Below are 72,089 nucleotides of genomic sequence, written 5' to 3'. Positions count from 1 at the left end.
TAGAATGCTCTAACGAACGAATTGTCTTAAAACTTAGTTCTATTTAAAGTATACTCTGCTCAAATTATTGTGTGAAAAAATGTACATGCGTATCAAAAGAAAAACGTGTATTACATATTGATATACAGTGTTAAATATTCAAATTATTAAAATAATAAAATTATAGTTACATTTTACTTGAATAGTCGTTTTTAAAAATAAATTAAATTTAAAATTAGATGACACTTTTTTTCTTAGATCAATTAAACTAAAAATGAAGATAACAATAGCCTACATTCATAGGTAGGTATACAATTTTTTTTTCTGACAATATACGATATGTTTGGTGGGGGGGAAAAGTTTATTCTACACCTTCAAGGTTTTCCAGACATTTTGATTTATGTTGCAGTTCTGTATACCGAAAATTCAACATGAATTTAAATTTTTAAAAATATTTTAGAATCAAAAAAAAAATTTTAAAAAATATTTTAAAATACCATACCTATACACATGTAATTTTTATCTATTTTTTATTAATTCAATATTTATTTATAATATTTTTTTTTCAAGTATAATAATGTATCATAGTTTTTGAATTTAAAGAACCCAGAATTTCTGACAGAAATTAATTTTTTAATTTTTATTATTTTGTATTAAAACATGTATAATAAATTTTAATTACAATTATAATAGAAAAAGACAGAAGTGGATATTAAAACAGTAAAATCGTTTAAATCAGTCATGTACTAATTAAAAAAGTTAAATTTACTAATTTAAATTTAATAAAAAATTCATAAAACGTTTTATTTTATACTTTACAATGTCATCGTGAAATAAGATTAGAAAAAATTAAAATTTGTATTTTTAATGCACAAGTAGGTTTGTAAATTAAGGTATTATAGAATTAAGAGTACTCACTTAATATAGTTATTCTAAACGTAAGACGCATTATGACATTTTTTATTTATTACATTGTTATACGCATTACAGTGCCAAACCATTTCTTAGGAAATAATTTTTAAAAATTTACATGAAATAACATAGGAAATAAAAGTAAATTTATTATTATTTTTTGTACTATTACAAACATAAAATGTAATACTATAACAGTTTTTATTTTTATTTTTATTCGGGGTGATGAAAGTTTTCATATGTACACGTAGAATTTACAGTAATTAAATAAATTACACGCATGTATTTTATTTTACTCATTAGATATTTTATGTTTTGCTAACTAGTTATAATTTACATGCATATATTTTGTATAAATTAACTATCATTTTATCGTTAAATACTATTTAAGTTGTGCTATAGTTTAAAAACAAATAAAAGTCAATATTAAAGTATAAAACTTTTAAATAAAAATAAAAGGATTCAATAAATTTTAAAAAAAGTAACGAATTCGTACTACGTCATTAAAAAAATAAGATGGTAGTAAATTTTTCTGAAAGATATTGCATAATGTCGTATTATTTTAATATTGTTTAACGGCTAAGTGAATAGAATTCTTTAATTAAAAATTTTGATTTTACAAAACGAAAGAGTAACAAATTAATTTGTAGAAAAAAAAATAAGAAATTAGAATAATAGAATTAAAATAGTTGTTGGTATAACGTGTGAAATGGAAATAAAAAATATAAATAAACTAGTCTACATAATTCTTTTATGGTTTATGAGAAAATATTGTACGTAATACAATTGTTTAATTGTGCATAAACATGTTACTATTGTAACATACACATATGGCCATATGTAGGTACCTATATACGGTTATAGATTGTAAGAGCTATACTTATAATAATAATAATGATTTAATAATAGTAATCTTTGATTTCCATACCGAATGAAATTCAAGCTCACGCAATTGTTTCAAATTATGGAGACAGTAAGATTTACGGCTAACCAAAAAAAAAAAATCATTTCACAGATAAATAAAAGTAGAGATAAGTAGTGTTTATTCTTAATTCTAAGTGCAGTAAATTCTGCAGTATTTTTTATTGAGCAAACAGGCGAGTGTAACGTTGGAATTGAGCATTTGCATTTTCTGAAACTAAACAGAAAAAATGTCTTGACTCATCAAGTGTACAATATACATTTAATATGGAAGAGTGTATGTACTTTTGTATGTTATGACAGTGTAAGATATATGGGTGGATACCATCAGAATGATTTTTACCTCAGTGATTTAAATAACAGTTCCGCACCACAGTTCCTCGAGTGTGATAGCCGCTACGTTTAACGATATAATATAGTGCTAAAATAAGTAATTTTTCATAGCCCTGTTGGAGATTTTCCTACTCTCTTAGTTTTTTTATACTAATTTGTTCATTTAACTGAACAAATTAATTTGAAACATATTATTAATAATTACAATATTATAAAACCATTAAGTAGTATTAATATTAATTAATATTAATGTCACCACAAATATTTAAAATCTAGACCGGAATTAAAATTAAAAAATGTTATTCCCGCATGCCCATCTTAAATCCATTCCCCCTACGTGAACTCACAACCGACGGATGGCCCCTATGGTAGTAAATTGATCAGAAAATATAATTTGGACAATTTTATCGTCGTCCGACTTTACGGAAAATACTACAAAAGGTGCATACGAAAGTCGTCAAATCGCTAAATAAATCATAATAATATTTACTCACTGAGCGAGAACAGCGATATTGTATGGAATGTGTCTTCTCGTCGCCCGCCGACTACTGCGGGAGGACGGTGACGCGGAACTGGAAAACACTATGTGAACCGAATCGCGGAAACACTGTACACGCGTTGAGACTTGACGAACACTCGAACTATACGCGATATATAAATATAGGTATACCAAAAAATAAAAAATAATAAATACGGAACTCTGAACGCACGGCGAGACGAGGCGGACGGTGTAAAAGTTTGGCGCGGTAAAAAACGGTCGGGTAACCGCGGCGGCGCGCACGACGACGACGACGCTACTACGATACTGCGCGGACGTCGGCGGCTGTTGTACGGAAACGTGTGGCGCGGACGTTGACGTGCGTCTCGAAGCGCGGCGGACAAACGTACTTAAGTGCATCGCTAAACGACCATAGCCGCGCGGCATAGGACAGACCGCAAACGCTTTCCCTTTCTCCGGCGCTGCATCAGGTGTCCGCCAGCAACACAGCCGCCGCCAGACGAGGTCTGTTGCGCAGAATCCACGTGCGGTGCCGATCGTATATTATTATAACCGCATTACGATATGCTAGCGGTTCCCAACCCGAGGGAGGGGGGGGGGGGTACGCGAGACGATCTCGGGGGGTACGTGAAAAAAAAAAAATTGACCGATGGCGGAAAATATCGAATTCGTTTATTTAAAACGATTGGTTTCGAAGATATCCAATATAATGTCGTGTTATTAAAAATGAAAATTTGTGCACACAAATTAAAACTTGACCGTCGGCTTATCAAATATAGATATGGAGCATAGAATATAACGTACAGCTTTTTGTTATTTTTTATTTAAATGTTTTAAAAGTAGTTACCTGTTTGAAAGAGTTTAAAAATCATAACGAGGGGTACAATCCAGCAAAATACTAAACTTAGGGTGTACAGAACGAAAAAAAAGGTTGGGCACCGCTGCGGCGTTTGTGAGCGGTGGTGGCCGAATCGAAATTTTAGGGGGGGGGTTGCCGAGTCGATCGTAAGGGGATGAGGAGAATGTTTAGAACCTACGGCCGTCAGTGATGTACTATATATTTTAGTTTTATAGAACAGACGCCATAAGAGACGACGAGACACATATTTGGTCATCACAGATTTGATTGATACGAATTGGTATTGTACACATTATTGTACATTGATTTATCGTTTAACGTCATATTTAAAAGTGATATCGGCAATGTTTTCGTGGAGTATTTAATTTGAAATGGCAGATGATTATACGATATTAAATCAAAATGCAAATTAAGCTTAGGACATGCCATAAAACGAATAATAACTCTGCAATATTGTCTGTCATGCACGTCTCATTGTTGTATCGATCGATAGGTTTTATTTTTTTTTTTTTTTTACAATCGGTTAGATGCAATATCTGTGCGTATATTAATCATGTACCTATATAATATTATGTTTTATACAGTAATCAATTTTTTTAGCGAGAGCAGTCAGTTTCGACCGAGCCCCGCACAGAATAATAATTATTGAGCGGGCAATTAAAACACCGTCGTATCACACTCGCGTCTCTCGTTTAATGCTCGCGATTAACGCATACAACTCGGAGCAATACGCGCAATATTTTAACACGCGTAATTTTTTACACGGGGAAAGCATTTTGATCGGAACGAAAAACGTGAACCTTTTACTAGAATCGACTGCAGTGTAGCAGGGGCCGTAAACATGACCAAAAGACTTCTGAACGTGAAATCCACGACCCACGTCGCCGACACAGTGTTACGCCGACACTTGCTGCAGGTTGTGATATAATACGACATAATAATGTGCAGTGTGTTTATTTTTTAATAAACGCGTACAATTCTGAGCACGTGGCCGTCGAGAAATTAAAAAAAAATAAATCTGTTTAAACGCATTACACGCTGTTACGCGTACACAGCTTCCGTTTGTTACACACAAATACCATAACTCGTTGTTGTTGTTGTTGTTGTTGTTGATGTTGTTTTCGTCGCAGTCGCAGTCTCCCGGTTAGCCTATGCACATAATATTATTATTATCGCACAAGTTCGCGTTTGCCAGATCACATCCCCTGCGGGCCCGTCATCGTCAGGGCGCCGGCCGGACGTATATACTTTACGGTCGTCGCGTGTCAAACCCGACTGCGAACCCCGCGGCGCACGTGACGATAATATAATGATAGTACCTACCTACCTCGTATACGTACGCACTACGCATGTCATATTATTATTATTATACGAGTACGTATGATGATGATAATAATAATAATAATAATAATCATAATCATAATATACATAACCGTTTGAATCTTTCGCGTTTTATTTTCAGTAATTTCATTCCAACGTCCCCGTCGCCGTGACGTTATAATATAATAAGTATAATAAAACAGTCGTGATAAAGTGATTTCACTGATATATCCGACTACGTGGAATTCATCAACCCAAAGAGCATATATTTTTATTTATTTTTTTTTATGTGCTACGCTTTATGTAGGTGCGCCACAATGCAATTATGTGCTGGTATATGGTAAAAAAAAAAAATTATAAAACGTGTATAGGAACTTATTGTAAAGATCTTGGCCATCCGTGATCGTTAATTTTTTCAAATCATATTTTTAGTGACTTTAAAATAAATATGGTTATGGTGATAATTTTACGAAATCATTATATTAAATTGTTAAACATTTAAAAAGAATTTATAATAATAAAAAAATAGAACGTATAATTTAGAAAAAAATGTTTGGAAATTATGGTTAGTGAAAAAAAAAACATTTACATGGTTAAATAAACGTAACGTTGAATAATGAAGAATAGTGAATACATTATATTATGTTATAATTACCATTAAATTGTATTAAATCTTTTAAGTTATATAAATTAAATAGTTTAAAAATTTTAGATATCAATCTTTGATATAATATTATTTCTATTGAATAGTTTAATTAAAAAAAAAGTGTTTAAATACAATATGTATAAATACTTGGATTTTATACTGTCTTAAGAATATATACCAAATAAAAATAAAATATGAAATGAAATTTTATTTAGTGTTTAAAAAAGCAAGTGCTTATGATTTGATTAAATTTTATATCAAATATTTTTTTAATTATTTAACACTTCAGTTGGATATTATTTGTTTAAATAAAAGTAATACATTTCTATATTATGTAAAATGCACTTATTCTATGCACATACCTCTTTGGTAATTCTAAATTATACTGTGGCACACATTTTTTAAGAGGAGGGTGGTATAGTAAAATAATTTTTTTTTTTAAATTACATACATCTTAAATACCTATAGGCCTAATTTTTATAATAACGGTATTTATATAGTATATAATACAAACTATATTATATTTATACATCACCCGTGTGAATTTCGAGCACACAAAATACGCATAAACAGTTATTATACGTTATAATATTATTACGGTTTTTTTTTTAAAAAAATAAGATTTTCTTTTTTTTACACTAAGCTGTAATAATATTCACATAAAGTTTTTACAATATATATTATATTGTGTATTATACTGTATAGTGTATACTATACCTACGCGTCGGTACACATAAGTTATACGAGTAGTGTATAATTAATAAACTCTCTTTCTCTCTTTTAGAATATTTCGAAATCGTGGTTTAATACTAATGTTTAGGACATTACAATATTTATTTATTTAGTTTTTGAGCATCAACTACATAACAGGTGACTACTACTTAACAACTTATATAAAATTATTTACATATTTTAATTATTTATATTAGATAAATTTATACATTTAAAATAAGTGGTTTTTTTTTGTTTTTTTTTTTTTTTTTTTTAATAAAAATTAAATTATTTATAATTCACAAAATGTCTCATTATTACTTTACATAGAATATCAGGTAGGTATGTGGATTTTTTTCTGTCCTCAGTCAAATTTGGATAGCGGACGATAATGTGCTTGAGCTTGACTGTCGACTGTGCGTTAAATTATAGGTATATTGGAGATTCTGTCTTATTTATCAGGTAAACGTGTGTGACCAATATCCTATGCCTACCTGTGATAGCATATTACATACGCTGCAAACCTGTAATTTATATTATGTTTAAATGATGTATAGTTTTAAACGCAACCGTTTTCAGCATACCACCACTTCAGTACAAGCTGCACAATCGGTGTGAGAACGTATGTGCGCTTAATTTTGTAATTAGTTACAGGTTTCAAAAAAAAAAAAAAAAATTAATTGATTGATTAATTGATTTTATTTTACTGGACTATTACACTCGTCTATTCATGTATTATACGATGGTATTGGATTGAACGAAGAAACAATCATCATAATATTGCGATGTTCCGATGAAATAATTATTCTCGATTAGGTATTCTAACAATGTTAGTATTTCCGTAAATCGTTTAGAAGGTACCAACCGCGGTTTGTAAAAATCAATTACTTTTAATGCTATGTATCGCAATTTATATTGTTAGATACGTTTGAATACCGAATCTTTAAGTATTTTAGATATTTTTTTTCTCTCTGTCGATTCATCAAAACATCTAAACACCTCTTAAACTGTCTTCATAATAATAGGTTGTCAAACAACTATTTGTAGAAATAAAAAATTCAATATATATGCTATAACGCCTATAACTGTATTATATAATAATTTTTAATTTGACTCATAATATTCATATAATATAGCTATAGTTTTTACTATTACTTTTAGCATACATATTTATTTTTATTTTTTTTTTTTTTTAATATTTTAAATTTAATGTATATGAAATGTCTAAATCTGTATAAAATACTAAAAATTTAGTTATATTCAATTAAATCTTTTAATAGTATAAGAGAAAATTAGACGGTAAAAAAGATTTTATTCAGACGATGTTTACGTTATATATCATGACGTACATTATTATCTAAATCATAACCATAGTTCATGTTATACATAGGTATATCTGCTTATATCATAAAACTATTAGAGCGTCGAAATATGAACGCATCATGTGCTGTAAAATTGTTCAATCTTCATTATGTTATTTATAGGATAACGAATGTTTTAAAATATATAAGTCATAACAGCATAAATAATATGTTTCATTGTGAATGCAAATAGTAAATTATTAAATAATTTACGTTTATTAATTTTAGATAATAAAATATAAACATAGTGTATTGTTTTTTTTATTATTTATTATTACATATATTCTTAGTTTAAATTTTAAAATAATAAATTATTATACTTGAGATGTTCAATATATAGTAATTATATATTTTAGATTTGATGCCATAACTACTAAGCTGCGGTAGGCGGTGAAGACCTAACAGTATAAGTTACTTCCCGTCTATCGTATGCTTTGAGCCGCTAAGATTTTAAAACATCCAGAGATTTAAAGTTTACAGTATAAAAACTATCATTAATGATTTCGGTCAAATACAAAAGTCAATGAGTTTATTGATTTGTAAGGCTCAGAATTAAATTAACTTAAAAAGTACTGAATATGAATGCACTTATGCGCTTACAATAGTACAAAAAAAGATTTATAAATATGCATTTATTATTTTTACTATTTTTTCTATTGACAATATTCATAAATACAAATATTCTATTAAAAAATATTTTTATATTTTAAAATATTTTAATAAATATTTATATTTAATAAAAATGAAAAATTGTGTCAATTAGGGATTTGAAAAACACGATACAATAATACCTTATGAAAATCTACAAAATAAAACATATATAATTAAGTATTTTTTTATTATTGTTTAATTTAAATTATATTATAAACATATCTTTAATCATTAAATATATTCTAAAAATAAGTTAAATTGAAAAATATACTCTTAAAATTACAAGATTACTGAATATACAAAATACAAAGCAGTTTATACAGTGCATAAACTTTTAATATTATTTTCGTTGAGTCGTAAAATTAATTTCAAACTTATTTAGCAATAAATCTAATAGTCCTAAAAAAACATGCAAATAAAATAACTTCTGAGCCTTTTATTGATTTGTAATACAGTAAAACTCGCTTAAGACGCTCTCGCTTAAGACGCTTTCCCGCATAAGACGCTGTTTTTAGTCGGTCCCTAGACATTTCCTATACTAGTCAATGTAAAAATCACCTGTTAAGACGCTCAGTTTTTCTCTGTCTAATCGGGTAAAATGCTCTTTTTTTCAGCAGATTACGATAAATTTTAGTAGTTTTGTGAAAATAAAAATAGAATTTTTAGTACTATACGTGTTCTTATCGTTTTATTTTATCGCTATACCTATTTTATCATTACTTATTATAACAGTTTTACTGTATTTCATCGTCTACTCCTACAATAACTACTGGTTTGCAACATTTATCGGAAATTCGGAAAGTATTATCCTGTGTTGAAAATTCCGAAGAAATGTTAGGTTGTCTTAATAAAATTGAAAACTTTCTTGCTGAAACACATTGTCAGAACCTTAAACAATCAAAAATAGATCATTTTTTTAATAAACAATAATAAAATATGTATGTAATAATAATATTTTTTTAAATTAAATTCAGTAGCACAAAAATATAAGTATGTATGTATATTGTAATTATAACTAATTTATAAGTGTATTTCTCATTAAATTATGTTTAATAATAAAAAATAAACTCGATATTTCAACCACATCATTTTGTTTCATTCCCGCATAAGACGCTTTCCCGCATAAGACGTTTTAGAGAGCTGGTCCCTTAAAGAGCGTCTTAAGCGAGTTTTACTGTATAATTATTAGTATTATAAATACCATTTAATTCATAAAAATACCAAACTACCATAAATATAATAAATATTATATTATTGTTATGTATTTTATCGGCAATATTGATATTTAGGAAAGGACGACAATTCCTAATAGCAAAAGAAAATAATATAATTTCTTAATATATGTTCTCATTTCTAACAATATTAAGCAATGATACCATATTTTTTGATACACATCATCATACCATTTCCAAAATTGTCTACTTTTCCAGTTACATATATACCACAATTTTACAGTTAAAATCTTTTAAAATATGTTATAAATATTATAGTGCAGAAAAAAATTCTTTAATTAGGTACCTATATAAATAATTTAAATTTTTGATTCTCGGTTTTTTCCGTTGTTTTAATCAAACTAAAAATATATAGAGTTCTTACTAGCTAAATACATATAATTTTTCAAACTTTTTAGATTAAAAAAATGTTGATTTGTGATGATTAATTGCAATAATATAATTTTACTAGTTTTTATTAAAATATTTTCTAATAAGTCCAATTAAATATTGTATGACAGCTAATATCATTTAAACGCAGTTTTTTTCTAAATGATGGAAAAAAATGTTTAGAATAATTTGTTAGAGTTAAATATAAATATTTTAACATTTTTCCCTAAAATCCTTTGATAAAAGTTACACTTATCTACAATTTTTATACATATAGAGGACTTACTATACCACTAAGAACGAACTGAATTAATCGTTTACATTTTCAAATCAAAATAGTGTGAACGTTTTTACAGGTTTTGTTCTTGTTTTAGATATTTATATAAATATCAGAAAGTGACTCTATAGGAGTGATTATAAAGTTCAAACTAACTAATTATAACTTATAGTTATAACTTTCAGTCATTGCTTCAAATGTACACCAATAGGAAGGGGAACACATATGATGTTTATTAGAGTGTTCTATAACATAATTATGTTTGTTATTATGGTATTTCTTACCAATAAAAATATATAAATATTTAAAATCAAATTATTTTTTGAATATTTTTATCTTTCACCAGACATTAAATTAATATAATAACATCAATACCGCATTAACAGTTCAACAGTCAACAGTAAGTACTAAGTACAAACAAAATTAATATTAATTTGTTTAATGAAATAACAAGATAGATGGTTTTTTCTTTTTATTTTCAATTAAACGTCAAATATTGATAATGAAAAAAAATAACAAAACACACATGCGGTTATTTTTAAATTGCACGTAAGTTTTGAAAACTATTACGGTATTAATCAAAATTATCAGATGTGCAACATTCAATTCTACGAGTAAATAAAAAAATTAAACCATTCTTTTGTTCACTACGACTAGGTATAACCCATTTTAATAAAAGAATGAAAACTGAAAGTGCGTGTTAAAATGGTAGTCAGTTGTATCATTGTTATATTATGAAATAAATATTAAAAAAATATTGCAGCATTGATCATTATGGTTTTTAAACTCTTCTTACTTCCTTTATTCACCATATATTATTGTACAATAGATGAACACTGATATAATTAGGTGTCCATACTGTCTACGCATTGAATGAAAGTAGGACAGTTTTACAGGTTTCATAAATGCACTACTTATATGTTAAAAAGTAAAGACAATTTGTATTTGTATCATATTGCATTATTGCATAATGAGTAACAGAAACTTTTCAAAAAAAGAATGATTTTGTTTAACATTTTTAGAAGCTTAACTTCAGAATTATAAAAATCAATACTCAAAAATTAATAGATAAATATAAATAAAATAGTAGCCATTATAAAAGACAGGTGCATGAAAACCAAATTATAAAATTACAAAATAAATGTCATATTATAATCATTACAATAATAATAATATATTGATTTATTATCGACAAAAATTAACATTTAAATAAATTGAATGATGAGTCATATTTGAACTATTTTTAATACTTACCTATATAAATAAATTTACTAAACAAATCCGATTTTCAGAAAATTATCACAAAATCAAATAAATTTTAATTGATAATCCATCACACAGTGTTATCGACTGAAGAATTTAGAATAGCATATAATATTATAACATATAACACTTTTAAATAAATTGAAGGTAATTATCTTTTATTTAAAAAATATTGTTTATTTTTAACAGGAAATAATTATTGTATTTTTTATTAAGGTCATATAATAATCTATTAATAAAGAAGTTAAAAATCAATTAGCAGATTAGCTTTGTTATTACGATCATAGCATATCTTTCTTATGGGTATGAGCGTGAAAAAAAAATAATGAAAAATCTATTTGTACAGTTTACACTAAATAGTATACTTATGTTAAATAGATAAAATAATTTAGAATCAATATGTATAGTATGTGGGTTTTTTATTAAAATATCAGTATAAATTACCGAATTTTCTAATTAAATTAAGCGCTTTTTTATACATTTTTTATTTAGAAGAAAAATAATAAAAATTATGTCTCAAAATTATAATATTAATTATTTTTTGTCACTCCTGGACAGTTTGTCATTTTGTAGTTATGTAGTATGCAGTGAGTGTCAGCGACAATTGTGGTTATATAGTCTACGTACATCATCAACTATCACCATTGTCTGTTATATCGTTAGGTTTGTGTCGTCGCAATCATACTATTTGTATTTTTGTATTTATTGAAGTTTCCCATTTACAATTGGCAAATAATATGCATCGAAAAGATTGACAAATCACATTACATATTTGACGTAAAGCTAAGATTTAATATCTATTGATGTATTGATTTTGATAGAAAAATGTTATTGTTTGTATTGTGCTGTAGATGACAACAATAAGTATATATACATATAAAATATGTATAATATACTTTTCCTTTACCGGTTTTATTCGTAAAAAAATGAAACTCTAGAACCTCTATTAAAATTTCAAATTCTATTTTCATTTTAATATTTTATATTATATATTATTCATATAAGCACAATTTATCAACACCGATGTATGGCTAGTTAGTATATGTAAATAAAACAACTAAAATACAAAAAAAAAAAAAATCAAAACTATAGCTATTAAAAATAAAAATAAATATATTATCAAATTAATACTATTTTATTTTTATTTAATTATTTAAATATGTATTACAGGTAAGTTGCCTGAAATATACGTCTCAATTGAAAATTTGGATACACAACAGAAAGTGAATGAATGATTAATGCATTTAACAATTACAAATATAAATAATTACAGACTGTATTTAAGTTTCGTTCCAATAAAAACCTTTTTTATACTATTTCTATCCCTGTTAAAATAATTAAATATTAATTCCGTTCTTAATAAAAATAAAGTTAACTACAACATTTATTTATTGTTAGATAATTCCCAGGCAATATAAACATCAAACAAATAATTATGGTTTCTTATTGGCCAACTTATTGTTCTTATCAGTTAACAATGAAATATTTTTTAAATAAAGAGTAAGACAAATTTGAATTTAAAAAAATAAAATCAACAACTTACTCGTATATTGATAAAGTGACAAGAAAATTAAATGCTAGCAATATTGTAGAAAAATCGATTCTGTAAATTGATTAATGTTAACAAAAACACAAAATTACTTTTTACTCTTTTATCCGATAAATAACTAAAATTAAGCACATAAAAAACAAAAGAGCAATTTTATAAAAGAAATTAGGTACAAAAGCATAGAACTTAACAAATTTTACTAGACTCGCTCCCAGCCTCCAGACTCCGGTTTATATATCTTATATAAATTAGTAATCAATAGTTAAATAATTAAACTATACTCCAAAACTGAATAAACTCAAAAGCAATAAAAAAAATAAAAAAAATTCATATAATTAATATTGAATGGTGTTAAAACCAATCTCCAAATTTGAAAAAGACTCGTTAGCAATGTATGACCTATATTTATAATTTATAGCTAACAAAATTATTTATAATTATTTATAAATCAATCTGAAAATATCTTCTATGGATCCCTTAAAATTTATAATTTAATTTAACACCCCGAAGGCCATAACCCATAGTTTATATTTCTAAAGCTGTTTATATTAATTGTACAATGAATATATGCATATTGCATACTTAAAGCTCTTAAACATGCTAGAAATCAATATAGAGGTGTACAAAATTTAAAATAATGTTATCTTAATAAATTTTTTTGCTATTCTAAAAATATGAGTTTTTAAAACTAAACATTAAGTTATAATAACACCTCGTAAGCATCCAGCTAAATATGTTAAAAGTAAGTACACATTACAATACAATCACAATCAGTACATATTACAATGTAATAAATAATACATTATTACTAATAACCATTGCATCAACATAAAATCAACACATCACCTTTACCCACTACTCTTCTAATAGAATGGAATTCGTATAAGAGAAGTTCGTGAAAAAAATTTTTTCAGACGGTTTTAGATGATTATATTGGCTAAGAACAGCCAAAACACTTTAGAGTATAGGTCATGATACCGCTCACAAATCTTGGTTATAATTTAGAGTTTTTTTCGTAACACACTAGTCGCCACTCAATGATTATTATATAATTAGTTCATTATTCATCAAATATTAATATGTCTTTAGTTTTTCTTTTTTATTTCACCAGTAGTGTGTCTATATATTTTATTTAAAATAGGTAGTTATGATTCTAAACTAAAAACAATTTTGCTTTGAAAAACTAGAATCAAAATTTTTATTCATCTGACAACTGAACTATAACCGAAAAAATCACAAAGGTTCCAGTTCTTGGCTCAAACATAATGAAATAGTATTTTAAAACAATGTCTAGAAATTAAATAATATAGAATGGATGCTATAAAGATAATTGCTAACTTAATATAATATAATTATTGAATATGCCTTCGCTTTTGAAACAATTGAATATACGAATACGAATATTTTAAATAATTATAAATTCAATCTTCTGTAAAATTATAGTATTTCAAATATTTTAGAGACGTGCATAAAATCGTGTGCTGTTAAATAATTGTACATTATATACGGTTGATCGTTAAGTTTCACTCGTTTTTTATTGTTTTAATATTTCGTATTGGATTAATTCCGCGTTTATCGATAAGTGTAGCGCAATCGTCGCATATTTTCTACGAAGTATATTATACGTTTTTCGAAAACAAAAAAAAAAAAATGTGTCTTCTATGGTTATCCGTACAAACGATGATATAAACGATTTCTAACGGTATTATTTTATGTATGCAATAAGCACGCACCACTACTCATCAGTCATTACATTATTTTAAACAATATATGATTCTATAATTTCTATCCAAAAGCAACATAAAATGTACATCACCATCACGCGGCACGCAGTCTACGTGTTATAATATTATACCTAGAGTCGTCGGGAATGTGTCTATGTTATGGTGGTACGTTTTTTTTTCTATTTTTTTTTTTTTTTTTTTTTTATGACAACAACAGTAATAATAATTAATATATATTATTTTATCGTTATAATCACGAAAAGGCATAGGAAGTGAGTAACCTACACAGTATACACATACATTCACGATTCACGTGCGTGACGCAAACCCGTATGATGATGATAATATAGGTACTTGACGCTGTGGAAGTTTAAGAGGGCGTACGACGAGGAAGAATCTAACACAATATTACGTTATACACTTCACAGTCAGTTTAATAATATTATCTTTTTCGCGCATTAATATTAAACTATATTATATAGACATGCGCATATTATGTACCTATACATAATATTGCTACCGAATGTAAATGACCCAGTCGAGCTTGCATAACTCGAGTTTGGCCCATTTGGGACCGGTTTATCGCGCGCGCTTGCAATAACAATATTATACACACTCCCGTATAACGTATACATACACATTAAATAAAATTGTTACGCACATTCGCACTCGTGTCTGCCGGCACATTTAGGATCACAATTATTATTATTATCGTTTCCTCCCCGTCCCCTGCTGTCAGCGGTTTTTGCCGTAATTGTCAATGCCCCTAGAGCACGTCAAAACGCGTCGTAATAACCGATTCTCGTATAATGTCAATAATAATCATGTTTTTGTACAGTTCACCGAGTGTTACATGCGTAGCCGCAAAGGTATCTATATTTCATATATATATATATAATATTTAGCACGATTTAAAAGCATGCTCACCCCCCCTTTTTTTCTTCGATTATGTATAGTTATTCAAAATTTGATTTTTGGGATTTTAAAATGTACTTAAAGACCCTGTTTTTAAATTCTTGAGATTTTTTTATACTACCAATCGATGAGTGTCATGCGGAGATTCAAACTTCTGGCTTGCAGACGAGAACCTCATTTCTATACTAAAAATTATTTATCAGAAATTTTGATGTGTTCAAATCGAAATTCAAACAAGTAGCTTTTGAGTTTTATCCTCAGTACGAAATATTTTAATAACTGATAAACTATTAGAATCAAATTTTTAATTTTCATTTAGAATACATTTTAAAATTATATATGTCTGCTAAACAATTTATTGCATAAAAGGAGAGGTTTCATTTGAAAAGCAGAAGTTTATATCACCACAGGACACTCCTTAATTAGTAATAAAAAAAATCTCAAACATTTAAACACACGGTCTTTAAATTAATATATAAATTCCAAAAACCAGAATTAGAATGAATTCATTATTGAAGGATTCAAATGGGATATACATGCTTGGTGAATCTCTACACGTGTATATTTTGTATTATTGTTACATCACGCACGCACACCGCAGTTTATTATACAGGACCCACTCGTAATCGCGGAAGAACGGACGGTCTCGGTACGTACACAATCTTCGTTTACCTGTGTTGTTGTTACTGGTTTTGTACCTATGTGATAGCGATCAGACTGAAAGCCGAAATGCAAATCGTCGTCGCGATGACGCAACGACCGCGTCCTCAACGGAAACTTCTGAAGAAATATAATATCGACATCATAGTCCCGGAAACAACTATAGATATTCGTCGGTTTACGTCCGTGAAACGGTACCCATGTAAACATTTTATTTTTTAATATCATGTAGGTATTATTATAAATGTTTAACAGTCTAGTATTTTTATACATTAACATATCATTATGTTTATTAATATATACATATACATATATAATATATAACATGAACACTATAGGCGCGTATAACGATTGCGTGTGCAGTCGATGATTTTCGGTGTGTTTCAGTGATATATTATTTGTGTGTATAATAAATAATAATTATACGAAGTATTTAATAAATTTTATAAGTACTTATATATTATATAAATTATACTTATGCGACACCAGAATTATACCTACGTACTAGAAAGCGGAACACGACCGGACGACGAAGACAGCGATAAATCAATGATGATGGAAAGTGAGAGAAAGATAGCAGGTATAAGAGGAAGGAAAACAAATAAACATTTTGTCGTCTTCTATGTGGAACGCTTGCACACCGGATCCACCGCCGTTCCTATAGTGGAGCAAGATTTATGTATAATAATTATAATTAAATGTTTTTCCTAATTCTTTTTAACTCCGTGGAAAAGTCAAATGTTCATTAATAATATTCAGTAGTGTACAATTCATCTGTTTATCACGATTTTATTTGAATATATCTATAAAATTGAAATATCCCTTTAAGTACAATAATAATAGGTAATAAATAAATGCTTAAGAATCGATAAAATAAGTTATCAAAATAGCTTTGACTATAAAAATATCTAAAAAGTTCAGAGTAGGTACATGCCCCTTAATGCTAACCTCTTGTTGTTTACAAATATTGATGATCAATTTATTTATTTATTACCTTCACTCGTAACTGTGTATATATAGTAAATCGTTTTATTAAATAAATAAATTAGAAAAAAAATTTATATCAAAATCAGTTTTTGGTAATACAATTTTCAAAAAATAATTACTGGATAATAAATAAAAACAAAAATTGTTAAAAGCTCTATATTTAATAATTGTTTTAGGTATAACACGTAACTATGACTAACATGTACCCATTATAAGATTCTCAAGAGTTTTTTCTAAGAAATAAAAACAATAACTATTAACATGAAATAAAATGTTTATACATAATTTAAATAGTCAAAAAGGGTATAATAACACTTCGATACATTTAACTACCATGTATTATTATACAAAATATTAAAACCATGATTTTATAAACTATAAATATCATTCAATTAAACCAAATCCAGTGGAAAAAAACCCCCAGTATCAAAATTAATCAAATTTTATACTTAGAATTTAGCAGCGTCATCAATAATAACAAGTCTTTTGTGAATACGTATGATAGTTAAATTGTATTATTCTAATGAATTCATAAATAATAAAACGAATTCAACGAATAGGTACGTAAATTAATCAACAACACAATATTAGTAATAATAATGCAATATCACATAAACTTAATTATCTTAAGCAACTTATAGTAATATTATACAAGTAACTAGTACCAAGGCATAAGTAACTATTATGTATTAATAACTACAAGTATTATTTTACCTATTATGTATTTTACTTTAATATTTTATTTTATTATTCATAAAGTATATAAACACTTATTTGTTTGAATGCTGCAGAGATTTTTTTTCTCAAAACCCCTTGATACTAGTACACATTTTTAAGATTTCTAATAAATAAAGATTAGTAGAATTTCTTAATATTCTCGGCATCAAATGTATCAAAAATGCATCAAAATTAAAACTATAGAGATTTGATTTTCACACATTTATATTTGCTTCCTGAAAAATGTTGGTATTATATTATATTACTATCACTATGCGTCAAATGCGGTGAACAGAAGAGTGGATTATAAAAACTATAAAAATCTACCAAATATGTCCTCTACACATCAAGGACCATACTGCCAATTTCAAATAGTGCCTAGCATTAAAGTTACCATTCAAAAAACCACTACAGTAGTCTCTCCAGTCAAGAATCTGATTAGTGATAACTTGACTAAAAAAAAAAAATCATGTATAGAAGCTGCTAACAATCTTTATTCGCACACAGAACATACTTCTGGCATTCTTTCACATTTAATTTCAATTCTAATATCATTAATCAGTCTTCTAATTCTCTTTTTTTCTTCCGTACTAAATGACCTTGTCTTTAAAAGTTGTGTCTCTTCTTAATTTATTTCCGTCTTATTTATTACTTACGACCCATATACATTTATTTATATTGTTTAAATATTCAAATCGTGTTTCATTATCGGCAACTAAATAAATTTCCCGATTATTATGTCATATCATTTATTATCATTTTATCGTAATTATTATTATTAAATATTTATTAATCTTTTTAGGTTTTTTTTTTGATGATATTTTTATTAAATTATAAAACTATTTTTTTCTTGTATTCTACTAATATTGCAATATTAATAATTTATTTTCAATATCATAATTTATTGAAGAGCTTTATTAACTTACTTTACATTTTAAATGCCGAAACTAATAGTTTTATGCCTAGTTTACTTATGACACAAATAAAATTAATTAATTAAACAATAACTCAAGTTAGTAATTAGTAAAAATCACTTTTAAATAAAAACGATAAAACATAACCTTCACCACCGTGGGAGACCGGCTTGAAAAATGTAGAACATAATATGTATATAAAAACGAATAAAAAATAAAAACCAAGTCCTCGTGATCGTGCGGTTGTCGGTTTGTAAGGGATAATACGCCTTTTTTACTAAATGCCGAGCACAGTATTATATGTACATTATAAACGTGAATAGTTTCAAGAAGAGTTGCCGCATCAGGGTATGTGGTTTTGTGCACATACAATGAACATGATATTCGCGTACATGTACGAAGATGGCTCGAAGTGAAAATACGTATGCATACATTTACAGTGTACACACTCGTCGTCTCCTGCGTAATCGTGACCTCAAGCTCGGAACGGTTACACGGCGGTTTGTTCACGGTTTATGCCATCCATTGTTATGTATATAATTTTAAAATACACGCGGCCGCGTTTAGTGTTTTACTACGGTTGTACGCCGCCAACCATTGTCAGAATATTAATAGAACAAACAATAATGACACAGCGAAAAAAATAATAATATTATTATGCAAAATTCAAAAAAACGTTTTTTTATCCGGTTAAACGTATGTTATTTACCTAGGTACCTAAATAATGTATTATAATTGATCTGTTTACAAAAAAACTGTCACTGTAGTTCTCGTTTCTCGTCAGTAACATCAAAACGATTTCGTATAAGTGGTGCTAATTATTGCGGAGGATTATTAGTACATTGTTTTCTCTTTACTGGACAGGTATTTAACACCTTGCGCGAAATCTATTATCGGCCGTTGATACAATATCTGCAAATGATTGAACTTTTTCCAACACTAAATTAGTTCCACCTTAGCCGCACAAGCTTAGCTTAGATACTTTATACTTTTTCGCATTAAAAAAAAATAAAAGAAAAAAATGCAATAAGTTATATCGAAATTGACATATTTTATTAGTGACGATTTGAAGAAAAAAAGATTTCACTTAACTCACATTTTTAGTCATACGCACGATAAAATACGATAGGTAGATACACCTAGTATGTGCAATACATTTAATTACCTTATAAATAACTACAATATTTATATATACCTATATTTGACTCGACTCAAGTAAATACGCGTTATGCACGCATAGATAATATATATACATATATATTATATATATATTGTAGTCAGTATGATTCTGAATAATTATTACGATTTCCATCAAATCATAAAATTGATTGCTTCGTAAACGTCATAACGCGTAGGCAATAAACAAAAACCACTGTTAATCCATTGACTTTAACACGCCTAATTAATACGTTGTCATTGATTATAATTTGTTTTTTAATTAAAGAATATTTTTATTTTTTTATTTTTAGTAGAAATATACAATCTATATCATATCATTGACATAATAATAAGTATATGTGTTAAGAAAGAAATAAAAACATAGAGCATAAGATAGATAATTTGAGGAAAGGAGCCACCAAGTGATGACACTTTCAATAAATTAAAGAATATACATTTTTTTTTTTTTGTTAACAATTGCATTGATAAAACTATAGTTTTTAATTTAATTCTAAGTTCTCACAAATATACAGGCAATTTCAAGGCTTTTAAGAATTAATATCACAATACCAATACAGGGTAAAATACTGAAATAGCTGATTTTTAAAAATAGATTTTCTTAGTTATAATTAAAATATAAATTCTTACTAAATATTATTAGTTCAAAGACAACATACCATTCAGTAAACACGAACCAGTTGAGTGGTGAACGACGTTCATATGTAATAAAACCTTTTTACAAAAATAATGAAAGTTACGTAGCTGCACAGCATTCATTTCGCTTAATTTTAATCTTCAACAAAGACAACACTATAATTCAGTACCATCCGCTAAGGCTATTAAAATATTTAAAAATAAATCTATTCACAGAAACCTCAAAATATTTATGATTTAAAAAACAAAATTAAAGAAGAAATCGCCAATACACCTTTGGAAGTAGTACACCGTTAGGAAGTAAGCAAGAATCCTAGAAGAATGCTGGAAAAGAGATAGCCATCATCTTGAGGACATAATTTTTAAATAATAAATAGTAAATTATTATGTAATTCATTATAATAAATAATAATTTATTTTTTTATTTTATAATTTATCTTTGAAAATCGGCCGTTTAATGTCCAGTACAATACAATATAATTAAGATATCTGATAATATAACATTTACTATACTATATTTTATAAATTAAGCATGGCTTTAATACAATACATCATTTGAAATTTGAAATCTGATAATAATTAAAGACACAATGCTTTAATTTAAGTTAACAATGCATTTGCATAATCATAATAATATTATGTTTATGAATGATCGTATTGGTCTTTTTTTAGCAGATGGGCAGATAAACGGCCGAGCAAATTTAACTTCAAATATGATATAGTATTCATATATTCTATATACTTTTCAGTTAAACATTTTAAGTCATGATAAAATATGTCAACAAAAATAATATGTTGTACATTATTAAGTTTAATAGTACGGATATTGTCGATATTAACATACCCGTATAACTTATCAACCTAAAAATTATGAAATCAAAAAATTATTATATAAATATTATAAATAATTTTTGATAATATTATAAAATAATTTTTTTCATAAAAAGAATAGAAGACAAAACAAACTATTATGATATCGATATCTATACTAGTGATGGGCAACGATATCGATAATTCGATACGATATCGATATCGTGACAAATTATCGACATCGATATTATTTTGTATTGTACGATATATCGTTATATCGAAAATAATATTTTTCAAGAAAAATACATGGTATTTACTATTTAGTATTTACTATTTGTAGGTTTTAAGCTATAATAAATAATAATAGGTGTCAGCTGATAACGTTTGGTGTACACTACGCGTGTTCCAGTGAAATGTCAATTATTGTACACTATTAATAATCCATTATAATGTTATCTAAAAAGGAAACAGGTTTTTTTTATATTGCCAACAATGTTATAACTTTTATTGAATATTATATTTAGCTGGCTTTTAAGAGGAATACGGTATAGTACCACACTACCACTGGATATTCCATAATTCACAGTGTAATTTGTGTCGTCGGTGTGATGTAAACGTCCGTTATTTTTCGAACATTTCTAACATTGTATAGTGATTACTGATTAATAATGAAATTATTACGAAAAGTTTTTTTTTTAATTGTTTAGGTAAACATAAAATTATATTTTCGATACGATATCGATATCGTACAAACAACGATATCGCGATAAAATATCGGAAAAATCTGAACGATATCGATACACAAAATTATATCGTTGCCCAACACTAATCTATACACAATTTAAGTACATAGATACGCTGGTTAACGGAAGGTTATATATTTATAATATGTAACTGCAAAATATATATGCAAACAATAAATTAGTGTTAATGTGTTTTTTGGAAATCATAATTCTATAAAATGAGTAAAATATTTTATTTTTCCCATGGCTTAAAATGAATATTTTTTATGCTCATGTTTAAAAGCCAGAAATAAGATTATAGCACTAAATACACACTAGTGAACAATACGATAGACTTTAAGTGAAAACTATCTGAGAACCTCATAAAATAAGATATTATGCCTTCTTTTTGATATGTATTATAGTTTGTTTTCGCTTTTGTTTTTCCATTGTTTATTATATATCGTGCGATTTATTTGCAAATTATAGTTTTCCCAGTAATAAATGTCTAACACTAAAAATATATTTGACTCTAAATAATCTTCATTATTTTCTTCATTAAAAATCATTGATAAGGTAATTAATGCTAAAGAAAATTGTAATATTAAAATATATATTTAGCTACTGAAAAATAATGAAACGTGCGTTATAAACCCATTTATCATATCATAAAATATAGTAAATACAAATAATTTAGGAATAAAAAATTGAAACTTTTTAGTTTCAAATTTTAATTAACATGAATAATAGTTGATAAAATAACTAAATTTAAACTGTATATTTTATTTTTACATATAAAGTATGAGTGATAAAAAAAACTAATAGTTTGGTTAACAGTTTTTGATTATATATATAATAATATTAAATACATTTATTGAAACGTAAATTGAATAAATGATATAATAAATTAACATAAAACTAATCATCTATCTAAATGAAAATAATTTTCCATTTAACATAAACAATATGCTGATATAATATAATTATGATGCTAAACAATATTCAAAATCAAACCGACGGTGTAAAAAAATAATCGACAATTAAGCTACACAAAAAAAATAAATAATCATAATGGTTACAGAATCAACTAAAAATAAATCACGTATTTTTTTTTTTTTTTTTTACATAAAGAGCATTGTCTAATAGAGTGAGAGCTCAATTATTCACAAGTCATAATACCTATGAACCAAGCGGAAATCAATCCAACACTACAGTGCAGCAATTTGTACATTATGCAGACATACGAGAAAATGACAGAATTTATTATTATATACGGATATAGAAAATATAAATCGCGAGATAATTTTCACAAGTGTCGTGTCAATCCGGCAATCCAGTGTGAAATTTTTTTATTCTGTTGATTTTTATAAACGACACAATAAATGTCATGTTTCTTATATCAGTATGAATGTACAATTGTTTATTAATATTGCAATATTGCACATCTATTATATTATTCACTATAATACATGTCCACTGCTGTTAAATTTATTATAAAATATTATTCATGATAAAAGCATATTTTATATTCTACCTATCAGAATTCATAAAAAACTAAATTATTATATATGCGACTATGACATTATACATATTATATTGATATGCTTTAAAGTATCTTACTTAACCTATGCTATGTGTTTTTTTTTTTTTATAGAATAACTGCAGAGAAAAATAAATTTCAAATATTAAATGCACTACTGATTGAAAGAACTCCTTATTAGAGCCATATTTTTTCTAATAAATACGATATAAACTTTAATATTAACACTATTTAGTAACCTTTTTCTGCTCAAATATAGTGATTTTTCAGATAACACGTGGGATTATATTTATGAATGTGTTGTGTCTATTTTATTATCAATATTAAATTTTAATAAATAAAACGTTTAGTTTTGAAATATTATGTTATTATACAAATTACGTCATAATTTCTTAAACTCGTTACTATAGGCCAAACCTGGTTACGATGGTTCATATTTCGATTTGCAACTAGTCAGCGAATGTATGTTAGTAGATTTTTTAAATGTGCATAGTTCTAGGAAGAGTATTTTGTTGTTTACCTTGTATAATAAATACATTTCTCTCGAGTATTACATATTATTATGACATGTTATAGGTACCTACAAATACTTGTGTTATAATTACAAAACTTTAAACAAAAAATTAGGGCACGTTATTTTCATTTAGGTATCTATACATAAATAGTCATTTGTATTAAATAAGCTTCAGTGAGGATGCAGAAACTATATTAGTATATTACCAACTTGTTTTGGCTCATTTGACCTCTATTCGTACAATACCATATCTGTTCAATTTCCAACCGATAGAAAGGCTATATAATATAAAACTTGTGCAGCTCTAGTGCTCCAACGATCACAAATAACATAACATAAATGAAAATAAAAACACATCAAATTAAATAAATCACGTTTTCGTTGTTATTATTTCTTAGTACCGTCGCAAAAAGCTTCAAGTTTAATATTATAGATATCAAAATATATTTTATAATGTTGAGACATATTCTTTTCTATAAAAATTTATTGAAGCTTTTTGTATTTTGTGTTTTGTGTTTTTCCCACATAATTTACTCAATATGTAATGACATAATAGGTAAATTGAAATTCACTGAAATGATTTGATTAATGAGGTTAAACGAGTGAAAGTCAATATAACATTAAAGTTATTAATCACACAAATCGCTAAGAAAAAATAAAATCAATTATTTTAGTATGTATAATAATGAACATTTTAAAGTTTTCAAACTTAACGTATACGCATTTATAGTTATGCATTAATATTTTTTTCTTTTAATTATAAAGTTAAATAATAATGAAAATATTTATAAAATATGATTTTAAGTTCATTTTTTCATTTTGTAATGTTTTTCTACGAAAAACATGATAGCTTTTTTTTAAAAATTATATCTTAGGTTATAATCAATAAATAATAATAATAATCTATGATTAATGCCCCTATTAAAACAATTTATTTTCAGAATTAATAAAAAGCTTATCTGAATATTGTGTACACCCAAATGAAAATGAGTAAAATAATCTATTTATATAGAAACATTAAGCATATTTTACATCGATTTTACGTTTAGCCGTACGTTTAACTATTTTAAAAGTGTTGTATAGGTCACGTTTTATAAACTCTTAAATCTATAGAAATTAAAAGTTGTACCTACTCTTCCATGTGAACTTACGTAATCACATGTGTCTTCTAACAGCTTATGTAATCAGACGCGACTCAGATAAAGTGTTATTCTAGTAAGACTATCGTATTATAATTAAGTACTGATATTGTGAGTATTCAAAATTTAGTCTCATATGTGTTTCGAATATATTTTTAAGTATTTTTATAATTGATTACTTTTCTTTATAATTTAGATTTATAAATTACTTGAAAAAACTTACTGATAAGTGATTAACGAAGTTTAATTTAGATTTAATAGATAATAATTAAGTATAAATTAAGAAACTTTACAAAACATTTTTAGATTATTTATTCGTTACTGTCAATGTTTTTTTTTTTTAATTAAAAAAAAAAAAAAGCTGTTATAAATTAATACGTCAATTATACATAACAATTAATTTTGAATGATACGTTATTAGCAGGACTTGCAAACGTTATAATAACGTTATATATATTATATCATTAAAAACAAAATAAAATTAATTTCAATTACTTAATAGCTATAAATTATAAAATATAATAAAAATTTTAATTTTGAATAACGATAAATGCAAAAGCTGAATTACAATTAAATTCTAAATAATGATAAACTATAATATAACGTTTTAATTGTAAATAATGTATAACATTTTTTTTTCAAATGAAAACCCTGATTATTATAGTCTTATTACTTATAAATGTAATTTTAGAACGTGTATAAAATAATTTCAATCAATTAAAAAAATATAATACTTGAAAAATATACAAATAATTTTTAAATATGTACCTATTTAATAACCTACTCTATATATATATATATATATTTTTAAATATTAAAATACTTTATCTGATTAAGGTTTTAATCCACTTATTTTAATACGTATTTAATGAATCTATTCCAAAGACTACAATATATAAATATAAATCTATAAAGTTAGTTTTAGAAATATCAGTAAGTTATATTATGAAAAGTGTTTTCGTATAATATATAAATTAAAATACGTAACAACAATATAGTACATATAAGTTAGTAATTATAATAAAATACGTTTTCTTTACTAGTCTTACTTGTATAATAATATGATTGTATTATTATGTACTTATTTAAAAATTTTAATTTAAATTTACATCATTTAAAATTTTTTATTAAATTACAATTTAAATCAATTTTTTTTTTAGCGATGTAAAAAATTGATTTATATCTGTAATATTCTGATTAGCTTGCAAAACAATAATCGATTAGTCAAAAGGACTGTACCTATATAAATTTGTCTTTAACTTTCAAACATATCGTGTTTAGTAACATATAACTACAACATGTTATATCGATACTTTCGCGATTCCTATCATCTCGTTCACCCGAGTAGGAGTTGTAAAATTATCTTGACAATATAATAACGAAAATATAATGGCGTTTTAATTGTTGATAAAAGATTATTCTTTTACAATATTTAGATACCGAGTACACTTTTATACACTTATTATTAAAAGTTTAAAATTTGATAGCAGTATGTATAATTATGTTTTTGTTGTTACATTCATACAGCATATTATTCCTATAGAATTATCACATTATTTTAAATGCATTTCAATACTATATCATACAACAATAATAACATTCGTGCGTCAAATATCATTTAATTTATTAATTTATTAATCTATCTAATACCTACTAAAAGCTACAGAAACAATATTAAAATTATAACAAAATAGACAATTTGAAGTTGTACGTTATTTTGTGTTTTTTTTTTTTTTATTACGATCATAACAGTGAAATGGTGTTAATGAATAATAATATAGAATTCGGAAGTTTACAATTAATTCATTGTATTTTTAATTGTTTTTATAAACAATTGCATAAACCACACTTGAAATGTACCAAAAAAATATTTTAAAATAGTGTAAAAAATAATGTTAAATTAGGTTTCCGGACACGAAATGCTAATTTTTGGCAATAGATCAGATAACGTCACGTAATCACTATCGTTTATTCGTTATACATTTTTTTTCCTGCTCGTAGAATCAACGTAGGTAGTTGTACGTTTTCTAGATATAACAGATATAATAAATGCAAACGTTCCGTTTATTTAAAGAAAACCGTTTGTTAAACTCAGTCACGAGTGGGCAAAAATATGATCATATAATTCATAATAATAACATTTAGTCAATTTAATCTTATAATCGTGGTTTAAAATATCAGTAAAATGTTTTAAATATTATTTCTTTACTTGGAAGTTAGAAATCTAGTTTAGATGATCTGGAAAGTATATTTTTATCATAGAATATGAATATTTAACGACAAATATTATTTGAATATCAAACATAACAAGACATTGATTTTAACGTCATTTTACAGTGTAGATCTACACTTAATAATTGATTAAGGTGTTTACTGTTCATTAACTGTAAACTCCATGATTAGGTTTTTTTTTAATTACATGTATTCACAGGAATAATTTTATACATACCATTATAAAATTAATTAATTTAAATGATTGTCTAATTTTTAATATTTTAGTAAAGTTGAAATATTTTTGAATTTTTCAACTTTTTAACTTCAACAATTATGTACGTAGTTAACAATAATATAATAATATATAAAAAAAAAAAAATTATATTTTAATTTTCTATGTATATAATTTTTATAGAAATATTACAAAAACCACAAAAGCGAATTCACTTAGTATCGCTTTATACAAACTAATAACCACAGTAGAAATTGATGCTTTTACAATAATATTATAATATATTCTTGGTTAATATTGTAAAATTGGAAATTTACTGAAATCGTTTTTATTTATGTTCTTGTGTGAAAACATTGTAATTGTTAACGTCTTAAATTTAAATTCACAACACGTTTTTCGTAAAGTTGTCGATTACCACGAGTATAGTAAGTCGTAATCTACAACTATCGGTCGTATTCGTGCACCTGTAATAAACGTTATCCTAAGCAGTTGATAAAATAATAATAATAATAATAATAATAATATCTTTCAAATTAAAATTCCAGATTCGGTTATCCAACATAATCGGCCCCCACCCACACATTTGTTTGATTCTGTAACACAACAAAACGTGACGTACTGACGTGACAAAAAACGCGCCGTATGAGGTCTGTCATACATACATTCATAATATGCATTTATATTATATGAGATAATGATATATAGCCTATTATACTACATTATTGTAACATACGATACATACGCTCGGAGTCGTAAATGTATATAGCTCATTCGGTTGTCGTAATGAGAAAAATAAATTATTTTATATTATATTATATAGACTGGTTTCAAATGGAACGGAAAAATATCTTAATGCGTTTAATTAAATAATACATTTCGTTATAGGTCTAAAAGTTAGTAAATTTATGCATTGTATACATATACGTCAGTGCGTTACACATTGATGAAACGACACAAAATATTTCGATCTTCACAATAAAGGTGGAAAAATAAATAACATTATAATACTTGTAAAATATTAAAACAACTAATCACTATTTAAAATCTTTGAAAGTGGGGGGGGGAAGATAGAAATTGCCCCATAAGATTTATCGTTTTAAACTGTATATTATTACTAATCACTTATTTTTTTTTCTCTAGGATTAAACTTAAGTATTATTTTCCCATGTTTATCTAATGCAATTAGATAAACATTAGTTATTTATTAAAACACTTTCGTTGTAAATAAATACACATTATAATATGGATATTTTGAGTTTGATATTACATGTTCACTAATTGTATAACTTACGATACCTCGCGCACTACTATTATTATTATAGTGTTTACATGCATCCGTGCACAGATGTACCTATATTATTGGTAAACGATTTGGAAAATTGAATAACCGTGACAGTTACAGAAGAAGTCAACAGTTGAATTGTAGATATACAAAGGGTAAAAAATATTTGCTTCAACCCCACATCCTATATATTCACTCCAAGTTATGCCTTTGCTGTCAGCGCATTAAATTTTAGTAAAATAGTAGTCTGCTATTGGTATAGGCAGTTACAACAGCTTTTCGGTGAATTATAAATTATAATATTAACTTTATCGATAAATTATAGACACGATGTTAACGATCTGTAACGTCCTTGGTCTGTTGGATGGTGTGTACATACAAAATGAATAAACAGTAGCAGCGTCACGCAGTGGATATCGAAATTCGTGGTTAGAAGAAAATGTTTGTGTATAATATTATTATTTTAGTTTGTTACACTCGGATAACGTTTCCGCGACAAAAACTCTAAACTCTGGTCAATCTGTAGCCACGGTTCGGTGCGCCAATATATTACTTTACACGTGCCCATAAATAATAATAATAATATATATTTTCGATATAATATTTTTCAGCCTATAACGTTTCGATTACCTATGAATCGCAATTGGTATCGCACGCTTTTATGTATATAATATTAGGTATATGTCTAGACAGCGCAATTACTTTTTGTTTTTTGCTCAACGCGTCACGCGTTCATGATCATTGCTCACTTCATAGTTTAATATAATGACGTATTCAATGGTCAATCACTAAATATCTATGACATATTAAATATTAATTAATCTATTCCCATAATATTAGTACGTATATGGGATTATATTTTATATTGACCTAATGATACGTGGGACCAGTGGCGTATACAGCGTTTATTCTAAAGGGCAATTATATTCGCTGATCTTAAAAATAAGAATAATAACTGTATTTATACTAATGAATAATAACGCTTAAGCCTATTGCAATATTGGAGAAATTATAGAACATAGTTAACGGATACTGCACGAACAGTTCACTACTAATACACTTCAATATACTAATTTTTAATCATAAAATATTCTTTTGGGTCTATAATGATTTGTGATTAATATTTTGTATTTTCTATGAAAAAATATTTTTAATTTAAAAAAAAATATACGATATACCTATAGATCGTCTTAATAGTCCGCTATAATTCTCTATTAAAGTCAATCTCATGTTATGGATCAATGAGACTGAGGTCTATTATACGAATGAAGGGTAAACGGAAAATTCATCTCGACCGTTACACTCTTGCACAATTAAAAAAATAAGTCTACGGAAGTTTCGTCCTCAAGGTAAATATTAAAATAAAAAATGTTGTTGGTGAGAGTTATTAAAAGTATAATATTTGATTCCTGTATGCGTATATTAATTTAGTACATTTTTAAATTTATTTAATACAATTTAAATAGTAAGTAAGAAAATAAAATTATAAGTTTATAAATCGACTTGATATTAGTTCATTATTTCTTAGTCAAGTTAGATAATTATTTGTCTAATTATTTAAATGACCAAAACTATCTGTAACTGTCAAAGCGTACTTAAACTCAGTTTTTTATGGGTGTAAGCCGGTAAGAAGAATCATGATAGTTCACATTTAAGTTAATTAGTACATCAATTGTGTAACAATAATAATATAAAAATTACAAATTGTAAGTAAAGAAAAAACCAATTCATCATCAAAAATTAACTATTAGAATAAAAAATAATATTTTGAAATAGCTTCAAGTTAAGGGCTAAATATCAATGCAAAGTGCAGTTTTTGGAGAGATATTCTTAATTCTAGTATTTCAAACCGGTTTAGAACATATAAATATATTACGTTTTTAAATGCTTGTGTAAAATTAAGTATCTGATTCAAAATATTATTTCAAACATTTTAGTAATACAATGTATTTCTCACATATTTAAAAGGTAAAAAATATTTAAAGTAAAATAAATTTAACGGGAGTACGTAATTTGCTCCAAAATAAGGGCATATAATTTGCACCACTGTAGGTAGTTGAAAATAGTGTTTGTAATTTGCACCAAAATGAATATCTATTAGTTATGGGTACTATTGAATATAGTAATTTAACTCAACAAACCCGAATGACAATAATAATTTTCGGAAATTTCTTAATACCCGCCACCTTATTTGGTAATCAAATCGAAGTTTAACGTCATAATCGAGTTACATCATGTTTATACTATTTTTTTTAACTGACCAAGTTTTTTATAATAATAAGGTTTTTTATTTGTAGTGCAAAATACATACTAAATTATATTTTTGCCTAAAATAATAAAATTATTTTTAATATGTCAACTATTTTATTTTTATATGTTTTAAATATTACCAATTAATTATGTAACATTTATAAGACATTATAAGACATTTATTATTTACAGTCAGTAACATTTCCATATAAAGAATATTATATTGATAAATATTATGTATTACCATAGTAAAAAATGTTTAAAAAAATAAATTATAAAAAAACAGTAATTAGATAAAAATATTTTATAAAAAAAATATTTAGATACCTACCTAGTATAAAACATATACTACTATAAACAATTATTTTATATTAATTTCATGTTTACGGATAGTTTTTAATTTCTAAAAATAATAAGTTATTTAAGTTACAATTATGAAAAAACTACCATCAAATAATAATTAATAAATGTTTTTTTTGAATGTGTTTAAATATAAAATGAAAAAAATAACCACTTGTGAATGAAATTTGCTAAAAAAAATAAATAAAAATAAAATATGTAGAATCAATATAATATGCAAATTCACATAACATCTAGTGAATTTTTAAGTATCATAAAAAATCATTTCCTCATTGAAAAAAAAAAACACCTAACCTTATCTTATATCAGAGTAAATTAAATATTATATTCTTGCACGTAAACAAAACGTATATAGTTTATTAATTTTTAATGATTTTATGATACAAATATTTGATAATATCATCATTGGGCGCAAAGTTAAATAAATAACTTTAATATAGAATATGTCATATAATACAAATAAAATAGTGATCATCTCAATTACCGTATTATTAGTATTTTCAATTATTATTTTCTAACATTTTATTTCTGATACATTTAGTTAAGATGGTGTTTTTACGATTACGTTTAAAGCACAAACAAAAGTTTTATATAAATCATATTTATTTTAAACTGGCGCTGACCATTTAATATTAAAAGACGTGCAATAAATAATAACATCAATTTTACGATAATTTTTAATTATATACTAAACAAATAAATCAGAAAATAAATATTTAAAGACAAATATTATTGCTTACATTTCTCTTTTAATATTTGTACAATTGGTTTCTATGTATTTTGTGTAATAAAAGTTTGTAAAATGACCAAACGAAAATCATGGTATGTGTCACGTAGTCACATTCGTTATTAGTATGATGCATATTATAATTATTCTGCACAGCCTTCGTGCGTTATAATATGTTTAATAATAGAACACTCGTTGGGGTAAACAAAAAATCAGAAATGAAAAAGTGTATTGTATTTTTGTAAGTTAAAATAGGATAAATTATAACATTATTATCGATAATTAAATTCACCGTAAAAGGTCACACTAGAATATACTACTATTATCAGGTAGCAGATGTATCTTGTGGCTGACGAGATCATGTACGTATACATAGGTGATCATATGTGTATTGTAGTTTTTTTTATATTTTTTTAAATTGTATACAATATACATTATTGAAACACATTTTCGTTAAAGTGTCAAGTTTTTATAGTTGTCACAGTGTAAGGTAGTAAATACGCAGTTTATGTGTAGGTTTGGTAGTCTTTTGCATTCATATTTGAACTTAAATCTATCAAAAAAAAAAAAAAATGTATATATCGATCATATATCACATCATAAATACACGTTAAACTTGAATATAATCTATCGTTTACATGTCTAATTTGTATAAATCCTAATTAAGTTTATTACCAATCGATCACTAAAATATACATAATCTGAGACCTATTTATAGTTTTTTGTAGTTATTTAATTCCTTTACTCCATATAAGTGTAGTCATAATACAATATGACCTTTGCTTTATTAATATTATCGAGTAACTTTTTATTTAATAAAAATAAATATGGACCCTTTACCAACGATTGTTGGTTGCTGAGATACATATAGAAAATATACTTATTATAATATAACGAAAGTACTCAAAAGTTCATTGAAATAAAACATGAACAAATGATAATTTATAGAATTAGATTAAACCAATTAAAAAACGGTAAAAAAATTAATATTTAAAAACTAATTACCAATAAACTTATTTTACTTATTGATTAGAACGGCAATATATATTTTTTGTTTTAATCAATGTTCACTTTCCTTTGTACTGCAAAATAGTAAATAAAAATGTATTTATTAAAATACATTTAACGCCATATACCGTGTATTATATTTTCTGATATAACAAATATTACATAATTAAGACAATTATTATAAATCGAATAGAAATCTGATAATTCTTAGCATTCTTTACTTATAAAATTTACCTATACAGGTTTTAATTATTATTTTAAATATTAAAATAAACATAAATAACTCATTTATTTAAATGAATTATTTAACAATTTAGTCAACTAATTGTCAAAACTTTAGTTGTATTATATGATGAACAATAAACGATGTGAATAATTAAATTAATTAATGTATATATTATAATAAGTAACGAATAAAAGTTAATCTCTGAATCAATGTATATTCATTTTAAAATATAATCTTATTTTAAATATTAGATACCAGAGTTATCCAATAATTATCCGAAGTTAATATAATATTAATCTGGTTTCAAAAGTCCCAAATAATTAAAAAATTGTATATTTAATGTGTAATTATATTTTAAAGAATTCGTTACTTACTCACAATTTAGACTTGTACAGTGTACTATAGTATCTATACGGTCTATGTTCTCATAATTTGGTGATGTAATTGCATGCTTTATTTTATTGTTGAACAATATATTTAAAATATAATTGTATTATAAGTATAACGTACGTGTATTTACATTATGCCTATTACCTGTGTTATTTTACATAATTTTAAATGGAAACATATTTTATATTCAATATTTGATTAATTCAAGGCTCATTTTTTTGTGTTGGTAATAAATTAATTTGTTTAGATTATTATTTTAGTTTGTAGACAAAATATATTACAATAACAAATTTTCCTCATAAAATATTTTAAGTAGACCAAGGACAATTATTATTTTGAAAACCATTTTAAGTAAAACACTATATTTTAAATTCCTAAATTAGTTATGTTAATAAAATGTAGTATATAGTAGGTATAACTTAAAGCAAATATTCTTAACAGAGTTAAAATAATCACACATTAGCAAAATAACATTTTTATAATAATAATAAAAAAATTAAATCACAGCTTTAAAATTTCCATTTCAGATATAATATGATTTATTATTTAAAAATAAAACAAAAATCGTTGAAAAAATGTTTACTACATCTACAATACTTTATGAAATAGATATCTAACTATACATTATGATGTTATAATTTCATGTTAAATGTTAATAAAAATATATTTCTAATGTAACCGTATATTTTGGTATTTGTGTATTATAAATAATAAAAATAGAACGATTTTAGAGTGAGCAATATCTCTATCACAAATAAATATAACTATCTGTATATATAATTTGTTATTTTAACATATATGCCAACATATTATGCACACGGATATAAATTTATATCATGTAATCAAATATAAATTATATACTATGCTATGATATCATCAAATTAGATACATAATACTCATTAAACAATTCTGATATACCTCATACCTATAATCATTCACATTGTTGTGCAGTGAGTAGTAGAGAGAATTTTATTTTATGCTGTCGTTGAAGTAACTTTAATATCACTATAGTTATTTTAATACGCATGGAACGTTTAATAATAATTGCATGTATATACATTATTTTATATAAATGTTTATTTTCAACATAATGTTGTTTTTTTTTATAAATAATTGTTATTATTTATTTTTCAGGTGTAATGCGCGCTATACTTTTATTTATGTGTAATTTAAATTGCAGATTGTACGGCGTTTGTTCGCACTAAACAGAATTTCTATGTCAATTATGTATAAAAAATGGCAATATTATTAATTAGTATTTTCTAGTTGTAATTATTATAAGTACACTGACATGCTTGATAAAAATATTATATCATATAATATTAATGGCTAGTATTAAATTTTAAGCTTTTAAGTCTATACCAATATACCGTAAAACAATGTAAATAGTCACACATTGTAGCAATGCTGTATTTCAATTTAATTACAACGATAACGACAATAAATGACAGAAAATTGTTCGCCTACCAAGTCTGGCCATCTACGTCTCTATCAGAATGACGATCAGTTCTCTGTTCACTTTCAACTTACTTGTGGGCATGCAGCTATAGTGCTATCTCAGTCATCCACCTTAGCTATGATTGCTGCGCCATTCATTCTGGGGGATCCGTGTGACTAGCGGTGGTCATACCTATTATATGGTTACTGGTCGCTGCCAACAGCGGCCGAATTACAACATATCCGGAACTTTTTCGTAGAAAGTAGAATTTCAAAGCCACGGTTTACCCTAATAGCCACATTAAATTGGCAAGGACGATAGTATAGGTTTCTTACCTCTACAGTACATAATGTGATTTTTCGGGCATCGTTCATAACCGCACACTCTCAAAAAAAGGTCGTCGTTCAAACCGCACACTTTTATATCTTAATCCCGCATATTTTTCCCAGATTAAACTGTTCAATACCGCACACATCAATATATTTCAATAACATATACATTTATCTAAAATAACTTTATCATTTAGTACCACACACTACATTTAATCAAGATCACAAAATCTGAAACTAAATTTAGACTCATACGAAACGACAACGTAAACCGTACACGTAAAGTATGTAGGGGAAAAAAATAATATATTTTAAATTTATAATATAATCGTTTCATGACCAAAAGAATAAATTTAATTGATTATTTAAAAACATTAGGGTGTAAATTTATTTCAATTTAATTATAAATAAATTTATTTTTAATTTATACTAAATTATTTTTTTATAATAAAATATGCTTAATTTTTAACTGTCAATCAAATAAAGGCGGTTTTGAATTATCAACCTTTCAAATTTACCTTTTTAAAAATAGAATACTATGTGCGGTATTGAACAGAGTAAAATGTGTGGTAATAACGACCACCGGATTTTTCTTGCTATGACATCAGTTGTGAAAAATAAATCCTAATATTCTAAATGCTGATAACCTTAATGATAATACTAATTAAAATGTACTTATAAAATTATCTTAACTTATTGTATTTCACATTGATGACTTAGTTGATGATGGCTAACTATGAACTTAAACTATAAACATGTACACAATATTATACAAATAAATTCGTTCAGTAGATATTCTAATGAACTAAAATTTTGTACTTGACTTGATTTATATTATTATGTGTGTTAAAGTTGTTTTCCAGGGGCTTATTATTAACAATAAATAAATACCTAACTCACAGTTTTTGGAATTTCACTTTTTAATGAAAACTGAGCAGAAATATTTTTAAAAATCGGATTCAATAGCAATGAAATAAATCGGATTAAATTTATATTGTTGTACAGTTTTATGCTATAATCAGAAGTTTCCATATCCTCACAATTCAGTCATAAATGATCGTAGTAAAATATCAAAACGTTAAATAGTTGTTAGTTGTGTAAAATATTACCTCTTACATATTTATGATCAATATCAGATTTTCTGTGTGTGAATAATATAAATGAATCAACTAAATTAACTGAAATTGTCATGAAGTGCATATTTAAAAATTATAGCGTCAAATCTATTAACATACGTATTCAAGATAGTTTGGGTACAAATGTTTAAAACAATAAGAATAATAAAATAGTACCTACACATTGTTTATTAAATTTAATTATACACAATAATATTCGTACTGGTTTTAAGTTCCTATTAATGTCTGATTATATTATTTTTATATTAGGTACAATGAAATAACTAAAATTAATATTTTTCGTTTTAAACACAATTTTGACAATTTTTAAGTTTAAAATATCTGTAAAAACAAAACGTCAGTTATTATTAATTTTTGAATTATCAAATCTATAAAAATTTTAAAAATACCAAAATATTTTAAAATATATAAAGTCTATAAATATAAAAAAATACTTAAATTATTTTGAAAACGTGTTTTATAAGAAATTCTATTTTAATTAATATTCACCGAAAAATACAAATATGAAAGTATCTACAGTTAGCATATTACAACACAAAATTAATTTAATGAAATCTGGTTTTGCGTGGCTATTTTTTCTTCTAATTATTTTTAAAAACTTTTTACTTTTGACCAATTAACTTAACTATTAACTAGATCTTGAAAGTTTTTAAGAAATATAAAACATATTCAAGAATATAACGACTATACTTTTATCTAAATAAGAAGTAATCATACATAATATATATCAAATCGACCAGTCTCCAAAAAAATTATTACTAATCGAAAACGAGTTAAAAATAACAATTATTTAAAAATCTACAATAAATTTTTGGTTTGATTTATTTGATGTTTTTAAAACATAGACCTGTAAAATAATATATGAAAATAAATTGAACGTTAAAAATAAAATGTAATCGGGCATAAACGATAGTTGTACTGAAAAAAAATTAATCTTATGTATATAATGTCAATATTCTTGTAGCCTAAAATTCCATTTTTTCATAATTAAAATACAAATCAAAAAAATCTTAAATTTATAAATTATAATTTATGTTCCTATTGATGAAAAATAAAATATAAATAATATGCACGCATAGGTATGTAGAAAAATAAATAATTACATTTTTAATTTTTAATTTGTTTTATCTTAAAACGCATAAGTTTACCTTACTAATGGGTTACATACTATTCAAAATTGTATACAAATGAATGCTATTCTTACTAGAAAATCCATTACTTAATCATAAATCATAATACACTAAAATATCAGATTATCATCTATCACAAATCATAATATTACGTATATTTTATTGCTAATTATGTATATAGTATAATATTATAGTATTATCTCTAAATAATATTATAATCTTATGTGTTACTGACAAATATGCAAACTTTAAACTAGGTATAGTTATAAAAAATCTATATTTGTTAAAATAAAGTGCCTGTTTAAATGTATAAGCGTACAAGGAACTTCGATGGACCAGTACTATAATTTTTAGATACGCAGCGTCATGTGTTTCCTGTGCTGGTAAATATTTATTAAAACGTTTCAGTATTATTTAAAGAGAAAATACGGTAATAATTGATATTTACCTAACATTTATTACCACAGTTGAGTCTAAGAATGCGCACACGTTGCTCGTTGGTGGGCAACCCAAGAGCCTGTATTCAACGAAACCGAACCTAAGTACCGACTAGTTCATATATTATTATGACACGTGTACGACTTAACGTATGTTCCCCATATTTTCAGAGACATCATCACGTTCGTCAGACGTTTTTGTGAAACTAATTGTAATCATATTATTATGTAATCTATCACCTAAATCACAGAATGGATTGATAGAATATTATTAGCTGATATCGTGTTAGGGTACAAGTATGAATATTTATGTTATAGTCTCACGATAAACCATGATTTTGTATAAAAAAAAAATAATACTTAACAACACGACATGAATACTTTATGTAGTAGCCGATGTAGCTCAGTGATGGCTCTCATGACTTCCGTCACGTAGACTAGTCGTGCGAAATTCAAGTCAAACAACAGTTGACTGCATGTATAATTATACAGAATAAGATCGAAGTAGAATGTTTTAGTTTGATATTCAGCTACCTGCTATTCATGATTCATTCTCTACTGTTATGAATTTCTCCGATTCTAAACATGTGATGAAATGAATTACAACTAGAGTTACTATATTTTTGTTTTGTTTTTATACGCGTTGATCAACTGTCACAAGTCATACACGTATATAATAGTCATAATAACATGCAGTGATTGAAATAATTGAAAAATAGTTCAAGAAGATCGTGTGTATTTTTAATTTATTCGTTTATTTTGTCTAATAATGATATTAACCGCGTAACGTTTTTAAGCATATCTACATAACGTTTCATAACAACATAGGTAGAGTTAATTTAAGTCTTTAAGACAATGATATGATAAGCGAGGAATTAAATTAATCATTACCTATTATTTTTAATTCATTATTACTGCAATAATATTATATAATAAATAGTAATTTACAATTATTTTTATAAAAACTTACGTATATGTTCTTAAATGTAACAATTTAATATGGAGTATTACATTTATGTTTCTACAAATATACTTTAATACTATACTCGTCGTAAAGTACAAGTCGACAATAAAATTAAATGAACATGCAGTTTTTTATATTTCTATTTGTGGAGTGAACAGCTTGATATCAAATGAACTTATTTATTTATCTACAGAAGATAAATTACTAATAACATTAACAATATAAGTAGTATTAACAAATCTAGGTTTAAATTTAAAAAAAATATTATATCAAGGAAATATTACTCCAACACATCGTAATACTCAATGCATTATAATGATCTAGTTATCCAAACTTGTATAGTATTTTTTACGATTCTTGCGTTCAAGAGTTTGTAAATATGGCTCAGTACGATGAAATTTCAGTCACGATCATAACATTCATAACTCATATTGTCCAAACAAAAATGTCTAACATAATATGTATAATATATGCTTGTTATGCACACACAATAAAATATTATTCGTTGAATATTAATTGTTGCGATCATGTTTGATACCGCTGCCAGTCATGCAAATATATGTATAGAATTATTTGTATATTATAATCATTATTTCGATTTGTTTATGGTACGACAACGCTAACCATTTAATCTCACTGTAATTCACTCTTTTTTGTTAACCCAATTATTGACCATGACAATGTGTGAATTGTTATTATGCATAATTAAATCATTTATTATATATTATAATTTATCTAATTAGGGAATTCGTTACCATAATAGAATTAACTAAGCAGTTCATAGAAAAACTATTACGATTATTGTAAAATTAATATTTTATGTTTCAAACAGTCGAAGGAGTTGAGCATAGACATACAAACTATCAGACACGTATTTCAAGTTACATATACATTTTATTGTAACTTAATTTTATTATTTAAGTTTAAATTAATTTAATATTAATTATTATACATACAGTACAGCTGATATTACTTTTGTAAATTATTTTTATTGGTTAAAACAACAGAAAAAATATTAAAAATTTTAACTGATAAAACGATTTTTTCATAGTTGAAGTTTGCTGTAACATGACTGCTAATCAATAAAATATTGTAAATAAAGATAAACTTTAAATAATAATTAATCAAATACTTGAACCATTAAAATAGCTGATGATAGGAATAGTGTATTAGCGAGACCCTCAACAAATAAAAAGTATATATTCAAACGCTTTGCGACGTCCTAACTAATTAAAAATAAATTATATGATCAACTGTAGTCAATTACTATAGTAATGTGTTCACTAGGTTTATCAATATTATAGCCGCAGCCCCGCAGCCGCAGGAAGTGTGAAGAAACCTTAAGCCGTTGTTAAATTAGAAGTAATAGCTAAACGATTCGATAATATTTTTTCCTTTATAAATTTTAACAATATATTACCATGATTGAAAAAAGAGTAAAATTAAAGCTTTTTATGGGCCATATCACCAATAATAATATTTGTTATCTTCATTATACGAATATATTATGAGTTATGAATTTTAAAACGAAATTATTCATAAATTTATCATTATTCACGCGTGGCAAATTTCATAAGAAGAAGTTTTAAGAAAAACTGAAGAGTTTGATGTTGTACGTACAATTATCACAATAAACTCTCAAATATACGTACGAGTATAATATAACAACTGTTTTTTTTTGCGATTCTTTTTTTTTGGGTATCCACTTCATTGCTTGTATACAAATTGCAAGTTTGATTACAACAATAAAACTACAACTAATATTTTTTTGGCATAAATGAGTCTCTCCCCTCTACGAGTTTAGCGTGTAGGAAGGTGAAATTTACTTACGAATCGGAATTCTGCGCTGCAGAGGTGTGGTCGTGTTATTAAGTCGAAAGCGATTGTGCACACTATCAAACAACAATTTATAAATATCGATCATAATGTCACACGAAGGCTGACAAATATCGATCGGGTAATCGGTTATTAACCAGTACACCAGTACACCACTGTAGGTATACTTGACAACATCATAATATTACCACATAAATGATGATGTGATTATATATACCAGTGGCAAACGTTGAAAAGCATCTGCCACATGGCGAACTTTCAGACTTTCTAAAACCGGATGGCAAAATAATATCATAGTGCGAATAATAATTTAATGATATGCGACCGTTTCGTTAAGTAACATAACGTAATATATTGTACTACGCATAAACGTATATGTTGTCGGGCGTGGGCCTCGTAGATATACGTCATAATACTGATCCCGGTCACGTAGGTTTATGCGTTACCACACAAACTGGTGTTTGCGCCCTGTATACTTGTACTATAGTGATTGGCCCACAAGAATACAGGAATAAACAAAAGAACTTAAAATTGAATACAAAAAAAAAAATTAAAAGTGGGGTATATGTTTAAATTGTAATTTAGTTCACACATACGAAAAATTCTTAAATACCTCGGTTATAGAGATATAACAGTTTATTAAAGAACTGATTTTACTTGTTGACTTATATATGCACGATTACTCGTATATGGTTACTTAGATTTATAGTGGCTCACTGCTCAGCTGATGAATAATATATAATAAGTGAAAAAAAAAATTAACGAAAATAAGTATTCCAATACGAGCAAATAACTGCATTTTTTAACGAGGTATTAGACAATTATAACATTTTTAAAAACATATCAATGTGTTCAAAAAAATAAAATAAAAATTTAATAATGACTTAACCATTAAACTCGATGAGAGATTCATTTTAAAATTAATTCGCTATTTATAATCGTACAAGTCGTTCATAATAATAATAAAAAAAAAAAAATAAGTAAATAAAAACAAAGAGTAAATTACCAAAGTTAGAAAGTCAAAATCGATTTAATTATAATTTATTAACTCGTTAATGACCAGATCTTGAATAGTTCGGTCGTAATTTTAATTTATTATAATAGCTATTACGTCACGGACTCAGCGAGAACATTACTACAGCACATCTATTACGAGTACCCACATCGAGTACATCTCTTACTATTACGAGTGCGCTTCTTATTAATATCGCATTGAGGTATCTCGAATACAAAAGATTAATAGGTATACCATTAATATGGTTGCACATAACATATTGTACCAATGAATACAGCGATACAAGTCATTATACCACAAAAATTATGTCGAATGGTTGCTAAATAATTGTCAACCTAATATTTTGTATTCAATCATTCGTTTTCCTTTACTTGTTGCTAAATTACTTACTATATTTTCCTTATTAGAGTCAAGTTTTTTTTTTATGAATCTCTCCTTTGGGTGTCCTTATACGTACCAATATAGTAGCCAGTAGATACATATTTATCGTAATGGAACATTGAACAATTATTATTATTATTATTATTATTATTATTATTATTGTTACCTTTTATTATTATTATTATTATTATTATTATTATTATTATTATTATTATTGTCGATTCGTCGTCGATGTGTAACATATCGACGCCACGCGGTGTCCGAGTGTTCGAGTGAGGCGAAGGCGGTAGCAGTTACTTTTTTCTTTAGAAAGTTGATGACGGACGATGCACCGTGCAACACATGCCGGTCTACAAGTAAAAACCACTTAGTCTTAATAAACAGTAAGAGGGAAAATAATAATAACAACGTCGACGGTAACAATAATTAAACACACATACGAAACATTAGGGTCTACGAATTACTAGGAAATGCGTGTGTATTCTATTGTATTGTTAAAACTTAAGACCATGAGAGTTATATATAAAATGCACAATGCATACTGCATTTACATGCATGCGTACTTATTCCATAGTTTGGTAGTCACACAACCACAATGCACTCATTGCACTCTCTCTATACGTGATGCACTATATATTTTTTTGTATTACATGTATACCTATGGATTCGCTTTTTGAGTAATTGATAGGATGTGCAAGGTCGTCGTTTTTTTTGACACTTGTGTTCTCTGTTTTCAATAATACAATTCTTAAATTTCTAACAATACTGCAGGTTTTTGATACACGACATCAATCATAATAAATTATTTACATAAACAGTTGAAATAAACCAAGGTCTGTGTACCATAATACATTTTTGACAATTAGAAAACGCAATCTTTTCAAGTAAGTATTTATATTATCTTACATCATTGTTATAATAAAACAACTATGCATATTTTTCAGTGTTATATCATACCAGCCCTCAACTTAAGAATATGACATTTTTTTACCAATCTTTTGTACTCTATTTGTACACGCGATATAAATATTTATTCGTTAATAGTTTTACGAGGATCACGAAATATCATTCGTAGAAAGGAGAGAGGTGATAAAAATCTAAACTAAAATTCACCAAAGAAGCTAAAGGTATTATCATACGATCGGATATATATGATTTAATAATACGTATAATGACATAAACACCCTATGACATATATTTTCATTTATAGCTAATATATACACTATCTATTCTGGAAAATATAGTTTTACATCCATAGAAAATATATACACTATATAAACTCTACGGGAAATAAATAAATTCATTGACATATATATTTATACCCATGAGAGTAGAGTGTGTAAATACACTATTTAGCTTATGTATATGCTCATGAAAATTATATTCAATTTTTGGAATATAGATTAGCATCTATGGCTAATAAACACACTATTTGAAAAGGTTAGGTTAAATTTTAAAAATATTAACAAAACTCACTGTAGCAACACTTCCAAGTCTAAAAGTTTAGAAGAAAACGCGAATGAATATATACTGCCATCCCGCAGCAAACGACTAAGACAACGTACATTCTTCATTAATCATGTCATCGTCGATCATATTTACGGACGATAAGTTCGCCAATACTACACACTTGATATATTTGGTGGTCGATCACTACATTCGGCGTCATACGCCTTGGCAAAAATAATGAATTTGAAATACTTAGGTACCAATTCTAACGGCATGAGTTTTTAACTTTGTAACAACCTTGAAATTTAATTTAGTATAAGTGGCTGTATTGGTTACATAGAATTAGGACTTATTCAAAAAAAAATTTTAGAAGTGCATATAACCATAGATTAAATATACTAATATACTATAGTATATTTAATCTGTGATATAACCTTCATTAAATGCACTCTATCGTTATCATACACAAAATTGTTTACCCACTGCATTTTAAATTTAAAGCTATACAAAATAGTTTGAGACCGGTCGTATCAATGGAATATTTTTCCATTTATAAGTCGCATCCGACCGCTGAAAAACTTAACTCTACAATTAAATATTGTTTTTCACCATCGGCTTGTACACTGCAGTGTTGTATTTTAGATGCAATCACTACTAACTAGGCACGTGATGCCATTTGATACAGACGCAGACTCCCCATGTCGTTCAATAATCATGAAGTCGATCGCCAACCAACGCGGTGGTGCAGTACCGGAACGATTTTACAGTAATCGGATCATCGACGAGTAATGTAAGGGTTGAATTCTGCAGTATTTGACCTAGTTACCCAGCTCAGTCAGTAGCTCGACGTCAGATATCATTAGCAAATTAAATGACCGGGAAAAAATGTAATCGGATCAATACGATAGGCTGTTGTACGTTACGTGATTGTCGGATTGCTGCCCGGACGAACGCCTTTGCCGTGCTGCTCAGTAGTGCGTGATAGTTTTTGTGATCACGATGCCCCGTCTTGCCGATTGGCGTCCATTATAATATGTTATTCGAAACGGTTGGATGACCACCACGAGCACCAGGCTCAGTCCGGGTTCCCGTTGTTCTTGGACTTGATAAAAACAGCAGTGCGTTTTAGCGTACGTCCAACGTTTTGTCGTAAGCCCAGTTGCAGTAGCTATTAACAGTATTAACCATGAACTGGTTGTCACTGGACGACCGCATTGTGACTTTTTTTTATTTAATAGCTTCTAATTATAAAAAAATTACTACAGCTCAACAATTACAAATCCTATTACATGTTATAACAAGGTATTATTTATATTATAATGATACGGTTAACAGAAAATAATAGTGATGTTGTTGTGGAATGAAGAATAATGGGAGATAAGATATTATATAAATATAAATATAAATTTTTATTTTTAAATGTGAATTGTCTGGTTGATAAGATTATAGAATGCTAATTAGTTGTGAGTGCTTTCAAGACTGATGAAAGAAGAGAGATAAGGGGAGTAATTAGTGAGTTTAAATTTGAAATAAAACTTGAGAGAGTGTCGATGATTTTGAGTTCCGCGTGTAAATTTTGATGATTTTTGGTGGCTTCTGCGTAAGATTTGATTTTTTGATAGGTGTTGGAATCAGATCCTTTAGCTGAATAGACATTGTGATTTGCACTTTTCTTTAAGTACCATCATCTTTTCGTCGCTAAGATAGTTAGGTACTTTGACAAGCTTTTGATCGCTACCGTACACGCACGTCAACAACGATAAAATCATATTCGTCCAGTTTCTGAAACGCCGCAATCGATTTACAATTCAATTATTTATAGTATAATATTATTATATTGGTCCACTCAATGACTTATAGTGCAATTAAACGATTATACAATTCGTTCATTGTCTAAAAGCTTTATAATAAATGTTACGGACATACTAACTGTCATAGATCATAGTTAATGAACGATCTTAATACACCACCGTTTTGAAATATTCATTTACCATATTGTTGTGTACATGAATTATGAAATAACTGAGTTATAAAAGCTTAACAAAAAATCTATGTTTTATTAACTACTGAAATAATTGTATATAAACACTAGTAGAAATGTTTTCAAGAAATAATGTGTTATGTGACATATCGTTAAATTAATAAAATTAAATATCTAATTCAAATTATTTGCTGGGCTTTATTTTTTGTTGAAAATATCCATGTTTAACTATACTTAAATCAACAAGTTCACCAAATCTATATCAATTTATATATATGTCTACTAATCACTAATCAGCACACGCCTATAATTTTCTCACTTACACGACTTAATTAGTTAATCTCTTACTATTGTTATGATATGTATTATTTATTTATAAAAAATATTACTTCTTAGTGAAATTCGTGTGTCTTCTGACACAAGCCGCCACAGGTGGTTATAATAATATTATATAGTATATTATTACATAAAATGAATGTTCTATTATTACGAGTAGTCTTAAAATATTTTGATGCTAATGAATGAAGTTCAAATTTAACTTAAGAAAAAAAAACTTACATTAATTTGCATTTTTTTCTTATAAAACGTGTAATTTATCATAATCATGGACCGATTTAAAAAATTAAAATTTCTTTCCAATATTATGCTCAAAACATTTTATAAACAGAGTACCTATAGAATATATTTATTTATTATTATAAATTATAAGTCAAATACAAAAATAAATTACTATTCAAAACAAAATAGTTCTTACTTAGGTATTTATAAGACATTAAGTTAAACAATTTCAGGTTAAACATTTAACACGTATAAAAAATAAATATTTGATCTAATAAATAATCAAATTAAAATATACACTTAATTGTAATAAATTGTTATTACAATATAAAATTAAAATAATACATTACACATTTTTGTACAAAAAATTTATAGTCATAAACTCTCAATACTATTATTTCCATTGATCTTAAAACTTCTTATACAATACTATACTCCTTTACATAATAAATTACTATTGCTATGCATTTTTATCACCATTTTTTAAACATATTACTATACATTTTAACCCTAGATTTAACAGATAATATTAATCAGATAATTACATATTGTATTATAGTTATTATATACATTTAACATCTAAAGAGAAAAATAATATCAGTTTTTTAATACAATTTACATTTTATAACAAATATGCGTATATTATCATCTCACTGTTGAAGTTTTAAATTTACTTTATTACATTTTAATAACCAGATAGTTAATAAATGCCTTAAAAAAAAAAGATTAAATTATTCAATGGTTGTATTTTTTTTCCATGCAAGGTTACCTCGCACACGTATCACCTTCAAAATATTATTCATAATGCATTTTATCACACAATAATGATAATAATGCACTATAAATAATGCACTTTTCTTTAGTAGAACGTGACAAAAAAACCATTGTGAAATAATTTGTCGGTATGAATCTTCTAACGTAACGAAATTATTTAACTAAACACGAGTTATTTGATATACTTTATGTCCATGTTTTTATATAATAATTATTTCAGTACAAAAAAATATAAACATACATTTAGACCATTCATATGTATAGTCGAAACATTTAATACAAATTATAAATACAAAAAAAAAAAAAAAAAAACAATTGAGCAACATCAATAACAATAACAACAAAACAACAACAATAATAATAGCAATAAACACATCGAAATCACATTCAGAAATCGGAAGAAACCGGAGAAAACACTATAGAGGACGATCACAGCTATACCATTCCGCGACAGACGACAGCCAGTTCTCGGGCGACTATAACAACCAATCTTCTTTGACCAAGTCCGCACCCTTCTCGCCGATCATGATGACCGGCGCGTTGGGGTTGCCGCTGATTATATTCGGCATGATGGAAGCGTCAATCACCCGGAGCCCGTCGATGCCGCGAACGCGCAACCGGTGGTCGACCACCGCGTCCGGATCCGTGTTCGGACCCATCTTGCACGTACCCGTTGGATGGTAAATGGTAAACGTGAAGTGTCGGATGGCGCATTCCCAGTACTCGTCGCTGAACAGCTCGAACTTCTTGCACCCCGGCATGGGCGTCAGCAGCGGCCTGGAGTTGTACTTGCGGAACGCGGCCGTATTGGACACGTTGAACGCGATCCGGATGCCGTCTACCAGCACCTGAACGTCTTCCCGATACGCAAAGTAATTGGGCTCGATGATTGGATGCGCTAGCGGGTTCTTGGACTTAAGTCGCAGCCATCCGGAGCTTTTGGGACGAAGCAGCAGCGGCAACAGCGTCCAAGTCTCGGCGTTCACCAGCGGTTTGTAAACCGTGTTGTATACGGCGTCCCGGAGCCCGGTGATCTTCCGGATCTGATCGCCATCTGAGTTCACGGAACTCGGGGCGAAATGGAATTGTATGTCCGGGAACTCGCCGGACGGGTCGGCGTACTTGGTGTTGACGAATGCCAGACCTTCGACACCGCTGGACGTCAGCGGGCCGCGCTCGTTCATGATGTAGTCGAGGGCCACGGACGCGGTAGTAAACCTGGACTTTTTGAAAGTGATCGGATCGTCGATGAGAAACGTCAACCCGCCCAGGCCTACGTGATCCTGCAGGTTATGGCCCACCTTCAGGTCGACGAGCGGCTTGATGCCCAGTTCGGTCAGGTGGTCGGCCGGCCCGACGCCAGACACCATGAGCAGCTGCGGCGACCCGATGGCTCCCGCCGAAAGTATCACCTCCTTCCGGGCGGTAACCGTGCGCCGCTTGCCATCCCGCAGATATGTGACGCCGGTGGTCCGGATCTTGCCGCCGTCGCCGCTGCCACCGGAAAAATGTATGCGAGTCACTTGGCTACGCAACGACACGTGAATGTTGGGCCGCAGTCGGATCGGCCGGAGGAACGCTTTGGCGGTACTACACCGGCTACCCCGGCGCGTAGTAGTCTGCGTGAGCATGAACCCGTTTTGATACTCACCGTTGATGTCACGGTTCGCGTATCCCAGCTCCTCGCCGGCGGACACGAACGCGGTGGCAAGCGGCGTCCGCCACGGTGCCTCCGACACGGTCAGGTAACCGCCGCGCCTGTGGTACTTGGTCCGGGTCAAATACGGGTTCCGGTTGTCCTCGGACTTGAGGAAGTACGGCAGGACGTCTGCGTATGCCCACCCCGGGTTGCCGGCCGCGGCCCACTGGTCGTAGTCCCTCCGGTTGCCACGCACGTATACCATGGCGTTGAGCACACTGGAGCCGCCCAGCACTTTGCCGCGCGGCCAGTTGCACCGATCGTGTACCATGGCCAAGCAGTAAGGGTTGTCGCTGGACGGCGGTGCCGTCTTGTATTGCCAATCCATGTCCGACAGCTGCAGATAGCCGACAAACGACGGGACGTCCGATATTTCCGTCTCGTCGCCGCCGGCCTCCAGCACCAAAACCGTCCAGTTTTGCATCTCCGACAGTCTGTTGGCTACAACGGCCCCTGCTGAGCCCGCACCCACCACTATGAAATCGTATTCGTCCAGTACCTGCAACGGAATAATCGTTTATGAGTTTAATATGAAGTTCACAAGTTTGAGTTTATATATTGTTGTGTTTTGATCATAAATCTAATATCATTCGTTCAACGCCCCAGAAAAAGTTAAAAAAATAAAAAATTGATTCCGACTACTACTAAAATAAAAGACTTATGTATGAATAAATAGTCTAATATATTTTAATATATTATTTTCGTTTTTGTTTGAATTGTAAGTTATGATGATTGACAATAATTAATAATTTATTAGATTCATATTTTTTTAAGATTAGCTACCATTGTTGTTTTTATATGCAGATTTTGACACACGCATTTTTTGTAGTTTATCAGTATTATTAAAATTACAAAACAATTTGAGTTTTCATTAATTGATTAACTACAACGAAGTATTTTTTAAACGACGAAAAGTTATTTAAAAACTAACGTATAAAACATATTTGGTGTTCATATTCAGGGTAGTCATTATTTCAATATAATCTTTTCTAATGAACCAGTTGTTCACTGTTTTTTGACTTATTGTTGTCACACAAAATAAGTCATAAGCGGTGGTCGTCGGCACACTCGATGCGTTTTTCGATAGCGTCAGTCCGCGTATACAAAAAATGCACTATCATGACTACTGCAGCGACCAGCATTATGGTATTTATTATCAAATATTTTGTTCCACATTTTGAACAACTGCTATATTGTTATTTGAAACCATTTTTATGAACAGCTATTCACATTATAAAAATGTCACAGATACTTGGAATTATTGAATTTCGGACATTATAATGTAAGTATAAATAGCTAGTAAGTATTAAGTAGTGGCAGGCGGATAATTTATAAAGAATTATTTCTGCTATATACATGATGTATCAATTTATCGAAATAATATAATATAATTAATGTACTAAATATATACGGCTTATATTTTTATCAATTGTTATGTTGTACAATTGGTAATTGTATCAATAATCGTGGTTTAGCTGAATATCAAATATAACTGGAACAATGATCAAATAACCGGATAACAACAAACTGTATGTCCTAGTTTTTACACTCGTCGTTTAAAACATTAACTATTAACCTATACCACCTGAGGGCGAATTTTATTTTTGTATACACAAAACAACTTCAATAGCAATCTATCCGTAGAGAGTGTAAGTTTGACAGACAAGGGCATCTGAAACTTGAAGAGTCATTTAGTACAATCAAAATACACCATACATTAAAAACAATTAAAATCAAATTACAAAGAAAGTATCTATATATTATTTAGAAATAATATAAAACACGTTCAAACAACAATTACGTAACATTTAAATTTAAATAAAATGGTTTTTTTTTTTTAATACCATATGGTTAAAATATAATATTAGAAATGTTATGTATATTTACAGTAAATAATGATGATAATTACTCGTTCGTATTGATTTTTGAACGCATTTTTTCAATAATTTACAAAATATTATTTTTAGTTTTCTGGTAATAATTAGAAATTAAATATTAAAATTTCATATGATATTTTTATATTCCATAAACAGTTTTTATTTTTATTTAAAAATTTCTCTAAATAAGTACCTACTGAAATGAATGAATTTATAATGTTATGTTACTTGTTTGGCACTACAACATTAATTGTCGTAACAGCTAGTATTAAAATATTATGTATGACATATTACATAATAAATAATAGGGTTTTCAATAACATCTGCCAATAGAATATTATTATTCAGAGTCGTGTGTTTTCATATAAGTTATTTATTATTAATATAATAATGATGTTATTTAATTTATATGTAAATATTCTAACATAAAAATGAGATTCATGCGGATGAAATGGCTTATTTAAACAGATTGGAATGATAAACACTTAATAATATAATTCTTATTTTAATAAAATGATTAAAAAAATACAATAATATAAATTTTAATATTTAAATCATATTTATTAAAAAAAAAAAAAAATGTAATTTAAACAGTAAAAAAAAGTGATTGAGTCATCATTTCTGACTAAATAAATTTAATAGGTATGGAATTATGTTTTCTTTATTTAAAATCTATAATACAGTTTTCTCTCATCTTATGCAATAACACTAAACTGTAGGTATTCATATTACAATTTAACATTCAAATACTTGAGCTCGTTAGTTAAAAATGATTTTCCCACATTTTTAATCTCACTATTATATGTTTTTTTATTATTATTATTTAGTTTACTGCATTATTAATTATAATTTAACATGTAAATTACTGACATGTGAAATTATTTTATTTAACGCATTGAGATATAGTCTTCACTGAGATACTGTTCATCACATATATGGTTGTATTTTACGAGCTTATACACAAGTATTCGAATAGACTATAAATTATAATCTTTCTGTGAAAGTAAACAATAATTTAGTTATAGTATGTCGGTATTATTAGTTATTAGTTTATTACCTTTGCACTATAATATGCCTTATGAAAAGAACTACATATTATACATATTATGTAGATAGTATGAACATAATTTATTAAACCTAATATAGTCGTGAAAAGATTTACATACATCATCAAGTACGTGTTTAGCTCAATAACCAGAACTTAATTACGTGAATATTGTATCAATTAAACTCCTATCGTATTAAACAATTTAAGAATATAGTTTTTAATACTATAATATAGTAATTACAATGAATATTGATGATTTAACCACATACCAATTTTATTTGGTACGTTTATTTTAAAATTTGATGTTATAAAAATATATAAAAGAAGTCTATAGGTACTCGTAATATTATGATTTTACACTTTATTTTAAAAAAGTAAATGATTTTAGTTTTTCCATTTTATACATGTTTTCTTATTTTTTAAATATTAAAACTAAATAATTTAATTTTTAATACTGTAATATTAAACTTGTAAATTGTATTAAATTAAAAACGATGATTTTTTTATTTGTGATAAAATAACTTAAATTAAAATGTTAATTAAATATTTGGAAAATAAAATGTCTGAATAAAAATGAAAGTTATTTTTACATTTGTACAAACATTATATTAATCAACGATTTCATGAATGGTATATCAACAACAATGACTAGAATATGGACGACATCTATTATCCAATATTCATACTTAGTTTATTATAAATTATAACAATGTTAAGATTAATAATATGTGTTGTGTGATTAAATAGTTACGGAGATTAGAATTAAGTAGTTAAAATATAACAAAGCCAAGTTGAAAAGCAGAATCATTTTTTTTTTTTTAATAACTAGTTTGTTAATTTTCTAACTAACCTTTAAACTTAACTAATTTAAAAGCTCATTCTAACAATTGGACTTTTTCTAGTTGATTGAAAAAATAACTCACCAAGCCAAAATCATATTTATACTCATTAATGCATTATTTTGTTTATTGATTAATTTTAAAATAAATACAATAATTTAAATACTTATAAACAAATAAAAATTCTCTTAAATAATCATTTGGATACAATTATGTAATTTTCTAAACGGTTAAATTACTTTAAATACAACTAGTATGAAATAATAAAAAAAAGACAAGTATAGGATATATTTTTATTTTTTTTTAACTCTTAGTTATTATTTGAAAAAATAACAAGTTGCACAATCCTTAACACATATAGAATTTTCCAAGAAAAAATAATTCTCTTAGTTTATATGTAATAAATAGCTTCACAAAAACACAGGATTACCTTACCTATAATCATTAATTATTGATAAAAAATCAATTAAAAAACTTCTACAACAAATTAAATAAAACCGAAAAATTCCTCGCTTATAAATCAATGAATAAACCTCCAAATTCAAGTTAAAATGATGCTTAATTCAATACATAATCTTCCTATGAGCACAAAGAATAAATAACTTAAAAACCTGATATTTGTTATGTAATGTTATATTTTATAGTTAAATATATTGGTTTTTAACTATTCACTTATAGTTTAACGGTGATATAACTTAACTTATTCAAGTTACTTTAATTTTATTAAATGGTTCATCTTTATTTATTAAATGATTAAATAATTGTATTAATAAATGCACAAAGTTCATTTGAAGTCATAAAAAGAGTTAACAAATAATGTTTACAAGGTATATTAAAAAAATATAATTTTAGTGTGAGATTAGATTTAACCATGGAATATATTTTATTTTAACTTAAGAAATAGTGTATATTTTTAGTATGTATAACATTTTGTAACGATATATGATTGTAAATCTGATTTCATAGTAATATACGAATATGCCATGTACAGTATTTATGAAATTCAAAAATATTATTTATTATCAACAAAATAAATAATTACAATATAATTAATTATATAGTTAAATTTAAACAAAAAATTATAGCTGCCTATATTTTTAATAACCGAATTGATTCTCGTAAAATAATTCCTATTTATTTTCGTGTTATGTACATTGTTTTATGTATTACAATTCATGGTTTATTATCTTTCGTATACTTTTTGAAATAAATCCTCTTATATAACCAAGATTTATATTGAAGTATCATAAAGCTATAATGGGTAACCGGTTGGCGATTTCTATTAAAATGGAAAATATTAAAGAATCTTGGCTATATTATAGCTATTGTACCTATATAAATACTTAATAAAGTAAATAATTATGTAATAATAACAACTTTCGTGTGTATTGCGGAACCAAATATAAAATAATATGATTTCCGGACGATTGATTATAAGGATTATTATTTAAAAAAATTAAGAAATTGATAAGTTAACTATAAACAAAATGTTCCGAAAACATTATCAATTCTGAATAATTCTAGAATTGTTATGATAATAACGACACGATATTATTTTTTAGAATTATACTTTTAGGTGGTCATTTATAAACAAAGAGTAAATATTATAATATAGTATAGAAGTTTATGAACGTATTATGATGAGTGATGACTAATCATACAGTTATTGATATCGATAAACATTAAACACTATCACTATCCAATACATTAACAAGTAACTCTACCTGTAAATTGAAAGGGTAAAAACGGCAGTAAAAGAAATCTGATTCAGTTATATTGTTATCCGTATAATATGTTATTAAGTGATCATAAAAAAGAATAATGTTAACAATAACAGTAACGTCAACCTCATTCCCATATCTCAAAATAAAGACTTTTAAAAAAAAAATAATATTATTTTTGTGTGCAATAAGAAAAGAAGAAAATATATTGTAATTCAAAAAACTAGGTATGAGAAAACAACGAATAATAACAATAGTACTATAGGTATAATCTATTGTAGTCAATATTCCAACGTGATATCGTACGTTATCTGAATGAGATACTCAGAAATCGTCCATTATCGAAAAAAATTATTCGATTTTTATATGTAGAAAATATTATTTACCTACGGTCAATTTGTCTTCAATTAACACAAATTAGCATATTATTGTGAAAACTAGACGGTGACAATAATAAAGAATAAATACAGATCATGATGACATTAATATGACATAATTATTATAATAATAATACTTTTTTTTTTTTTGAAAGGACAGTGAAATTTAAGATTACAGCTGAGTCGACCAGACCATTTATAAACCATAATAATTTATCTAATTTATCAGCGGTCAAGTGAAAATAAATGAGCAACTACATTTTCCCGTAAATTAAACACGTGAGTTTAAAAATATATTAGTTGCGCTCAAAAGATCAATGCAATTTCTGTGCCCAATACAAAACCATAGCCATAGTGATTAGGATGAAAATGGGTGCAATATTTATAACAAAGAATCCCGTGCAGATGGTTTTGCCACTCACAGGTCCAGAGAACACGAAATCTTATAAATGTAAAATGCTTGAAACGTGAAGTTATGAAGTCAGGACGTAAGTTTATAAATCGATTACGATATTTACCTCTTGAACGTCTATCACCCGTGACTCGGGGTCGTACATCGAGTACCGGAGGTACGCCAGCCCGACGACGAACACGGGTATCATGCCAGCTCCAGTCAAAGCAGCACTGCTGATGGCGCCGGATATCAATGACGACATTGCTGCTGCTTTCGGTTTTTCTTTAAAATGTTCTTATGAAATTCCGATAGGTATTTTCGGCACCGGCGTTATCTACGCACCGAACAACGATAAGCACTAATATCAGTGACGTATAAAATATACTATAAAACTCGCGAGTTATCGGTACGGTACCACGGTCGCGGTCGTTCCGTCTTGTCGTGGACAATATCCGTTCGGGGCACACTGACCGATCCGGGCGGTCTTCATGTTTTTACGACGATTTTCCGGTCCACAGTAGGTACGAAAGCCGATGACCGTACCTGCACTCGTCCGGGTGCCCGGAGTCCATCATCACGACAACTGCGACTATTGCTTTCTAAAACCGTAAACGCCAACTAAAAATCATAAAATAATAACGATAATAATATTACTACTACTGCAACTATTACTACCTACTACTATACTGATAATAATAGCGCGATGACTATATGGGGACGCGACGCGCTCGAGGACGAGTGAGAGTTCTTTCGAGACGAGACTAGACGACTGCGGCAGTTTCGCCGGGCCCCGAGTCCCACCACTGGGAATGCATTTCTATAATGGTATGATATTTATTAATATATATATATATATAAATATAAATTACATATTATATTATATTATATTATACGCGCGGAATTGAACGTAGACCGCCGCCGCCGCCGCCGCGTACGATATTAATGTTCCCATCGCGTATTACCGTAAGATTTGTGCGTTCAAATTTTTTTTTTTTTTTTTTGTACTTCACTTCCCGGCCGACGCGAGTAAATAAATATACGCGTATACCTACGTGAAAGTGGTCACGACCCGGCGGGTTCGGGTTTCGTGAACGTATACGGATCATATACCTACATATAACATTTATTATTATATATTATATATATACGCGTATACAAGTTTAATACACTTTTCATTTCACTTTATAACGGTCCTTGAAAACTATGCACGTAATCGCAATCTCCTCTTGCAAATTTTATCAACAACGTGTTTATTAAAATGTAGGTATGCGTCTTAAACAAAAAATACGTACTAATTATTTATTATTGATGATTATGAGTTCAGGGGTGTATTGGAGCGTACATACGATATATATACCCAATCATAACTATATTTATAACGAAATGCGTTTACGAAAAAAACAATACCAATTTTAAGTATACCATTGAATAGTGATTAGTGAGCAATACGTGTAGGTATTATATTAGGTTTAATCTAAAATTGAAATACATTTTTGAAAAAGAGCTCATACTTAAGAAAGTTATTTTCTAATACACCCCTGTCCATGGGAGTTATATACTCTGAGTCGTCCATGCTAGTATACACTTTCAATGTATGTTAAATGCTAATGTGTTCGAAATGTAAATGATTTCCGGACATCCAATTTGTAAATTTAGATAATGATTTAACTGTAAAGTGCCAGTACAAGGATTGTTATTTATTAGCGTATTCTTAGTTGTAGAATTTTTACATAAAATTATCAGCATTTAATTGATTACATCGTAGTTAATTGCAGAATTATGTTATTTATAATCATTAATATGTTCGAAATGTATTATTTGTTTTATACATTTAATATGATTGTTAGTGGTGTACTGACGTTTTCAATTAAATACGTTTGTTCGATGAGAGTTTTCCGAGAGTGTCTCGAAATCGTCAAGAATCAAATTTAATATCATTTTAGTACGTTCCAAGAAAAAATGTCATATTTTTAACATAGTCTTAATGCGTCACAAATCAAAATTCAATATTACTCTAGATCCACGGAAGTAAACTAGTTTATGCCCAAGAAATATTTGGTTAATAATATTATTTTTGCTTAGGTATAACTATGTTTAAATATTTTAATTTTTGGGTAAGTATACTAATTTTTATAATATTTACATATTTTTTAATAACTTTAACTCAATGATATATTTTTTGAAAATGTTGAAATTAAAAATACGTCTAAATATTTGTCTATTATGGTGCATCAATTCACTACTCACATCCATTGACACTAAATGAGTCGTATTTGTGCATAATTATTATTGAAGTTAAAATAGAATGGAGTTTCCCCATCATTGATACAGTCGTTGTAAAAATTACATACATAAATTGTGCATTTGTACTATTATTAATTATAGTCATCTTCGATTTTAGTTTTTAAAAGTTTGGTTGCGAGTTGAGAGTGCACTAAGACTATTCAATAAAGTTTTTTGTTAAGACTACGAAAGTACTTTTTTATAATAATGTGTTTTAAAACACCAAATGTGATGCTTATTGGTTTTAAAGTAAAGATGAACGAATTAACTTTTAATAATTTTCAGGGTCCTAATTTACAATGAATAAAATCTGAAAAATAATCTATTTGAGTCTAAAATATATAATATAAGAAATCTTGTTGTATGTACCGGCAACATCGCGACTGCAGTAATTATGCGTTCTACCATATTTAAGCACTTTACAATCATATTTAGATTTTAGACGATAATATATTCTCGTAATAAGTGGACGATTTAAAAGTGATTTTAATGATGAACAAAACTTCCTATAAATGAGTAATATATTGATAAAAATTATTACATATTATTAACGCTCCATTCGTCATCGTCTTGTTGTTTGTTTCATTACCGTTAACAATTATAAATAAAAAAATAATTAGAAAAAAGTAAAAAAAATAAATAAATAAATATTAAAATACTTGTGCCATATCTCTCAGGAACGCGTTAAATGTACCACTTTTATTAATACCTCGCCACCACATTTCAATAAGATACCTGTAATAATTATTATATTTTTATTTATATAATTATATTATTATATAATATTATACCTCAGAAGCAAATCTAGAGTTGTACCCAAGAAATGTCACTCAATGACTAAATACACGATCAAAAATTATAAGCAAAAAAAGAGAGTACTAATCTTTATTACCATTTATTACCATTAAGTCACGATAATTAAAATATAATTGGGTAGTAGAGCGCATACACCGAGCGTCCTATAATTACAAGTAAACGCAATTTGCGGTAGAACGCATACGACAAGAAAGCCAAAATACCTAATTAAGTTCAACAAAAAAAGTTAAAAAACATTTTCTTAACAATTTTACAGACTTAGGGCTATTAGTACACTGTATGCAGACAAATTAAAGTTATCAAAGTTATTAGAATATCAAATATTGAAAAATTAATAATAATTATTAATAACTAAAAACATGTGTATTTTATTGCAAGTGAATTTTTCTCGCACATTATTATTATTTATTATTGTCAAATGTAACTGAGTACTGAAATTGACTAGACGATGAAAGTATTCAGATTTCAGATTTGTATTATTATCATCATATTAAAAAAATTTGTGGTAATTGTTATTTTTATTCACGTTAGTAAAGATTTTAAAATATTTAAACTTTTAAAATTTTTAAGTGAAAAACAAAGATAATTTTGTTTATTAACATTTTACACTTGAATAGCGCTTCACTTATATAAAAAATATAAACAGATATTTTATGTAGTATACCTTCATCAAATATAGATAATGAACTGAAATTAAAATTGCGTCGTTTATACTTTGAAGTATACCTACACAGATTGAAATTAGATTTAAATCCAAATGTTGAGTTAAAAGTTAGAATACCTTATTAATATTATACTAAACTATTTTGACCCAAAAACGGTCTATTCAAAATAAACATTTAAGTTAATTTTTCTATGGTAGTTAGTGTTAATTTGATATAATAGTTTGAAGTTAAAATTAGTATGAAATAATAGGTTACTTAAATTGCCTATTTCTAACGCCTTGAAAACGAACCATTCACGTTGATCCCATACAAGTTAATTTTTATACTAACGAAAACAAAAATATAACTTTTTATATTTATGAGTATTTTAATAAAATATTAAATAGTTAAATTATTTATTAAAAGTATATCAGTTAAGTTATGTATATTCATAACTTAACTGATAATTTGGTTTATTTATTTAAGTTACCAGTAGATAAAATAGGTAATCAGTATTCATTATCAAGTTTTAATTAATACCATGTTTTGTATGACATGCGTACCTTTAAATTATATTAAAAAGATATAAGGTAAGCTCTATATTCTATAATAACACGTTAGTATGTTTTCGTTAAAAATCTCATGTATTATAAAATATAAAAACTAAATCAGGAATAAATATTGTGTATAAAATTAAAATTAAAGGTTCTGAATTAAATTATATTCTATGTTAATATTTCAGTATGCAACTCTCAGTAAAATATGATATTTAAATATCAAAGATGAATTATTGTGGTGTACTATGAATTATTTTATCACGATAATACTACATTTTAAATTATTATTATTAATTGTTACTTGTTAAAACAAATTTAGCATATCAATATTGTATTATTACAAGTTCAATCTAAATAATTCATAATATACAATACATTTCGAATAATTAAATAAATACATTTTTCTATTATAAATAGGTACATATTATAATGGTCTTATAATGTAATTTACTCAAAAGTCATATTCATAATATTTTGATTTACAGTGTTAGATTACAAATACTACTAGTTATACATACAACATATACAAAGAAAATTGAATATAAATGATTCAATACATTTTAATACAGTGTATAAGTATACAAAAAAAATACCAAAGTGGTTTACAATTATGAAGTATAGTAAAACAATAAGAAATACAATAGTAATAATAACAATACTAATATTTATAACTAGACTAGAGTGAATGATAACATACAATTAGTTTTGATAAGTTTTTCAAGTAATTCAACATTAAGTTACAAAATGTTTTAAAAAAATAAATAATTTAAAGCATAATTGCGACTTTAAAAGTGTAAAGAAGAAAATATCCATAAAAATAGTATAACCATAATAGTCGTTTGATCTTATAATTTATCTACGTATAATACATGTTTATAAAAATTGAGCAATACAACTTGACATACGTATTGATATGATCGAGGACTCAACCTCAATAGGCTGCAAATTCAAAAGAGACGACTTTGTCCTAATTAATAGTAATGTTGGCACTCCTTCGTCTTCTTCTTTTTGCGTCAATACCATTCCAATAGTTGATTATCATGTCGGAACCTTTCTCGCCAATCATAATTGTCGGGGCATTGATGTTACCGTTAGTGATCTGAGGCATTATACTGGCGTCAATCACTCTCAATCCCTGAATCCCGTACACTCTAAGCTTTGGATCGACTACGGCAAAAGGATCAGTAGGTGGTCCCATTTTACATGTGCCTGAAAAACGCATATATGATAAGTAACGTAAATATAAAATATGATATTAAATCGATTAGATTAATAAAATTATTGTATAAAGTATAAACTCTATGAATCTAGTGTTAGACAAAAAAACTTTGAGATTAGTCAAAGATTTCAAATTAGAGTACTGCAATCTTGAATTTAAGGTGCTGGTAAATTACTTAAAATATAAGTAGCTATCGTACGTAATAATTATCATACTTTACGATTTAAACAAAAAAAATAATAATAGTAATAATGATAACACATGAAATATTCAGTATGTGTGTTTTGTAAAACAATGTAATATTCAATCTATTTTGTCTTTAATAACGTATTTATTTGGTTTGCATTATTATCGCCTCGGCGCGACACATCATAAAATATTTGCTTAAAAATCACTCCATGACTCATTTATGGTGAAATTGAGTACTGTTCTTCAGTAAGGTACCTTAAAATTTTCAGAAAATACTAATGCTACGAGTAAGGAAAGGTTGGAAACCTCTAAATCAACTAACGATTAAAAATTATTACATAATACGAATCATTAAGACTTTATAAACCTTATTCATCGCATAACCGTAGTCATGTAACTGTAACGTATAAAACGATATTGCGTGTACACTGTACATAATAAATATATTATCATTCATATTCAAAAACTCGTTGCGAATTGTTTGAAAATCTGACACCACCGCCGGACTGCATTTCTCGCGGCATCGATCGGAACCAATTAACCGTAACCGTGGCGGAACGTATACTACTCACCCGACATGTGGTATATGGTCATGGTGTACTGACGTATCACGCACTCCCAGTACTCGTCGGTGAACAACTCGAGGGTCTTGCAACCGGGCACCGGCTTGGCGTGGAATCGGGCGCCGAATCGTTTCATGGCGGTCGTTTCGCCCACCGCCACCGCTGCCTTGACGCCCTCGCGCAGCACCCGCAGATCGTCAGGGTGCGAGAAATAATTGTGGTACATCAAAGGGTACTGGTGCGGGTTGTTGCTCCGGAGCAGTATGCGTCCCCTACTTTTGGGCCGCAACAGCATCGGAAACACCCCGAATACGTCCTTGTTGTTGAGATCGCCCAACAGCTCATTGTAGAAATCGTCGCGCAGACAGTGAGCCTTACGCGCTGCCGTGCCGCCGTCCGAATTGGTCGACGTGGATGTCAACATGAACTCGATGTCGGGCCAGTCGTCAGACTGGTTTCCGTATTTGGTCGTGATGAATGCCACCGTCTCCAGTCCGATGGACGACGTTAAAGGTCCTTCGCCCAGCACAGCATACCTACGGCATCCATACGAGTGAACTTATTGAAATTTAATACAAGGACATACGTATAATCAGATACGTAGGTTATTGATTAGCTTCTGGTATTTAGTTAAATTATCGCAATAATATGCAATTATTAAAAACTGTCGTATAATTATTAGCTTGAAAAAAAAATTTTAAGTTTATCGATTATAAGATTTGATACGCCATTTCAACAAAACATTGTTTAATAATAAAATGAATGTCTATTCAAACGCACCAGAAGATGACTTAGGTATTATTTAAAAACGTGTCATAATAATTATTGCAGTGTATTATAATTATATAGCGTGCGTTTTACCTTTGTTATTGCAATTTATTTAGATCTCAATGGTTTTCTTTAATAGCTGAAATGTTTGTCGTAGGTATGGCATCTGCCACCCATAATATTGCTATTGTATAAATTTGACCATACTATAATTAACTTCAACTGTAATAACTTATCAAAGTGGTAGTGAAATTACGCCATAAAGGTTTTTTTAATGTATGACTGTAAGAATACCTACACAGATTTAGATTCTAGATGAGAGAATTGAACGAAAAATTAATAAATTTAATGTTACCTGTAGGACTTACTCGTATTTAAAGATATTAAAAAGAATTCGTAAAAAGAATTCGTAAAGCTTAACTATTACAGAATTAAATTATGATTGGTAGTAGGTAATATTTTTTTCAATTTTTCAAACAACGAAAATTCGTAGATAACTAAATAGTAGCTTTGAGAAGGCAACACATGAAGTCTAGGAATCTCTAGGAAATGTTATGCGTAATTTACTATTACTTATTTTTAATCGTTTTTATACGCATATATTTTGTACATTATGTGACTGTATAATATTGTTTGTCTTAGTGTTTCAAGAATATTATACTATAATAACACTTTTTTTTTTAATTAAAAAAAATTGCAATATTTTCGGCTTATAATAGTTTTACAGGATTTGTTTCAGGGACCAAAATCTTGATAATATACCAATGACGAATCATTTATTAGGTGGTGATGCGAGTGAACGATTATTCCAACACCCACCCAAATTCGGTAACCTCCATTTTATACTAGATAGGCATCTACTTATCTTTAATATTACGAATATATACATTTATATAATACAATAATAATTTTTACTTGCGCATCATCATTAGACGTGTCTATCATTAATGTTATTTCACTCTAGAATACGAACTGGAAAATTGCTTTTCAAAGTGATGAGATTAATTTTTAAAACGGTATAACAAGACGTTTAGTGGGACTGCGTACTTAACGACAGCGTCTTTCAATCAAACGGTTTCCTCCTAGATTAAAAAAAATAAATAAATATTTTAATCTTACCTCAAGGCTGCCGGTATGTTGACTACACGGTTCATGACCAAGCTAACTGGATAGTCAATGGGGAAGACTAGACCGCCAACGGCCACATGGTCCATAAGGTTTTCACCGACGCCGGGTGAATGATGAATTACTGGTATATTGATACTTCTTAGGTGTTCTTCCGGTCCGACGCCTGGAATGTAAAAAGAACTAGTGGCATAATCATTTTAATTGTATATATACCTATACGGTCTACGAGCAAATCGTCGTCAGAAGCTGGGTTACCAAACGGTTGCTTTCACCGCGCGGTAAAGTCTACGCGGATCCCCTTGCGTGCGCGTATCTCCTCACGTAGACACAGAAAACAAACCGACCACATATTATCGTGTTTTATTATTACGTACATCTTACAACGTTCACAGACGCACACGCAAAGTTGCGCAATTTCAAATATGTGCAGTCAGGGTTCAGAACAAAAAAAAATTAAATGTTAATAAAAATTTAAATAATATTTATATTTTGCGTTTAACGTCATCGTTTATTTTTACGTTATATAATATTACGTATATTTGTAATATAAGATGTATAGAATTGCATATTATATTATCATTGACGGAATTTCATATTTATTTTTTATTGAATATTCTCAATATAAAACTAAAGAAAAAAAATAAATGAAAAATTACTGTACGGATTAAGTACCTATGTGTGATAATTTGTAATAAATTAAAATATATTTTTTGATTTGATATATTTTATAATAGATAGTCGAGTATTTTTATGATACATTTAATTTTTTTTTTTTTTTTTTTTTTATACTTCAAGTTATTATTTATTTGTTTAGCGTTTTAATTACACTTGAAATTGCGATGTACTCTTGTAAGACGTTATGGTTACAAAATGACAAACGATATAATAGTTATGATATAACTACGAATTCTCACCTGAGAGCATAAGTAATTGAGGACTGTTGATAGCTCCTGCGGACAGCACGACCTCTCTTTTGGCCAGAGCAACCCGCTTTCGGCCGTCACGTTCAAATTCCACACCGTAAGCCCGTTTGCTCTCCGGGTCGATGAGCACTTTAGTCACATGTGACCACAGTGCCACGTGCAGATTCCTACGCAGCCTCACTGGCTGCAAAAAAGCTTTTGATGAACTGCACCGATAACCCCGGCGCATCGTGAACTGGTATAATCCGTACCCTGTCTGAATTTCACTGTTGGTGTCTCGAATCTCGTAACCCATTTCTTCGCCGGCTTGCAAAAATGCGATGCCTGCACCAAAATACAAAATAAATTGTTAAAATGTAGTGATATTATTACCGTTAAGACAATTCTATAATTGGCTACCCTAAACTGCACAATTAACAATTTGATATACGATTCCTGTGGAAGCTAAGATATTCGACAATTATCGAATGCGTTTTAACTTTTTCTATCAAAGTTGACACGAAAAACTCAGTTATACACTTTCTGAAACCTCGATCTCTACAATATTTTAATGCATAAAAACATGTATGCATTGCAACATGTATTAATATACATGAGTATATAATTACTGCAGAAGTCTCGACAATATTACGATTGCAAGTCACTTACGCCATTTTCAGTTTGTGGATAATAATATATAGTTTTACGGCTCGACGAAACGACGTTCAAAACGAATCCAATACAATATTATAATAATTGTATCAGATTACTAGGTACAATAAACGGGTCTGAGTTGCAAGTCATTAGATTAAATCACTCCTAGCAATTATTACATTTCATTTTCGATCTATATTTTTAATTTTTTTTATATATGTATATTCACACGACAATGTTGCGTGTAAAAGATTACATTCTCAATAATAATAAAATTGTTATATGTATATATTATTTTTAACGAAAAATAATCACATTTTAAGATTTTACTATTAATATCGATGTGGCGATATCCATACCAATTAATGTATTTTAATATCTTCAACGTCAAAATCATATTTTATGGACATCGATCAATGAAATAAAATACTGTTAATAGCATATTTAAAAAAATGTATATATTTTTTATAGATACTTTTTATCTATTCTGTAAAACCACAATAATGATATTCATTTTTAAAATAAAAACAATTTCGATTTCAAGTAGAAAATATGTAGGTGATTTAATCATGTACGGGAGGTAACATATTTCGATAAGAACAAATGTATAATAATAGGTAATCATTTTTAAATATAGAAAAAAGTTCATTAAATTAGCTAACTTATTATCGAAAAATATATTTCTCATTATAATTTCTAACAGTTACTTTTTTGTTTAAAAAGAGTTCATTGTATGATCTAGGCTATATACAGCTAGCATAATTGTTAATTATTACTTTATCATGTTTCTATTGTTCTTAATATCAATATAACAAGCTCAATCTTACCAGCTGTTATTAATTATCATGTTTAATCAATTTTTTGTAGTTAACACAATAAAAAAATTAATCACTAGGTAATGTTTTAAACGTGCCATTGCACTAAATATTAGATTTGTCATTGACCATGTAATAAATATTACTGTTACAATAATGTGACACAATATTTACACTATACTTGGTAATAAAAGTGTCTTGTTTAATAAGGTGATGCATCTCATCCAAGGACGAATATTGTGGTATAGAACATTATTATGAAGAAAAAGACCCGCCCACTTTTCGAATTTCTCAACCGTTCACGTAAATACCCAATTACCATCTAGGTAGTCATCTGTACATCCAACATTATTTCACCAAGTACCTAACTGGCGTGTACGATTCGACACATACGTAATAATTGTATATTTTTACATAGTTACTCTGAGTTATGTCAAAACGTATTCGTGTATCAAATCTGAGATTTTAATTTACCCAAAGGCGTGTTCCACGGTGAGTCTTGGACGGTTAGATAACCTCCGGTGGCGTGATATCTGGTGTTTTTGGCCAAGTATGGATTTCGTTGATCCTGCGATTTTTTGAAGTACGGAAGCACATCTTCAAACCCCCAACCGGGGTTGCCCATCCTCTCCCAGTTGTCGTAGTCTCGCTTGTTGCCCCGCACGTACAACATGGTATTCAACACGCTAGAACCGCCGATCACCTTACCCCGGGTCCAACAGCACCGATTGCCCTTCATCGCCTGGCACGCCGAGCTGTCCGGCTGCGTTTTATACTTCCAGTCATACTTGCTGCCATGTAAGTACAACGATATAGCTGGCACGTCTGTAATCTCGGACTCGTGTCCACCAGCTTCCAGTAGAAGTACGTTCCATTCCGGGTTCGCGGATAGACGATTAGCGACAACAGCGCCTGCCGAACCTCCTCCCACCACTATGAAATCATACTCAGATCTCAAATTCTTCTCGTTTACCAAACGGTTCTCCGGGTCGTACAGGTCATAATTGTAGTAGGCTAAAGCGGCCAAGAACGTAGGTAAAAACAGTAGCTTTCCACCTCCAGCTACCTTGGTTGCAAACTTTATAGCACTTATGAGCACTGTACCTGCGTGCACCATTTTGAGACTAGACGTCACATTCTATCCGTAACCAGTATGGTAAGTAAATCTGTGAACAAGAAATGCATTTTATGAATTGAGAATTTTAAATTTTATTGATGGTCTAAACTTGTAATTATATCGTAGACCACATGACGATTAAGTACAGAATTAGTAAGTACTGTATAGATTTATACTTTGTGTGCATAAAAAATACCTCCAATTATACTTTATTTTAATATCATGTTACTGTGGTAGAGTGGTAAATTTGATATTATATGAAAGATAAAAGTATTTTTATTGTTAAAGGTTAAAACTCAATATCTTACGGATGAGGATAATCGTTTTCACAGTTTTAAATTAACTTTTAATAAATTATACTTAATTTATCATATTACTTAAAAAATATGCAATGTTAATATTTGTATTGATTAAATTTTCGAACACATAGTTATTAAATTTTGAAAATATGTGTTAAAATATACTTTAATATAATAACTTTCTATAGAAAATTTCAATGAAACACTTATGAATTTGATTGTTGGTAATTTATAATTAATAGTTCAGTTAGGAAGAAGTTTATACAATTTAGAAGGTATATACCTACATAGAAATAGGAATGTTTTGAGATCCCAGAAAATATTCTTCTTTTTAGTTGCATAATAAACTAAAGTGAGATTTAATCTAAGTCTTCTCTTTGTGTTTAACTTTTCAGTGCATAAATCATGTTCCGGATCGGAAAGCAAAGTTAACAATTTATTTGGCTTGTCTTAAACTCGTTATCATATTTTTATTATCTTGATATTTTAAGAAATATTTATTATTTATAATGTATTAATTATGTTTTTAAACTAAATCATAAAAAATTATATAAATTTAATGAACACTTATTAAAGAGTAATTTGATTTGATTTAATTTTTACTTTATATTTTTTTTAAGTGGAAATTATGAAAACAAAATATTTATTTCGTTATTATGAATATTTTTTTTTTTACTAATACTAATAATTAAATTTTTATAATTAACTTCACAATATCAATAATATTTAAAACATATAAACGTATTAATTTTTGTATAAACAAAGTATTTAGTAAGAACTTGCAACATTATTGTTAAAAACGTGTAATATTCTTTTACTTGTATAGTTTTAACATGTACGTGAACTACAGTGGTCGACGAAAGAATGAGAATTGAAAATTCACTTAGCAGTGGTACCCAAATTCGGTATTTTCTTTACTACGTGCAATGTATTATACACACACACACACACACACACACACACACACACATATATATATATACTATACAGGAAAATATTTCTACATCATTGATGTAACGATATGTGAGTCTAGATTATCAAAAAAAAAAAAAAAGTGTTGGAATGTAGGAATCCAACAAGAAGATTCTATAGTGTAGTTCCGGTGCGTGATGCGATCGGAATAATTTTAAGTGGAGTCTGGTTTTTACAATACGTTTTGGTTGTGTTGAAAAAAATAACAGGTTGATTATTCGAATTTCTTGATTATCTTGATATCGGAAGCATACCTCTCGGCAAGTGAATATTATAAATAACGATTATAACTATCCAAGGCAAGATTAAATTTTCATAATATTTAGATGAAATGACTGTGCCTAAAGACAAGTCAAATTGGCTATTGAAAAACCTTTGTAACGATAAGTAATTAATTATTAACACTTTTATGTACAAGTAGATGCATTATAGTATAGTGAAAGAGAAATTTACTGTATGACACGATTCGTAAAACAATATTTACTTAAAGTGGTAGCTTATTTAGAGTTCATGGTCATACTTTCAGTTTTTACTTTTTATTAATATTTACTAAATGTAATGAAAATATTTTACAATTAAGCTTGAACTGATACATATATATATATATATATATATATTATACATATTATATTATATAAAATAATACGAACAATGACAGTCACGAAATCAATCGGCGACGCACTATCAAATGGAATTTTTTTATTTTTTTTAAATACAAATACTCGTATTATATACGAACTCGCCGTTCATGAATGATAGATGTATTTATTCAACGAAAATCATCGCATTTTCATTATGTTTGACGTGTTTCATAATGTTGTAACATACGTATACAAACTTTTAACATAGTACCCATATAGGTATCCACCTATCAGTTTGTAATTATTGTGAGCTATAACCAGTCATTTATAATATTATGGTTTATATAATATATACCTACGCATAATCATATGTCCTAAGTCCAATATAGGCAGTTATGTTTATTTAAGTAACTATTTTTTTTATCAATATTAATTTTACGTAAACTATTATATTTTCATTTATTCGTTAGAAAGCTTGTGTACTATAAAATAACGAATAAATATTTTATTTAAATTAAAATGTTTGTAATAAATTATATTATAAGTCATACAGATTTAATTAAGTATATGCTGGAATCTATTATTTTTAATTGTACATATGAATACGAATCCGACAGATATAACTGGAATATTTTTAGTAGGTACATTTAAAAACGTTATTATTTGTTAAATAATGATGAAAAAAATAATTAACCACATGCACGTGACTATTTTATTTTTACACTATTTTGCAATGAGTGTGTACTCAAAATTGTGTCATTTCACAACATAAACGTCCCCTCTCCTAAAGTAAGGCCAAGGCCACTCTCTCATTTCCCCAAAGCACAAAGCATACATAACACTTTACAATTAACTAGAAAAATGTGACATAATAATCTTATTAATTTATCGTAGTCATTATCGCAAGGTATAATTACATAGCAGACACTTTTTTAAAGTAGAACCATAAATATTTTATTTTTTTTTTTTTTTTTAATATTATATATTAATTACTAGTGTAACAATATTACACAGTGTACTAAAATTAGTGCGCATCGAGTATAAATTTGAAAAAGCGAAAACAGTTGAACTTGCGTGTTTTGCGTTCGACAAGAGTGTCCAAATAATTGTTAACTTGATAAGCGATGTAAAATGAAGTTCTTACGGTGATGTCGTGTAGATTTCATGGTCACAAGTTTAAATGGTCGGTGCTCCATTAAAGTAAATTTATTGGCGTACGTGACAAGACGACACGACTGGAGTTACGTACGAACGGCAAATATTTAATGATAACCCGATTATTATTGGTGAAAGCCTTATACAACTCGGGTATTTTGTCTTAACCGGGCACAGCGTTTAAATACATATGCACTAACTAACTGACGACATAACCGTAGCTATTGCTACACTACAATGTTTTTGCGGCCGTCTTGTTGCGCTGTCTCGCGGTGACATACACGCGATATTGTCTTAAACAATGATAATGAATTAGTTATCAAAACGAAAATATGTATTTTATAATAATTCTTGTTTTACCGGATCAAATGAAATGACGTGCCTAAATGATATTTCGTCGTTATTCCGAGACGACCGAGTGCGTGTACCTATTCGCAAACAATATTTTCAATGCGTGATAATGCGATTACGCAACTTACGCGTTTTAGCAGAACTATCGAAAACGTTTTATCTAAAAGAAGAAAACTGCGATGGTAACCGGAAGTCAGTAATTCCGATGACGCCAAAACCTGCGTTTTTGAAATTACTGTGATATCGCACGAACACGTGCAGCGCCGTGTAAACCGGTTGCGGTCGTTAATATTCCACTTTCGTTCTTACATTTCAATATGATACACCTATAATAATATTATATCATGTATCTTATATCGTCCATAACGTTGCATTAAACCCGTAGTCACACTACGACCGGAAGGTATTGCTGTTATATAGGTACAGTATCACAATATTATTATGTTATAATATTATAGCCTATAGGCAATAACTACGTAGGTAAACGTTAGTTCAGGTTGTAGGAGGTGGTGGTTGTGGTGGCGGCGGCGGCGACAGTGCCGGTGGTCGGCGGCACATTACATTATTTTTCTCAACGACCATCCCGGCGTGGTGGATCAAATCGTCGCATTCGAAACGCACGAGATGGGTAAGATAAATCGATCGATAGATCTCTCACACACGGGCCCGACGTACACGTAGTACAACGTCCAATCGGTCGTAAATAAAAATCATATTATAGGCGTACCGGTGTACAAAAGAGACGCTCTACATCTATATATTATTATACTCACGACACACTCACACACACACACACTCCCACAATCGCACACATAAAAGATTCCTGTGTAATCGAGTGAATAATAGCGTATATCATATGAATTGAGATGTACAATATAATAATATGTACATATAATAAATTATAACATAATATATTATTATGTTATATTGATGATTTACCTGCTGCGGACGTCCTGTTGCGGTGGTGGTGCTGAACGGCTACCTAATTTATATGTATGTACACATATATATCTATATGTATATATTATATTGTCGTCGTACACTTCTCGTTTGTCGCGTCGGTAGATTTATCGTATCACGGTGATTTTGTGTTATTTACCTGCCGAGAGACGCGCCGCGCGGCAGCAGAGGAAACCGGACGAGGAAAATGATTTGCAAGACCGCTGACGACCGAACGGTGGGTATAGCTGATTTAGCGGGCGGCCACTTCGCCGCGGCACTCGTCCGAGATCGAAAACGGGGCAAATCGATTTTTGAAAAATATTTTAAACCGTAAAAACCAAAAACTACGCGCGACCGGGACGTACGCGAACAACCTAACCGTGGCGCCGAACAAGAGCCTCCAAGAACCGGCCGACCGTTTTTGAGTGGACGCACGCCGACGTTTGAACGCGCGTTTATCGGTCGGCTGTGCCGATGCGGTGTCCGTCCGCGATCATTTCCTCTTCCCTTTGGCTGTCGCAGCACCGTAGATCCCCCTCCCCGCTACCGACCCGGACGAGTACGCGCAGTGAAAGTAGTAACCACCGCGCGCGACCAACGACCACGTCGTCATAATATTGTTATAGGTGCGTACGCACATTACGCATCGATGATGTATTTATTATATTATGTACGACTACATAATAGATGTGTTTGGATTTAATCGCAAAATATATCGTTATAATA

At 28.1% G+C, this 72,089-nt stretch overlaps 3 protein-coding genes and 1 pseudogene across 5 annotated transcripts in view; all 4 read right to left on the bottom strand.

Annotated features, from left to right (window-relative positions):
• LOC112596314 (glucose dehydrogenase [FAD, quinone]) overlaps positions 1-3,016 on the bottom strand; it is a 9,026-nt gene extending 6,010 nt beyond the window's left edge. The window contains exon 1 of the mRNA XM_025341922.1: positions 2,640-3,016. The gene's annotated coding sequence lies outside the window, so the exon portion shown is untranslated. The remainder of the gene's footprint in view (positions 1-2,639) is intronic.
• A 44,269-nt stretch (positions 3,017-47,285) lies between these two features.
• Positions 47,286-56,118, bottom strand: LOC112596377 (glucose dehydrogenase [FAD, quinone]). 2 transcript variants are annotated; one of them, XM_025342027.1, is made up of 3 exons: positions 55,824-56,118; positions 55,533-55,742; positions 47,286-49,651 (listed from the first exon to the last, which is right to left on the bottom strand). In XM_025342027.1, exons 2-3 carry the CDS (start codon positions 55,668-55,670, stop codon positions 47,930-47,932), a joined length of 1,860 nt encoding a protein of 619 aa, XP_025197812.1. In that variant the 5' UTR covers positions 55,671-55,742; positions 55,824-56,118; the 3' UTR covers positions 47,286-47,929. The 2 variants fall into 2 exon arrangements, with proteins under 2 accessions (XP_025197812.1, XP_025197813.1); XM_025342028.1 differs by lacking the exon at positions 55,824-56,118 and having other exon boundaries at positions 55,533-55,791.
• Positions 55,801-58,413, bottom strand: LOC112596451 (annotated as a pseudogene).
• A 1,867-nt stretch (positions 58,414-60,280) lies between these two features.
• On the bottom strand, positions 60,281-71,819 carry LOC112596342 (glucose dehydrogenase [FAD, quinone]). Of its 2 annotated transcripts, none has more exons than XM_025341970.1 (6): positions 71,361-71,819; positions 66,421-67,112; positions 64,490-64,822; positions 63,567-63,738; positions 61,689-62,215; positions 60,281-60,917 (listed from the first exon to the last, which is right to left on the bottom strand). In XM_025341970.1, exons 2-6 carry the CDS (start codon positions 67,061-67,063, stop codon positions 60,676-60,678), a joined length of 1,917 nt encoding a protein of 638 aa, XP_025197755.1. In that variant the 5' UTR covers positions 67,064-67,112; positions 71,361-71,819; the 3' UTR covers positions 60,281-60,675. The 2 variants fall into 2 exon arrangements, with proteins under 2 accessions (XP_025197755.1, XP_025197756.1); XM_025341971.1 differs by lacking the exon at positions 71,361-71,819 and adding an exon at positions 70,060-70,285.
• Positions 71,820-72,089: the final 270 nt, after the last annotated feature.

The sequence above is a fragment of the Melanaphis sacchari genome, unplaced genomic scaffold, assembly GCF_002803265.2.
Source record: "Melanaphis sacchari strain LSU unplaced genomic scaffold, SCAv2.0 Contig31_pilon_pilon, whole genome shotgun sequence".
In the NCBI taxonomy this organism is placed as follows: Eukaryota; Metazoa; Arthropoda; class Insecta; order Hemiptera; family Aphididae; genus Melanaphis; species Melanaphis sacchari.
The sequence above is the reverse complement of the archived record's forward strand: the minus strand, read 5'-3'. Positions and strand labels throughout refer to the sequence as shown.

Excerpts from the sequence above, each read along its gene's own strand:
- LOC112596377 (XM_025342027.1), bottom strand. The coding sequence starts at position 55,670 with ATGTCGTCATTGATATCCGGCGCCATCAGCAGTGCTGCTTTGACTGGA. Across the intron at positions 49,652-55,532 it reads GGGTGATAGACGTTCAAGAG|GTACTGGACGAATACGATTT; the intron begins GTAAATATCGTA and ends ATTCCGTTGCAG.
- LOC112596342 (XM_025341970.1), bottom strand. The coding sequence starts at position 67,063 with ATGGTGCACGCAGGTACAGTGCTCATAAGTGCTATAAAGTTTGCAACC. Across the intron at positions 64,823-66,420 it reads ACCGTGGAACACGCCTTTGG|GCATCGCATTTTTGCAAGCC; the intron begins GTAAATTAAAAT and ends ATTTTGGTGCAG. Across the intron at positions 60,918-61,688 it reads GACCATATACCACATGTCGG|GCACATGTAAAATGGGACCA; the intron begins GTGAGTAGTATA and ends TGCGTTTTTCAG.